This window comes from Populus trichocarpa, chromosome 6, assembly GCF_000002775.5.
Source record: "Populus trichocarpa isolate Nisqually-1 chromosome 6, P.trichocarpa_v4.1, whole genome shotgun sequence".
NCBI lineage: Eukaryota > Viridiplantae > Streptophyta > Magnoliopsida > Malpighiales > Salicaceae > Populus > Populus trichocarpa.
The window spans coordinates 17,214,338-17,273,415 of NC_037290.2; the positions used below are offsets into that span (position 1 = coordinate 17,214,338).

At 31.1% G+C, this 59,078-nt stretch overlaps 3 protein-coding genes across 5 annotated transcripts in view; all 3 read right to left on the bottom strand.

The window, feature by feature from the left end:
- Positions 1-250, bottom strand: part of LOC18100517 (F-box protein At3g07870) — a 1,858-nt gene extending 1,608 nt beyond the window's left edge. The window contains exon 1 of the mRNA XM_024603444.2: positions 86-250. The gene's annotated coding sequence lies outside the window, so the exon portion shown is untranslated. The remainder of the gene's footprint in view (positions 1-85) is intronic.
- Positions 251-12,793: 12,543 nt separating this feature from the next.
- Positions 12,794-25,122, bottom strand: LOC18100519 (bifunctional dethiobiotin synthetase/7,8-diamino-pelargonic acid aminotransferase, mitochondrial). Of its 2 annotated transcripts, none has more exons than XM_024604655.2 (14): positions 24,281-25,122; positions 23,025-23,198; positions 22,611-22,872; positions 21,292-21,372; positions 19,615-19,735; positions 19,198-19,346; positions 18,272-18,366; positions 16,757-16,872; positions 16,521-16,667; positions 15,644-15,777; positions 15,364-15,495; positions 14,596-14,730; positions 13,891-14,003; positions 12,794-13,142 (listed from the first exon to the last, which is right to left on the bottom strand). In XM_024604655.2, exons 1-14 carry the CDS (start codon positions 24,994-24,996, stop codon positions 12,953-12,955), a joined length of 2,565 nt encoding a protein of 854 aa, XP_024460423.1. In that variant the 5' UTR covers positions 24,997-25,122; the 3' UTR covers positions 12,794-12,952. The 2 variants fall into 2 exon arrangements, with proteins under 2 accessions (XP_024460423.1, XP_024460424.1); XM_024604656.2 differs by having other exon boundaries at positions 23,025-23,195; positions 24,281-25,121.
- Positions 25,123-37,198: 12,076 nt separating this feature from the next.
- LOC18100521 (uncharacterized) lies at positions 37,199-40,160 on the bottom strand. 2 transcript variants are annotated; one of them, XM_006381766.3, is made up of 6 exons: positions 39,986-40,160; positions 39,779-39,892; positions 39,039-39,379; positions 38,309-38,401; positions 37,690-37,749; positions 37,199-37,596 (listed from the first exon to the last, which is right to left on the bottom strand). In XM_006381766.3, the coding sequence occupies exons 2-6, from the start codon at positions 39,888-39,890 to the stop codon at positions 37,402-37,404; spliced, it is 801 nt and encodes a 266-aa protein (XP_006381828.1). In that variant the 5' UTR covers positions 39,891-39,892; positions 39,986-40,160; the 3' UTR covers positions 37,199-37,401. The 2 variants fall into 2 exon arrangements, with proteins under 2 accessions (XP_006381828.1, XP_024458828.1); XM_024603060.2 differs by having other exon boundaries at positions 39,779-39,907.
- Between the last annotated feature and the right edge of the window lie 18,918 nt (positions 40,161-59,078).

Below are 59,078 nucleotides of genomic sequence, written 5' to 3' on the forward strand. Positions count from 1 at the left end.
AGGAAATAATATTCATGGATTAACAAGGTAAAATAACAGTTAAGACAAGAAAGTTAAGAATTTTTAAGGATTCAAGAAATGAGACCTCCAGAGATGATTGAGAGAGGCTTCAACGATCTTTATTCTTCAATCAAGAAGATTAAGACTTGCGAGTATGAGAAAGACCTTCAACGTTTAAGATGCGAAGATTGGTAAAACAGAGCTCCCGTCCGTCTAAAATAGCCTAATAATAACTTATTGGTTTATACCAATAATAGTCAACGGTAATCCTTGGAGAGAAAGCAAGGACAACTGGTTCAAAATTTAGTAGTATTTTACAAGTCACACGACAACTAAGAGATTCCTGAATTGAGAAGAAAATATTACATATATGTTACTGTGAAAATTATACGACAATTAATTCTAATTGATTAATTTTTAAAGTCAGATGACAACTAATATTAATTGGATTATATTGAAAGTCACATGACAAACCTTCAGAGTCTGAGTAACCGCGTAAAAAGCATTATAGTTTAATCTTTATACGAGTTAAAAACTTCCTTGGCCCTAATTTTTTTGAGGAAAAATAAATCACCTTCTGATCCTATTAAGTTGGGGCATGATTGAGGTTTCCACTCTTTATCTCATTCATTTTATATGATAAAATTTTATCAAAAAACAACAAGTTAACAACGTCATTCACTTATAGAAAACAACAAGTTAACAAAAATAATCCTTTTAAGTTATGGTTTTAGCTGCTCTTTACCATATATCAGCATAGAATTATTGCTAAGAACTTCAATAGTCCTTGAAAGATTTAAAATTATTATGTATATCAACTGACTTTTGTTTAACAACACATTATTGTGTAGTTGTGTTAATTGTTATGTAGACACTAATGATGATAAAAAAAAAATCAGCAAGTTCATCAATTAAATTAACATGCATGTCACTAGACAAGTATTTCAAGCGTAAATCCCTTGAAGATGAAGAGTCATTCAAAGATTCAAGTCATGTAACTCAATCAAGTTCAAAGAAAAGTCGTATTGAAATCAGCTCCGACACTTTCCTTGCTGACCCTGGCCTAAGAAGACCAATTTATGAATACAATGTAAATGTTAGGGATGTAATCCAAAGAGCATATTTACAAATGGTCCTTGTCAACCTTCACACTATAATTTTCTTCAAAAACAATTTGAAAATATATCAACACTAAGATGCTTTAATCCGGCTTGGTTTGGTACAGACCCAACTTGGTTAAAGTACAGCATAGCCAAAGATGCTGCTTTTTGCATGTACTGTTACCTTTTCAAGTCAAAAAGGGGTGTTGATTTGTTTATGGGTGATGGATTTTCAAATTGAAAAAAAAAAAGGAATGATTTGATCTTCATATTAGAAAGTCTAACAGTAGTCACAATACAGCTTAGATAAAATATGAGAATTTAATGAATGAAAAACAAAGAATCATGACTTTGTTATCCCAGCAGACAACAAAGAGTCAAAGTGATTATCGAACTCGATTGAATGCTTTAATAAAGTGTGTCTGTTTTTTATTGCTCCAAGGACTTCCATTTCATGGCCTTGATATGTGAATGTTCAAGCCATCAAAGAAATTATCTAGAGCTCTTGCATTTCCTTTCTAGAAATTATGAAGATAGTAAATGAGTTATTTTCAATGAAACTCCTAGACACAACAAATTGACTTCTCCACATATTCAAAAGGACATTACTCAAGCTGTTGCAAAGGAGATTACAAATATGACTATCAAAGATCTAGGTGACTCATTATTTTCAATTTTAATTTATGAGTCACGTGATATATCAATCAAGGAACAAGTTGAAGTTGTTCTATGATATGTAGACAATAATGGATATATAATTGAATGTTTTCTTGTAATTCAACATGTGTCAAATATAACTGCTAGTTCACTTAAGGTAGTTATTAAAGCTTTGTTTTCTAAACATGTGTCAGTTACTTCTTTGTATGGCATGTTTAAACCCAAATGACTCTTTCTCTACTTTCAACAAAGAAAAGCTTATTCGCCTTACTTTTTTTATCCCAATGAATTCTCTATAGTGGACCTTACGGTACTTGGTGACCAACTTGATACATATATTATTGATCTTTGCGAAGATAATGAGTTCTCTGGTATTGAAGGTATTACTAGTACTAGTTTTGCGGAGAAAATGGTAAAAACAAAAAAAATTTTAATATTTTCATTGGTATATATACTTATAAAATTGTCATTACTTCTATCAGTTACAACTGCTATAATGAAGAGAGTTTTTTCTGCTATGCATATTGTCAAGAGTTGATTGCGAAATAGGATGAGAGATAAGTAGATGAATGACAATTTGGTTGTATACATTAAGAAAGATATCTTCGATAAGATTGATAATGAAGTCATTATAACGCAGTTTCAAAATATAAAAACTCAAAGAAAACAATTATAATGTAAATTTTCTCATTTTAAAAGTATTTTTAAATTAATATTGCTTGTTATGAGTTAATACATATGTTTCGAATTAATTTCTCTATATAACGCATGTCTACATAATATATAATATATATTAAATATTTGTTAGTAATTTGCCCCCTCATTTAAAAAATCATGGCTCCGCCATTGAGTTCTAGATTAAAATAAACACAATCTTAAAAACAAAAGAAACCCTTAATAAAAGAACTAAATGAGTATTGTTATATTAGTTTCCATAAAAAAATTAAATAGGTTAAGACATCACGTCACTAATTAGTTAAGTAAATATGATAATAATTCACTAGAGAAGGTTCAAAGCCTAAAGCTATATATCCTGATGTAGTGATCTAGTAATTCATTTTCTCTTTACAAATCCCCATATCTTTATATATTGGTTAGAAAATTTCCGTTTATATGAGAGATTGTTAGAAAATTAGGTTTTGACATGTTTAATTTACACAATTGAAGCCAAATTAAAAGTGAATTCCACTTATAGTTAAGACTTTGTTGAAAAATGTTCTTCAACATGAGTATTTCAACATCTCTAAAATCAATTATGAAATTAATCTCAACAAACTCTTAGTTGAGAAAATCTTCAAACCTAAAGGCCTCAATCCTATATTGAAACATTACAAGCATTTCTTATAGTTTATATAGCAATGCCTTAGAAAGTGAAAATTAGTCATGTAAAGCATCAAAAGCTTTTATAAAAAGGAAGACCTATACAATGTAGGCTTTGTGTTAAAACTACACATGCATTCTCGACTCGAGCTCGTGCTCAAGTTAATTATAAAATAAATTTTTAATGTAAAAAAATATTTTTCACCAACCTATAAAATTGCCTAGACTCATTGAATCTGCCAGGTTTAATACATGTCTAATTAGTTGTCATCTTGTTTAATAAATAAAAAAAGTTTTGATTTTATTTTAACTTCAAATATTAAACTTAAAAAATTCAAAACAATTTCGGTTTTATTTTAAAAGTTTGGGATAAGTGTTAAAATATTGTCAATAGTTATTAAAAAAGTATTAGAATTAATTTTGACAGCCTAGATCACCTATATAAATAGGAGATGAAGGGGATTGTTTAAAAGAATAAAACCTGAGTAAAGTTTTCTATTATTTACTATTGTTTTTTATTTCCTTCTTTTCTTCCTATCATCTTGTTCTTATTTGGTTATCATAGAAAAAAAAATAAAGTCAATTTTGTAGTTCACATATTTTGATAGGTAGAACAACCTTTCAAGATGGTATTGTTAGAATCTTAGAATGCTACTTAAGTTAAAATTATTTACATAAGTGATAAATAATTTAACCTTAAAAACAAAAGATATAATCTTTGACAACAATAAAATTTAAGTCATTCTCTAATCATCAAAACAAGTCTTACACAAGGGTTGCCTTCTATGAGTGTAGTTTCTGCAAGCAGAAAGGTCATTGGAAGGCTTAATGTTCCAAGTTAAGATAGCAGAATCAAGCTTGAAAGTCTGGCAGTCAATCACAATCTAATGCTCATAGACCACCTTAGGGATATAAACCACCACACCATAATATTGCAGCAGTAGTTTCATCAGGCTCTATCACCGATCCTAGTACTTTGACTGAGCAATTTTAGAAGTTTTTCTCCTTACAACCACAAACATTGTCCATTTTTTCTTTCGTAGGTCAATTGTATCATAGTTCCTCATGTATGTTATATTTTTAATAGGTCTTGGATTCTGGTGCTTTATATCATATGTCTCCAGATTCTTCATCTTTTACTTATCTATCCCCTTCACCCTCTATTCATATTATGGCTGCTGATGGCACTTTCGTACCCTTAATAGGTGTTGGTTCTATTGTCACACCTCACCTGTCTCTCCCTAATGTTTATCTTATTCTAAAACTCAAATTGAATATTGCTTTTGTTGGTCAGTTATGTGATTCTGGTGATTATTTAGTCACTTTTTCCTCTCTTTTTTGTTGTGTACAGGATGTGTAATCTTAGAAGCTGATTGGAATAAGCCGTAGGGAGAATGGACTATATATTTTGGATGAGTTAAAAGTGCTAGTTGTTATTGCTGCTACTACTAGTGTTGATTTGTCTTCTTTTCGTTTGAGTCTTTCCTCTTCTAGTTTTTATTTATGGCATTCATGTTTCATCTTCTCATTTGAGATTTTTTCATCCACTAGAGCTTTAGAAAATTTGCAAACTTGTGATATTTCTTATTGTAGTGGATGTAAACTGGTAAAATTTTCCTCTTTACCTTTTAATCGAAGTATTTCTGTTTCTTCTTCCCCATTTGACTTGATTCATTTTGATGTATGGGGACCTTCTTCTGTTGCCACAAAAAGAGGGTCTTGATATTATGTTTCTTTTATTCATGGTCATACTCGTTATTGTTGGGTTTATTTAATGAAACATTGTTCTGAATTCTTTGAGATATATACAGCCTTTCGAGCTCTTGTCAAAACTCAACATTCTGCTATTATCAAATGTTTTAGGTGTGATTTCGGTAGGAATACACCTCTAATAAATTTTATGAGTTGTTTGCCTTAGATGGAACCATTCATCAAAATTCATGTACAGATACTCTTGAGAAAAATGGAGTTACTAAAAGAAAACATAGGCACATTATCGAAACTGTTCATTCTCCCTTATTGTCTGTTTTTGTTCCTAGTGAGTTTTGGGGACAAGCTGTTCTTATTGCTTTAAGTTTGATTGATACAATTTTATCTTCTTACATTTTAGGTTTTTCTCCTTTCAAGAAGTTGTATGGGTATGCCCCTAATTATTCCTCCTTTAAAGTTTTTTGTTGTACTTATTTCGTTCTTTGTCCTCATGTAGAACACAGTAAGTTGTCCTCTTGATATATTATTTGTGTCTTTCTTAGTTATGGTGAAGGTAAAAACGGGTATCATTATTTTGATCCAATAACTCAAAAACTTTATATATGTTTCTCATCATGTTGTCTTTCTCGAGCATATACCTTTCTTTTCTATTCCATCCACTACTCATAGCTTAATTAAATCTGATCTTATTCGTATAGATCTTTTTTCTGAGGATTCTAACAGTTTATTATCTCAGGTTCCTAATACCTTAGATACCTCTTCCCATGTTCGACCAATTTATACTTATCATTTTACAGGTATTGACACTTTACTATCTAGCACACCTGAAGCTTCATTCTCATCTACAGTCTCTCAAGCTTCATTTGAGATTCTGGGTCCACCTCTATATCAATCCACATGTATCTGTAAGTCCACAAAGCTACCAGATTTTTTTTATTCTTATTATTCTTCATCATTTACTTTCTTTTTAGCTTCTATTCATTGTCTCTCTGAGCCCTCTTCCTATAAAGAGGCAATTCTTGATCCTCTTTGGCAGCAAGCTATGGACGGGGAACTTTCTGCTTTACATAAGACAGATACTTGGGATTTGGTTCTTCTACCTCCTGGTAAGATTGTTGTTGGTTGTCATTGGGTGTATAAGATCAAAACTAATGTTGATAGGTCTATTGAGCGATACAAAGTTAGGTTAGTTGCAAAAGGATACTCTCAATAATATGGTGTGGTTATGAGGAGACATTTGCCCCTGTTGTAAAAATAACTACTATTTGTACTCTTATTATCATAGCTTTAATTCATTAGTGGCATATCTCTTAACTTGATGTTAAAAATATCTTCTTGAATGGGGATCTTCAAGAAGAAGTTTATATGTCACCCTCTCCTGGTAAGATTGTTGTTGGTTGTCGTTGGGTGTATAAGATCAAGACTAATGCTGATAGGTCTATTGAGCGATACAAAGTTAGGTTGGTTGCAAAAGGATACTCTCAATAATATGGTGTGGTTATGAGGAGACATTTGCCCCTGTTGTAAAAATAACTACTATTTGTACTCTTATTATCATAGTTTTAATTCGTTAGTGGCATATCTATTAACTTGATGTTAAAAATGTCTTCTTGAATGGGGATCTTCAAGAAAAAGTTTATATGTCACCCTCTCCTGGTGTTTCACATGACTCTGTGTATGTTTATAAGCTCAAGAAAGCGTTATATGGTCTCAAATAAGCACCTCGTGCTTAGTTTGAGAAATTCTATATTGTGATCTCATCTCTTCGATGTGTTTCTAGTAGTCATGATTCTGCTCTTTTTATTAAGTGATTATTACTGTTGATGACATTGATGGTATTTTAGTATTGAAGACAGAGTTAGCTAGACAGTTTGAAATGAAGAATTTGGGTTATCTTCGATATTTCCTGAGTATTGAGGTCGCTTACTCACCTAGAGCTTACCTTCTTTCTCAATGGAAATATGTTTTAGATATTCTTGAGCAGGCTAGACTTACTAATAACAAGATTGTAGATACTCTCATTGAGATTAACGCAATGTATTCTTCTTCTGATGGTTTACCTTAGACAGATCCTACCTTATATCCTACTATTATTGGAAGCTTGGTATATCTCATTATTACTCATCTAAATATTACATATGTTGTTCATGTTGTTTGTCAGTTTATTGCTTCTCCTACTACCATTCATTGGGCAGTTGTTCTTCGTATTTTGTGATATCTTTAGGGTACAATCTTTCAGAGTTTTATACTTCTGTCCACCTCTTCTTTGGAGTTGCATGCATACTTTGATGTTGATCACGGTAGTGATCCCACATATTGCAAGTCCATTACTAGTTTATGTATCTTTTTAGGTGATTCTCTTATTTCTTGGAAGAGCAAGAAACAATCTATTGTTTCTCAATCTTCAACCGAAACAGAATATCGTGCTATGGCATCTATTACCAAATAGATTGTTTGGTTGCGTTGGTTACTTACGGATATGGGAGTTTCCCTTTCTCATCCAATTCCTATATATTGTGACAATCAGAGTTCTATTCAGATTGCTCACAACTCAGTTTTTCATGAACAAACTAAGCACATTGAGATCGATTGTTATCTTACTCATCATCATCTCAAGCATGACACCATTACTTTGCCTTTTATTTCTTCTTCTTTGCAGATTGCAAATTTCTTTACCAAGTTACATTCCATTTCTTGTTTTTGTTTTCTAGTTAGCAAACTCTCGATGCTTGTACTGTCGCATCATGAGTTTGAGGGAAAATGTTAAGAAATATATTTCTTTTATTTTATTTGTTAAGGGTAGAATAATATTTTTAGTTTAGCCTATATATAATCTATTTGTATTTAGGTTAAAATAATAACTTCATAATAAAATTATCAATGAAAACCCTAATCTTCTTCTCTCTTGCGTCTGTATTTTTTTGTGTTAATTTAGATTGCTTTAACAATTAGAACACTATATTGTTTGTTTAAAGTTCATTAATTTTACTCATTTAAATCCAATAAAGATTAAGATAATTAGTTGATACAAACATAATTTAGTAGGATACTATATTATTTGCTTATAGTTTATCAGTTTTTTTCTTCTAAATGAAATTAAAACTTAAGATAATTAATTTATACCATTAATTTTTTTATTTTATTTTTGATAACCCGGGATGTTCAGGTCAGCTTATGCGCACCACGACTAATCCTCAGACCTATTGAACACCCTACAAGCCTAATAAACAAGTAAAGCACCACTGGAATAACAAACATACATGTTGAGGCTTGAATCCAGGATACAGACACAGAAACCTTGTCAAGACCGCTGGGCACCATCCCAATTAATTATTACAGGTAGTGATTGCTCTTTTACCTTGACGTGCCAATTTTGTTTTGCTACCTTTTACTTGCTTTTCTCTGGCTTTGACTTTTATGCTTATAAAAAAATAATTGTTACAGGTAGTGAAGTGATGGCAGCACGTATTTGCGTGAGGGGAGAACCAATGGCCGATTGCACAGAACAAAAATGCAATGAGTTGTGTGAGAAAAAATATGGTGGAGATCCTAAAAAACAAGGAGGATCCAGGGGACACTGTGTTGTTTCTGGTACTTGCAGTTGTACTTTTGATCGCGATCCTAGACTTCATTAATATTATAATGATTGTACTTCAAATAATATTTCACCTCATGTAATAAAAGAAAAGCACGATGAGTCGCAAAGTTTTTAAATTGATTGAACTTTCATGACAAATAAACACAAAAAGTTTATTAGAATATCTTTATAATTACAAAGTTTTATGTGTAAATTTTATTAGGCCAAAAGAGGAAGATTGTACTTCGATTCAAGATACTTTACAAATCTGCGACAATTTAGAGAGAGGATGAATAGCCAAGAGAAAAAAAAATAGAAGAAATATAATTTAACTCCTGTACTATGACAAGTATTTCTAACAACTTACAAGACAATGAAATTGATTGATCCACTACATTTTGTTTGGAATCAAACTAGCAACTAACATAAAAGAAAAGAAAATCTAAAAATAATTGTATTCTAAGAAATTTACCAAAAAAAAAAAAAAAGAGGAGAAGAATCAGACCTTCAAGAGGTTTCTTCTCGTCTGGAAGTTGAGTGATACTGTAAATAATAGCAGCCAGCACAGACTTGGGGTTACTCCTTATATCAATCTCTTGAATTTTTGCAAGAGCTTCATGCACTGCTTTCATGGCATGGTTTTCCATGCCATGATAGGAACATAACCGTCTCACACTATGATTCATGGTCCCTACGGTCATATCCTCCAATTGTGCATGCCTCTTTCATTGTTAATCCTCCTCCTCCTCCTCCATTGCAAGATGCAGCACTACATGTTTCCTTCAATGTTCTTGGCAACTTATTCTCCTTACAAGAGATGAATAAACAAGCCGCTGGCATTGCTTCCCGGTTCCTTCTAGAGCAAGACTATTGTTCTTGTACGTTCATGTATATCTCTCTAGCCCGATTCATGAACGGCGCAAGACATAACCTTCTTGCCATTGTTTCAATGATTTCAAACCCCTGGATTAAATCCCCATCTGGGTTTGATTGACGATTAATCAACCAGTTCTTGGAAATTGCGACAGCAGTGGTACCACCCTTGGCAGGCTTGGAAATTGTGGTGGCTAGATTGGCATGGGTTAAAAGAGGGTCCGAGAGAGAACCTAAATGGTTGGGGTCGTATTCATTAATATTATCTTCAATGCCAAAAGTTCTCCATTCGGGTTCTTCATCGACATAGTAAGATATAAGAACCAAACCACAATCGATGCAAATTGTGTCCCCGGTTAAGTGATCAAGAACATTTGCACTGTATTTCTTGCGATTTTGCTTTTCTTGATGTGTCTTCTTCTTCTTCTTCCTTTTCGAATAATATACTTTTCCTGATGTGTCTTCTTCTTCTTCATTTTCGAATAATATAGGGTTTCCGTCAATCTATCGCTCTGTGCTGCAGGTTTCACGTTTTTTTAAATTTTTTTGACAAATAGTAACAAAATACAGCAAGAGGTTTTGTATTTCTAGAGGCACTGGCTTGGTCAAGTAACCGTAGTTGATAAGGATGAGTGTATGTCTCTTGGAAGGGCGGAGAAAGAAAACGTATTTTACTTAGCTCGCAGGACTGCTTAATTACACATTGCCTCCATGTTGGAGATGACAATGATACCCACCTGTTGTGTTTTTTTATATATTTATTTAAATATTTATATTCTATTTATTATATTTTGATTATATTTTGAATATTGGATATCTATTGTAAGAATATTATTTATTATTCAAAAAAGTAAAACAATAATATATATGCAAGTATTATATAAGTTTTTGAGATATTTATATATTATATTAAATTCAAAAAAATATAAACATACTACTTATATATCTATATAATATAATTATATATCTCGAATCAGATTGGATTTTGAATTGGGTTTTACAATATATATATTTTCAATTACCTACAAGGTGAGAACTAAAAAACTCATTCATTCAAGCTGATGCGATTGATATCCATTAAATTTAAATTAAATTATCATCCATATCTCCCTTTTCAATCATAATTATTAAACATATCTTATTTAATGAGTTAATTTTGTAATATTGACACAAAATCTAATCCAAGTCAGGTCAACCATTTTGAAAATTGACTCGGTTAAGCTAGATGATCTAATAGATCAATTAATAATCTAATCACCCTAACTAGATTCAACTAAGAATTAGTCATGTTAACTCGAAGGATTTTAAAAAACTTATCCTAAACAATATTATTTAATTTTTTGTGAAAATTTTTATCAAAAACATCATTTGAGTTATTTTAAATAAAACTAAAATAACATAATTTCAAGATTGACATGTTGACCCACAATTTAACTTGGTAAATTCATGATGCTCCACAAGTGAAATTTCAATCCCGATCTAATAGCTATACTTTCAAAGCCTAGACTAGCATAAATTTTAAGGGAGTCCAGGTTCTTTTCATTTCTTTGAAGAATGATCGTTGTGTTTGACAAAAAAATAAAAAAATAAAAAAGATAGATGAAGTTAAGTAACATTTGTTGGTTGGCAGCAAATCTCCAGGTCCTCATGTTGTGTAACAAAACCCCAAGAATGAGTTAAAATTAAGCATGGCTACGATGCGGATTTGAAGCGAGTTATATCTCTCCCATTGATCGGTTCTAGGTATATATATATTAGCCGCCTCCCAGCTGAGCTACTTCCTATTGAGCTTAGTCAAGCTTTGATTTGAAGCTAGTAGAGAGATTGAATTTCCTATATTCCTAGTTAGGCCTTCTCCTAATGCCCTATTCCTAGCAAGTGAATCAACAGAACTGCCACGAGTTTGATAAAAAAAAAAAATGATTTCTGCCACCAAAAACATATTTTTTAAATGATAAAATAATGGGAGATGAAATTGCAAAACTAAAATCAATTAGGAAAAAGACATATAAGAAAATAACAATTAAAAATAAATAAGGATAGATCTGATATAAAAATCAAACTAAATAAAATCTCAGGGGATGGAATCCAAAAGAAAATAATATACTAATTAAAAAAATAAAAATCACATTTGATATAAAAACCAAATCAATTTAAATTTCAAGAGTTGAAACTAAAAAAAAAATAAGCAACAAAAGGAATAAAAATCAAATTTAATATAAAAATCAAACAAAACTTAATCTAAATGAATGAAAAAAAAAAAAAAATTAATGAAAAAAAATATCTCGAACATTCAAAGATTAATCAAAAGAAACAAGAAGTATAACTAAAATGAAAATAAAATACGAGAATGCATTTACTTTTTTTTTGCTTGGCCAATACATCCCAAGGCCGTGAGAGATAGGGGGGGGGGGGGGGAAGAAAACTCGATTGCTGCCAAACCATTTAGAACCAGCATACAATGCCAGCTCAATAGAAGCACCGCTACTTGCCAGAGCTGGTGACATGATGGTATGGTGTTTTTGGCAACTATATCACGTGTCATGCGCCGCTTGAATGCGGTGTCTCCACCCCACGCACGAGCATGTTCTCTCAAGACATCTTACATTTTTTTTTTTTAATTATACCTTCAAAAAGGACCAAACTATAACACAAAAACCATGATAAAAAGTCCAAAAAGTCTTTAGATGGCAACTTATAAAATTTCAGACATAAAGAGCACATAAGTTATTATACTATATATTAAAAATGAATTTACAAGGAAAAAAACCCCTTCCATGATATCCGAAACAATTTTGATCATAAAGGTTTGGCAATGTAATGTTTCGATCATAAAGGTTTGGCAATAATTACATTGTGCAACTAAATACAAAATAGCCAAAAAAAATCCCGAGAACAAACTATTTTTTGCCTTTTTTTAAGGGTATTATAGTATTTCCACTATTTATTTTTTGTTTGAAAAGTATAATCTGACCAGCAAAAACCACCAATGACAACTAAGTCCCTATGAAAAGACAATCACACACACACACAACAAGATGATAATTAATATTTAATTAAAAGATGATTAATAGTAATTAAAATATAATCTAACAATAAATTTATTTTAAGAAAGCAATTGTTTTAGGAAATATTCAGGACGTAAAGAACGAAAACAATACACACACACACACACACACACACACACACACAACAAGCAGGTTCAGGTTATTCATTCCTCACCTCCATAGTCCATTCCCATTTTTTTTTTTTGGAGAAATACCCGATACTTGTCTCTATATCAAGTTTTTGAAAATACTGGTGGAGACGAATAATTTTGCTATCATTAGTTAAAATTGACTGGTTTTTTTTAAAAAAAAAAAAAAATTGTCGTTTTGAGACAACACGGGCTAAGACAAGATTAATCCTTTAAAAAACAAGGTTTGAATCCTGGTTGCTAGGGCTTGCAATTAAAGACCAAACCACAAGACCCCGGGAACATTGGTTTTCAGCTCTACACAGCCAAATGTGATAGGAAACTTCTGTTTGTTTCTTTTTTAAATCATAAAGCTGTAAATTTAAGATTTAATAATATTTCTCATTAATTCAACACCTAGCATAAGGTGCCATATCAATTGACAAGAGAAAATTATTAAATTAGTATCACAATCATTATTTATATCGATCCTCATTCATTATTTGTTAAGAGAAAAAAACATTAACTAGACTTTCATAATTAGCAGGAAGCCTGCTGTACCTGGGAGAACTCTTCAAGTCTCGTGTAAAGTTTAATGAGTAGGCTTGTGCAGATCTCAGGAGATGTGCATGGCCCACACATGAGATATATGACATTGCCCAAAGGCCTCATGTAAACACCATCTTCACGGAGCTTCTGAAGAAGAGAGCGGGCATAGAGGGATGCGTACCTAAAAAAATTCACTGGCTTTCAGAGAATCATCAAGTTTCAGCCTAGAAAGAAAAAAGTACCATGATTTTGATGATTCTGATGAGGTCACTACAAGGGGATATGGAAATAGATTCAGAGGAGAGAAAAAAAGCTGCATACCTTGGCACATAACCATACAAGATAATTAATAGTGTTCAGCATGGAAGATATCCAGTAGGACTGAAACTAATAAAAACAAAGGATAATCATGAACTAAATGCATGACACCTTGTGACTTCAAACACTACCGATGCAACTAAAGATGATATTCATGCTACCTGCTATACAAATGTGGCCGTGGCTGAACACAATTGTAAAGCCCAAGTGTCAGGCAACCCTAATTGGTTAAGGCCAAGTGTCAGAAACGCCAAGTATTCTCAGAAGTATAGCTAATTCATTTAAGCGTGAACCCAGACACAATGGTCTTCGACAAGAAGGAAGATCATAGCATCAAACATGGACTGCATGGAGTGGTTGAAATATCATGCAAAAATCACCATTTACTTGGAGCATTAAATGGTTGAATTTCCATGTAGGAATCATTTTTTGGAGGATAAAATTGCTATAACGAAGTTTCATGCTTCCACTAGTTGGAAACATTGAGACCCAATCTCAATACAAGCTGAACAAATATATACATTTTAATACCCTGAACCACAGCTGTTGGATAACTGTGAAAGTCATTCATGTCCAAAAAGTGGCATAGAAGTAATTGAATGTGACCATACCCGACATTATGCCCTTCTGCTCTTAGTTCTAGAGCAAAAAGAGTTCCTAATGCTATCACTCTTTCAACCGAAGGATGTGATGAGATCTGTTGCACCAGTTCCGCATTCCATAACTGCAAGCATTAAATGCAAAATATTGGATGAAATTCATTAATGACATGGAGATCACCATTATTTCATCATTGGGAAAAATTAGCTTTGAACAGATTGAAACATAACCTGTTTCTGGTGTATCAATAAGAAAACTGAAGGGGGAAAAATGCAGATTACTGTGCCCAACCAATCAAAGGACAAAGAAAGTCCAGCTAATATTTCAATGGTAATGTAAAGCATTTGAAAATGACTATGGTGCTGAGGAGGGAAGTCCTATAAGACTGTACTAGAAGTAGGTCAAATATTTTTTTTCCCAATACCACAATTGTTGAGATAGTATAACATTAAAATTCTACATGTCAGATCTTAAAGGTTTGAATAATTGCTGACATTTTGAACCACATCAGATTCTGAAATTTCAATTCACATGTTGAGTTTGAAATGAGAGCATGGAATGCTTCCTGCCTAAGGTTTTGGTTTAGGAATGGCAACTATGCCAGTATCACAACCAAGGCATGCTGTCATATATATTTCAGATTGTGGAAACTGTCAGACATCAACTTCTGGAAACTGATATGCAATGAGGAAACAAAAAAAATGAATTATACACACCTCCCTAAGCAATCTTCGCCCAGAAATAATATTATGGTTTGTTTGAGGATCCTTAAACCATTTAATTGATGTAGCAGCTGCCGAGCACCCCATAGCATGAGCAGAGTATGAGTGTCCGTGCAAAAGGGCTTTGAGCTACAGCCAGAAACAAATAAATGTAAGCAGTTTCTTTATACAGTCTAGACTCTAGATCACACAGTACAGAATTGTTTAGGAAAGACATCCATAAATAAATGAAGGATACAGATAGGAATGAATATTTGAATTTGAAAGTTGGTTGTTGAAGAAAATATCAAAAATTCTTGATCACAAATTTTACTTTCACAACCACATGAAAAACCTTGTAACTCAAAATGCAATAAACTCAGACTGCTTAAACTTCAGATTGAATTAACTAGCATGTTATTCCAAGAACAAATCTTCGGAACCTAAACTCATTATGCTAGTTGAAAAGTTTGAGCCACAGAAAGTAAAAAAATCAAATGGTAATATGGTTCTACTTTGGCAAAAATTGAAGTAAACATCAACTAAGATTTCATCTATGATATCAAGGAAATAATCGAGTAGGAATGAGAAAGTCGATTCAAAGAAGCCACTTCCCCATGTAGCCTCTGATCCTCTTGTCTGTATTGTGAGTTAATGCAATGAGGAATAACAATAGTGAGCGAAATGAAAAACCACTATAATAATCTCAAAAATTCACTTGGTCAACTTCAAAAGCAAGCATAGGTGTCCTTAGAATCAAACAAACCCACAGCTATACATCACCTTTGATTCTCCAAGAAAAGAATCAAAAACTGCATCTGAGGCCAATGTTGCAGCCAAGGGTATAACCCCGCCAGTCATCAGCTTTGCAAAGCAGGCTATATCAGGTAGACAACCAAGTAGTTCTGCTGCAGACTGTAAAAGGAGGGACAATAAGGACACTTTCAAGAAAGTAGATGAAATGTATGTAATTCAACACTTCTATTATATTGAATGAAAGTAACATGGAAAGCAGAAAGAACAAGAGAAGAACAAATGAGAATGAGATGCAAGGGATACCAACCTCTGTTCCAAGACGCCAGAAACCTGTGAAAACTTCATCAAATATAACTGGAATATTTCTACTTCGGCACTCACTTACAAGCACCCTTTGGAAAAGTGGATCAATCATAAGCATTCCACCAGCACCTTGGATAACTGCAAAATAGTATCAAGCCAATTAGGCAAAGACCATTTAAAACCATATTGAAATTCATAATTTCATCAAACCCAGAACTATTTCCATAAAAATTGCACTCGCGCACAGGCCACAGGAAAGACCAGGCATTCACAGTTCCTATTAAGTAGGAGTTTTGATTATATAGAGATTTGTTGCAAGGTAAATACAAGACTCAAACGACTAGCAAGAGTGTGAGTGCATGCATTTAAGTCTTGGATATTAAGTTCCAAACCAACTGAATGAAATGCTGGGGAGTCAACATAAAAGAAAATTTGGAAACACTGTTTGCCTAAAATCAAAGGCCCCTTAAAAAGTGACCAGGCCAAGGGAATAAAGTATTCTGAAGGATTTAAGTTTCCAAATGTTTTCATACACACCATAAAGTTTTTGAAGGACTTGCACAATACAAAAATCATTAGAAGACTCTTGGATGATTCGCATAATTCAGGTTAACAATGCTGATGAAGGGTTGTCTTATCCAGACAACATCCACTAGTACAGGAAATTACTAGAGCCGCTGAAACTCAAGGTAAATTCTTTTACGATGCCACACATCCTTTTCAACAATAAGAAATGAAATAAGATATCAAGAAATCATCAATTGACTTCTGAAGCAAGAGACCTCAAAGATGAAGTTAACAAAAAAACATCAACAAAACAAAATTGGCCACAACGGGACAGATTCTTTTAATCCAGGGTATTGTAATAATAATTCTCTTGCCTGGTTCGATAATCAACGCTCCAACATGGATAGATTCTTTTAATCCGGGGTATTGTAATAATTTCTGCGATATATATGAGGAATAAACTCCTGTGAGATCTGATTTGTCCCTGCTCTTGTCAAATATTTCATCACGAGTGCTGAAGTCTGTAAATGTCAGTGCATATCAGGAAGCAATAGAAAATAACAGCAGCCAACATAAAAATTTAAAAAGTACATTTCAAAAGTTTGCTTACTCATGTCTTTCTTAATCATATTTTCACAATGCATTCCCTCAGGTAAAGAAAGATTCCATTTATTATTGGACATAGACACTGTAGGAGGGTCTAGAAAAAGCCCTCTTCCTGTGTACCTGTGAACATGCGTGAGGTAAGTAAAAGATAAATTAATTCACTGATAATTGACCGTCTTTTTTTTTCTTGAGCACATAAAGTCAATGTAAAAAAATAAAAGAGCACATTGAGGTGAATTTGATGCCTGATTCCTATAGAACCAGGTACAATTTTGAGACCAAAATAATTATAGAAGGATCTACAAGGCATTGAGCCTAAAGCAAGGAATTTGGAACCGCTAGCCAAATTTTCAATAGGTACTTTGCTAATTTGCTCCAACTCCCTATTTCATGTTTCATTAACAGGTTTTCCTAGCATAAACATTACATTTCCAAAAACTGAATTTCTTCTTGTTCCACACAACATTCGCATCTAATATTCAAGTATAAAAAAATGCAAGTTCTAGATCCAACTAGAACTTAAAGAAACAACAAAATGCTAAGTTATATAGGCATACAATTACAGCCACTTCAATTACAAAAATTCCTTGAATCCACATCATCAGATCCCCCTCTCGACTTAAAAAGCCAAAAGAAAAAACAATAACCACTATATAGGCATCAATATTACAGCCACTTCAAAGTATCAATGCCATCACCCACCACCACATGATCTGCGCTATCTACTCTGAATTACTATCTTCCTACATTGATGATTTTCAGAGTTCAATGCAGGGCAACAACCAAACCAGGTTGCTGAAACCACTGTTGACCCAAAGCACCAAACTATCAGCACACAAACTCAACATTTACCTCCCAATTAGTTATGCTAACAATCCACTACACATTTCAGCTAATCTAATCAACAGGCCCTCACAGAGTGATCAGTCACTCTTTTCCGCATTGACAACAGCTGAAAAACCATCACTCATTGACATGAACCAACTCAAGCTTTGCCAGGGGCACTCATATTCTGCCCACTTGTGTCAAAGCAGTCTTGAATAATTTCCATTTCTGTGACTGAAGTTATCATTTATATTACAAGTTGCATAATATGCAAGCACTATCCTTACCAAGAGAATTCCAACCCAACTCAATTCCCTTGTTTTGTCTTACTCACTAATTTCTATGAGGCAATGGAGAAAACCAACTAGGATATACATCAGAGCAATCCAAAAGTCTCAGAATGATATAGTAATTTAAGAGCTATGTTTTTTAAAACAATGATATGGAACTCATGCATAGAAGCTATTTCATTGCGCGTGAATTCTCACAAATAAGCCTAGTCTTGAGATAATTACTTCCATTTTGCTCATCACCCTATAATTTTTCAATCCTAAATGATTGGTTTCAGCATCAATGAGATTTCCTTGTGCAAGAGCACTAATTAGTAAAGCATGGCCCCAAAAAATAAAACTTCTTAATTAAAATAGTTTTATTCATCATAAAATTGTGCTTCTAGCACCAAAATATTCCCTACCATGGCTGTTGGAGGAAGCCTGTATAAGATGATGGTGCTTGAGCTTCCATCGCACCCAAAGTGTCACCATGATAAGATCCTTTGAGAGCCAATACCTGAAATAAAACCACACCTTAGTTACCAGCAACTGTTTGGAAGAAACCTCATCCTGAATGAAAAAGGTACATAATGGTTCATGCTTTAGATTTGTAATAATTATCATGTAGAAAGACACATAGGCTATACAAAGACAATTCAGCCAATCTTATCAAAGGCAGTGTCAAGACAGACCAATGGTACTTGAGTTTTACTTTTGAAATAAATAATGTTTTACTTACCACATACAAACAGATATGGAAAAAAAAAAATTTAAAAAAAAACAGCATTCAATGCACAAACATGCATGTTTCAATTACTGAGCTTTAACCATATTCCAAAATTGTGCATGTGTTAATAAAAGTAGTTATATTAAGTAGACTACAGAACAATCTAACATGGTGTGATTGTCACCCTGGAATTATCTATATATAAAAAGTGCCCTAGTGTTAAGCTACATTTTAAAATAAAAAACTGTCTTATAACCAGTAAAGTTGGAGAACTAAGTTTAAACTTGTAAAGCACCCAGCATGGACAATGGTCAGATTTCAACGTCACTTGCTCAACTACTATTTACCTAGACTGTTTTCATTTTTGACAAAAATATACTTAAAGGACTCACTCTACAACTGCTGGATTCAAGGTAAATTGAGGTGCAAGTATGACCATTGTTTAAAACATCCCCACTAGCAACTAATAATCAGAAAGAAAAGAAATTTAACCTACTTGGGAAAGAAAATCAGTAACCTCAGAAATAACCATTTTTTTTCTGAAACCAGAATTTCTTGCATTTTTTAAGAAACAATGTCTGAAATGTTAAGCTGAAAAATGTAAGGATTATTTAAGTTCACCTTTAGTTGGACAGATTTGTCAGTTCTGTTATTGTTGGAAAAATCTAAAAGGAGTCCATTATCAAAGGAAAATTTGCGAAATGCCATTTTGAGAGCAATTTCAATTGCCGTTGATCCATTATCTGAATAGTATGTCCTTGAAGCCCACCCTGCAAAAGTACAAACGTACATGATAAGTTGGGAAGAAGATAGTTTTGAAGAAGTTCAAAATGGATAACTTTAATGCATTTTAAAAGTTATAACTTTACGCCATAGATGATTAAAAAAAAACCACTTATCACATCTGAAACACCAGGCACATAAGAAATGTTATGTTCTTGTTAATTAAGCAAGTGCTATTCGACATGAAAAAATTAATTACATTATGCCAGTTAAAATGCTTGAAAAAACATCAAACGGCAGGAGAAAAATACTAACCTTTACCCACACCCTCAAGCAAAAGCTCTGCACATTCCAACGCCGGCTCATAAACATTCTCTGGAAACATTACATGACCATATCTTGCAGCAGTATAACCCATCTCTCTAGCAAGCTCAGTCTGAAACCACCTAAACAAGTAACCACATTAAAGAACTTCAGAAAAGTGACCAAATGGTGCAGAAAAGTGAACATTAATGAGAGAAGATAGTTTGGGAGGCATATGGTAAAATCTCTAGCATTTGTGAAATTACTAGGTGAGCATGGTTCACCATAACCTACACTGACAGAGCAGCGGGTCCCATGGTACTTTGTTGCCATATGAAATTTATAAGAGTGGATTTTGCCTAAGAAGAGAAACCTGTCATAAGACATGCTTCTGGGCTATTAATACTTGTTTAGTTATAGTATAACTTTTTATGTTACAGTTATACAGTGCAACCCATCGTTTGATTGGAAAGAGGACCTTCTGAACAGGATAGCTTATTTAAAAGCAGGGGACTCAATAATTAAGAAAAAATGCAACCCTAACACAAGTCGGTAGATACCACACATTTTAATAATCCTGTTGTGTGTTCCTCGGGTTGTTCCTAATAAACTCATCATCCATTAATTGGCAAATGAGGGGAGGGTCAGATCCAGAAAAAAAAAGTTCCCAATAATCCAGAGAAACAGTTAAAAGAATCCTGTGTACAGAAAGACTTTCAGAAATCCTCAAGGAACTTCCACTACATTCATTAAAATAGATTTTTCTACACTTTGCAGAAAGCATTGACTTCCAGCAACAGAAAGGAAAAGAACAACAATAATTCAAATGGTAGAAATAATATGCATATAAATATGAACCTACAAAATCATTTCCAGAATAGCCAAATCTAAATGCACCAATAACTTCACTTCTTAAATATTTTAAAAGGCCGATATAGCTGCAAATGAAAACAAACTCTCCAGTTCCATTATCTATTACTCCAGCAACAATATCCCTTAAGCTAAGCAGATTCAAATTAACAGAATTTCTTCTTACTTGCTTGTACATAAAATTGTTTCATTTTTAATGTTAATTTTTGTTTAAAAAGTAATTAGCTTGTAATCTGTCTTGTTACTTACAGCTAAATTTGCTAATAGTTTTGAGTGCATATTAAATGGCACTCCACACCCACAGCAAACAAGCTTGCCATTAAGAATACAAAATTCTATCCCGATGTCACACAGGTGCATGAGCATCAATTGAACTAACTAAATCAATATGCCAAAAGAAAAAATGCATCTTTTGAACAAGCAATTAACATGCAAGTAGATGAAATTGGTATTTAGAATAGAAAAGAAACGTCAGAAACAAAGATTCAAAAGCAGTTTCTAAATGTGGATTCTGGCTGTCGAAGGACCCTATAAGAAAGGCTAGTTCCCCAAAAAAACACAAGAACAGATTGCAAGAGAATTGTATGCCAGTGGATCATAAGAATAATTTGGAACTCATTGATTGATCCTATAATCAAGTGGCTCATGATATTCTTGTAACTTATTCTTGTTTTTTCTTTTGAAATAGCATTTCTCACCCTTAAAATAATTGACATATTCTAATGAAGCATGCAATACTGAAAAGATCAGTAATTACAACATGATTAGATAGGAATGTGTAACAAGAATAGAAAAGCAGTTATTTGCCATAAAGTTGACCTGCAGAGTAGCATCAGGTCCTTGGGTCCACCAGCTAGCGCATCCATCAAATTGTTGAGTAATAAACTGATTGCCTTGGACCTGAAAATTCTATGAACTTTAGAAGCATAGAGAAATAGCTACTTTACATCAGAAAATAATTCTAACAAGAAAGGTGAGAACATTTGTATATAGCAAACAATTGCATTATTTGTTAGCAAATTGAAATTTATTCACTTACGCCTTGTTTGTTTGCTGGAAAGTGTTCTATATATATGTGTGTGTGTGTGTGTGTTTGTGTGTGCGCGTGTGTACATTTGTGTGAACAATAATATTTTAATAAAATACTTTAAAATATAATATTATTAAAAAAAATTACTAATATATTTATATCGGAAATAAGATATTAAGATATATTAATGTATAATTTGATGTATTAGTGCATATAATACTTTAATGTAAATAATATTGCTTGAAAATACATTCAAATATAAAACATGTTATATTATACAATAATCATACATTTTAAATCATATAAATTGTGTTATAAAATTAGAATACCATAGAAAAGAAATTTATTTTCAATGTTCTCTAAACACCAAAACAATATTTGATAAAAATAAAAATTCTACTATTTTAAAAATTTAATAACTCAAAATGTATTATTTTTCAACTTATTTTCTTTGATATGTCCAAACACTAGAAAATGATTTCTAGCTCATTTTTCATTATATAACTAAACATGTTAATAGATTTTACTTAAAAAATATTTAAAGAGGTTATATTTCTATAATATTATATTTAAAGTATTTCTATTATATGTATACATTTTATAAAATAAACTATATATAAATATATAATATAGTAAATTCTTTTTTTTCACCATTACACTTTTTATATATTATTCTTTTATTGTAAGTGGATTAAACTTTTATTGTAAGTGGATTAAATAGCTACATTTAATATTCTATATATGTTAAATAAACTTGAAAAAAAAAACATTAATAAGTGATTTTACAGCTCATTTTTCAAGGCATAACCAAGCACTGGAAAATGTTTTCCAACATATTTTACATGACACTTTCCAAACATTGAAAAATAATACACTTTCCAGGAATCTATTTTCCATGGAAACCATTTCTAAAAAAAAACTACTTTGTGACAAACAAACGAGGCCTTAGTTAAAATCAATTGCAACTATTTCTATGAGAGAAAAGAAGAAAACAGAAACCCTAAGCAAATATTTTTTTTTAGCGGCAGGGGATCAAGAAGAAAAAAGGGCATTCCATAATATAATTTCAAGTACATTAGTGAGTGACGCCTTTTTTGGCAACACTAACCTTGTAAATGGCAAAGTTCTCGCCACATCTTGAATCAATAACAGTAACAGCCTCTTCTGGTACCAGTTTGTGCTGAGTAAACGGCCACCACAAAGTGTGTACTGCCTTTTTTGCCATGTCATTCAGTCTCAGAATTCTTTCTGAAAAAGCTGATATCATTATTTCCTTTAGAGAATTAAATGCTTCATCAGAATCACCAAACCATTCCACCAAGTCATTTGACATATCTTGTGGCACAGGTGGAAGCACAATTACAGGAACCCTAGAAAAATACAAGAGAAAATGGGAACAAAAATCAATTTAAATATACCAAGTGATATTCCAATTATGTAGGCATCAAATGCATAACAAGATTGCAGTCAAATAATTGATTCAAAATTATCCAAGTCAGAAGAAGAAGAATGATTAAATTACCTATTTCGCAAATATGACAATAATGGCACCTCATTAACAAGGCCATGATCTTCCAAAACAACAGCAACAATATCATACCCTCGAAGTTTTAAACTCTCATAAGCTGAAATGGTTCCAGAAATACCACCTAGCCTGCCGTCTCCCATAAGAACACCAGGTAAGCGAAAAGGCCTGCTAACATACATCACAAAGAAGGAGAATATTAATATGATATTTTATCTATCCATGCAACACCGTCAACAATGTTAATGTCGTTGAGTGACTGTTGGACTTGGAATATATTTAAGGCTGTCCTTTTGTAAGATAACTGAGATATGCAATTCTGCATCCAGGCAAGCACAGTGATAACATAGGTGTAAACTGTTGCCAAAATCATTGCCACAAAACACGCAAATCTCACTAAAACCAGTTCATTTCTGCCATGTAAACGAAGCTCCAAAAAACAGATGAAAAGAAAATGAATACAAGCTTTCTTCCTTTACTTGTGTCCTATCTAATGCATATTCTCCGTGAGACACAAAATGAAAGCAATCAACTCAACTAAGTTTTAGTCCCAAATTAGTTTGGTTGACTTCAGAATTCATTCCCTGTGTTCTGTTCTGTCACATATCCTGTAAGATAAAAAATGCACAAATTCAACTCAACCAACTTTTTGTCCCAACTATCATTGGTTGATTACATAACTTCTTTTCATTCCTTCCATCATACCATTTATTCTCTATGAGACATCAAATGCACATACCAAATACCAAAAGATTAAATTGTCACTTTTTTGCAAAAGCACAGACCTCAAATGAATAAGTATCACGTATATTCAGGTTCCTAGGAAAAGAACAGACACAATCACCAAGCAAGATGTTCATATTCACTGCCAGCTTATTGCTGGGTACTTTTTTATTTATTTATTTTTTGTTCTTTGGGTGGTAAGAGTAGGACTTGAATTCAAGACCTTACTCCCTCTCCACTTCTCATTTAGTTACATTACTACCAAACCAACTTTCAAGGGTACCTTAGATCTTTACTGGACAAAAAGATTAAAAGCCCACAAATAGTCTTTTGTGTAAGTAAGATCAACATGTAAAAATAACATCAAGGAAGTCCAGTCTTCAATTATAAAGTCAAACAAAGAACCGAGAACATCAATTGTAAAACGATGAACAAAAACCTGATTCCCAATTTAATAATCAAATGTTAGTTAATCCTATAAGCAGCAATTGACAATTAACATTCATTAACAGGAGAGAATGACCACATACCGGTACAAGTCACATTGTAAGGTCCCAGACGGACCTGGACTCGCAACGCCACCAGCAGTCTCAACCACGCAAAAAACATCCATTTCCTCAACCTTTCTATCCTCTTCTTTTCTCAAACACTTCTCTAAAGTCTCCAACACTAAAGAATCCTCCACAACTCCATTCTCCTTCTCTGCTGCCAAGTGCGGCGAAACAGCCTCCTTCCATGCATACAAAGTTTCACAAACCAACTCCGAAACCACATTAACCCCATCTTTCACAAACCTGTTCTCCTCAGTGAAATTCAAATTATAAATCCCTAAGTTCCGACCCTTGGTCTTAGAATCGTCGCCAAAGAGGGAACTGGCAGCGGAAAGGGAGGAATTGAGGACGGAATTGGAGGCAGAGAGAGAGAGAGGAGAGGAACGGAGTGAAGCGAGGGAGGAGAGTTTAGAAAAGACGAAATGAGAATCGGAATCGGAAGGGAAACCGGTTTGGATTGGTTTGAGGTAGACGAATTTGGGGGTTTTGTTGGTGGTACGGGGGGAGAGGAGGAAGGAAGAGGCGAGGCCGGTGGAAATTAGGGTTTTGCCGAGGGAAGTGTTGGAGCCCCATATCATGTAGGTTGGGAAGGAGAGTGGGAGGTGCAAATGCTGTGAGGAAATTGTGGAGAGGAATTTGATGTGGATGCGGAGGTGAGAGTGGTGGCGGCTACTGCGGAGGTGGAGGAAGAGCATGGCTACTGGTGAGGTAGAGAAACCCTAGAGGGTGGAGTTAAGGAGGAGCCTAGAGAGTGATGTAACGGCTTCGGGGCGTATCAAAATTTTAAATGTGGAGGGTAAGTTGGGGGCGGGTTGTGGACAGTGAGTCAGTGACTGACTTTTCAAGGGAAGGTAAGTAAAAATGTTGGTTCCGTCACGTGCTAGACAATGATTAGGTTCGGTGGCTCCCTTACCAACTTCATTTTTTCCCCGACAAAACGGATAGAAGATATAATTAAAACACGAGTATTTTTAGCCTGTGTCAAAAAAAACAATTCTCTATAATATTATATTAATTAAACTCGGCTTAATGATTGGCTTAAAGAGGGGTAGATGTTAATTAACTGTTTAAGGGTATGTTTGGTATTGCGGTAGCTGTTGTTGTTATGGTTTGAAAAAAGTTGTTTTATAAAAAGTATTTTTAGTTGAAGTTGGTTTGAAAAAATAGGTGTTTGGTTAAAACTGTGGTTGAAATTAAGATTGAATAAAAAGTAGTTTAATGTGTTTGGTTAAGAATTCTTTTAAAATTGAGGTTATAAAATAATTTAAAAAAATATATATTAATATTGATGATTTTTAATTTAAATATTATGGATTTAACTATTGCTATTATATCATGAAATAAATCATACTTTATATAAAATATTTTTTATTATTCCATTAAACCATTTATAATTCCATTACGTACGAAATACATCCGACAAGAACTACAGTTTCCATAATTTTTTAGCGTGTAATAAAATTAGATAAAATATTATCTGTATAAAATTCACTCTAAACTAGTTTTTTTTTTTTTAAATGTTAAAAAAATTAACACACTAAAAAAAAAAAGTCCACGCAATGCAAGTGAACAGTGCAAGAGAATTGCACTGTTCACTATTTTTTAAGTGAACAGTGCATCACTATGCACTGTCCATGTTAATTGCACTGTTCATTGAACAGTGCAATTAACGTGAACAGTGCAAAAAAAGCAAGGAATTCTTACTTTTCAAATATTGTGTTTCCAACGCAGAAAAGAGGTGAGACTCAGTTTGCACCGCATTCCCAAACATACTTAAATTAAACTCGATTGAGTGGCAGATCAATTTATGATTTATTTGATTTGAAAGATTAATTCTAAGAAATTTTTAAATTTTTATCCATAATAATATCATTTTTATTTTTATTTTTTATCAAAAAGAATGTTATTTTGGGTTTGACTCAGGTTGACTGGTCAACCCTTGATCCGCATCTTGAGCCAAGCCTAATAAGATCATGTTTGTTTTAGCATTCAGAAAGTATATTTGCAAAAAATTAAAAAACAAATTGCTATAAATTATCTTTTTTATGTGTGTGTTTTTAAATTATTTTAATTTGCTAGTATCAAAATTGAATTTTTTAAAAAAAAATATTTCAATATATTTTCAAGCAAATAACATTTTCAAAAAATAACTGCTATTATAATATCAAACAGGCTTTAACTATACTAGATACTAACTCTATGACTCAAACTTAAAAAAAAGAGGAAACACATTTCTTTATCTATTAGAGGTCGAGTATGCAAACTACAATATACAAAAAACACAAACCATAAATACATGTTATACAAGCAAGAAAATAATGTTATCACGTGGATTCGTATGATTATTAACCAAATTAGTTTTTTTACTTTGATGGATGGCTTGTGCTATCACGTAAGCTGAGATAAATTTTTTAAGGTAAGATAAAAGAATATTCATGCAACAATAATATTTTTATAGGAGCAAGATTTGAATATATCCAATATATTTAATTAATTTAATAATATAATTTTTAAAATAAAAAAGATAACAACAATAAAAAAAACTAAAAATACAACAATGACTAATAAAAAAATGAACACTTTACAATATTATAAAATATATATCCCTAAATATTTTTAAAATATCTCAATGATCTTATTTGATAACAAAACAAAAATTAAATGTGAATGGGATAAACTTATAAAAATTGAAAAATATATAAAGTTCAATTACCAGCGAAACAAATATTGAAAAATGAATTGAACAATTTTAAAAAAGAACAAAAAACCTGACTCGGGTCAACATGTCAAATTTGCAACCTGATTATGAGGTCGAGATAACCCCGTACAAAAAAGACTGAATACAATAATGGAGGTCAACACTCAAGCAAACTAAATAATAAAATGTGAAACTGAAAAAAAAAATTGATTAAGAAAAACACTGCAAAAAAAACTCAAGTCAATCTAGATTAACTTAACTAACATGTGACCCGAAATATGAAATCAAGGTAATCTCATAGAAAAGAAAGTAACAAAAATCAAAAAATTAAAGGCTCAATAATCTAATGTTAAATGATGAAATTAAAAAAAAAATCAATTTGAAAAAAAAAGAACCTAAAAAAGGCCGGAGTCAAATAAGGCTAATTTTCAAAACTTATGACTTAGGTCATAAAACTGGGTTACCCCATAGAAGGCGAACCCGGAAAAATCACAAAGCAAAATTCTCAATCATCAAAAATAAAAAAAATAAATAAAATATCAATAAAAAAATGAAGGCCAAATCTGCTATAAAAGCTAAATGATATAAAACAATGAGGTACAAAATTGAAAAAAAAATCAAGAAAAAAAAATCAAGAGGACCAAATCTATTATAAATATTAAATGAAATAAAATAACGAGAGATGAAATTGAGAAATAAAATAAATCAAGAAAATGATAATAAAAACCAAAAATAGCAATCAAAAGAATGAAGACCAAATATTATAGATGCAAAAATCGATGGATGATGAAATTTAAAAACAAATATAATTTTTTAAATTATTTCAAATAAAAAATAGTAATCAAAAGAACATGGAACAAACTTAAAAGGAAAAACAAATTGAACGACTATTTTGAAAAACTGGAGGAGCATGCATAAAAATCAAGTGGGAGGGAAAAGAAAGAAAAAAGAAAAGGTTATTGGCGTCAAACCGAAAAATTATTCACCACATGTGTCTCCTAGAGATGGAGAGGCCTCGGAGATGATTTGAATGTCGCCTGAATGGTACGGGTGTCTTCCATATGATAACACATGCATGTGTCCACCACTTTTTTTAAATAATATTTTATATTTATTAAAATACTAAATTGCCCCCTTTTCAACTTGAATACAACAAAAAAAAAGTAAGAAATACAAAAATTCAATGCATGATAGCATAATGATATTTTATTATAAGGGTTATTCTGTCATTTCATTGTGCTTATAAAAGGAAAACAAGAAGAAGCTCGTGAATGCAAATTTAATATTTTTTGCTTTTTAGGGTGGTTAAATAATGTTATTGTGTTGAAAACAAATATGCAAATATTGGTTCGTACCAATCATTTTGATAATGACTAATGAGCCATATGAAAAAAAACCAAATTACCTCATCAACAAGGCCTTCGGGTTTTGTGTGTGTTTGGTATTATGGTGCAAGTTGCGTTTTAATTTGATTTTTTTTTTTATGAAAATGCATCGATATGATTTTTTTAGTTTTATTTATTTTTTACTTCAGCATATCAAAATTGTTGTTATCTATTTCGAGGCTCCATATAAATATACAAAAAATCAGAAAAGGGAAAAAACAAAAAAAATAAAATAAAAGGAAATAATTTTTAAAAAAAAGTTGAAAAAATTAAAAATATATATACATCAATAGAGAGAACATAAAGAACACCCAGAAGATTGCCAAAAATTGGTCAGGGAGGATCAAAATATACAAGTTTGGAAAAATTAACAATCCAATATGAACTGGTGAAAACCCTTGAATTAGAAAATTAAATTTGGGAAGGAAAATACAAAATTGAATTTTTAAGGACTCAATTTTATTTTTTCAAAGTTTAATTGAATTTATTGAGGGTTTAATTACAAGAAAATTGATTTTTGAATTCAATTTGAGCTTTAATTGAAAGAATTTGAAGTTTGAGGGTTGAATTGCAATTTTGAAAAGCTACTTTTGTCAAATCAAGGGCTTAATTGCATAAATATTGACGTTTGATGGGCAATTAGAGACTTGATTAAAGAAATTTAAAACAATGCGTGGCTTCAGGGACTGAAATCATAACAAAATCAGTAAAATTTGAGATTTTTCATGTGTTCACACCTTAAACCTTCTAAGTTGGTTCTTATCAAGGGATGAACATCTTTCCCTCAAGATCAGAAGGCTAGAAACAACTATTTGGTTTCCAAGTTAGCAAAACCACCAAAATCTTCAAAAATCAAGTTTGTTGCAAAACCATCAAGGTACAAAGTTTCTAGCTATTAAAACATACCTAAAACCCTCCCATTTGGATAAAAGGTACAATCATTGATCAATCGTGATCAAAACTTGATTAAAGTCCTAGCTTGAAACCTTATAAATGCCCCCTGAAAAATCAAAGCAAAGAGGAGAAAAAAGAGGAAGAATGGGTAGGAAAATCTTGATAAGAAAGATTAATGTGAAGGTTCAAGCATAAGGATTTCTTAAGCTTTGAGTATGGTAAAGAAAAACGTTTCAAAAGAAAAACATAAAGGGGCAACAACAATTAGTGAGCTTTGAAGGTATAAACTTTCTTTAACCTAGTAGGTGATGTCTATAAGATACACATCTAGCTTATTTTACATGTTTAAAAATGTTTATGAACTTTTTTTGGTGTTATAATGTCTTTAGTTTTAATTTCGATAAATGCACAAAATGTTATTTTTTTTCGTTTAATCTTGTTTGGGGTTGTTTATTAATATTGTTAGATGTTTTAGAAGATGTTTAGATATTTAGATTTGATGAAACATAGCAGTTTTTGAATTTGCCAAAAGTGGTAGTGTGTGTTTAATGTCTTTTTCAATGTTGTTAATGCATACTCTTGGTTCCTGAGTTTGCTTTGAGTCCCAAGTGTTTAAAGGGTCAGTTTTGGATTGAAATTTAATGCATTTGTTGGTTGTCAATAGGGCTGCAGTTTCGATTTTAGGAACTTCATGCACAATCTTGAGAAGGTGGTGTTTTGTTTTTTACTTGTTTTGATCCAATCATATGTAACAATGATAATGTGGTTTGTGTGAATAAAAGAAGCATGGTTTTAGGGCTTGGTATGCATGTTTTTGGGTTGGGACCTTGTTCTGTATTTTCAAGGTTTTATAGGTAGTGTTCTTGAGAAGAACATTGCCTTAGCTCTATGATTTGGACCAGTTTTGATCCAATTCTTTGCACTAACAACTTTATGAGGTTTGGTTAATCAATAATCAAGGGTTACTTTAAATAAATAATTGTTTTTTCTGAGTTTTAATCCTAGAGTTTTTTTTTTTGCATCGAAACCTATTTTAATTAAATCATGATTATTGATAGATAATTGTTGATGTTTGATGCTTAATTATGGTTCGAGGATTGATTTTCAACATGTCTATGTTTTTTATTTGTTCATATTTAGTCTAGGTTTTGATTGATGTTTATTGAGGATGTTCTTCGTGTTCTTGAGTGTTTTTTGGTTTTGATATGTCTTTGACAAAAAATTCCGTGCATTTGTGTTTTTTGCAAGTTTGATCTATTTTGGGTTTTGATTTTGGTTTGTTTTTCTGGTCAAACTAGTGGTTTTTTATTCGGTTTATGGTCGAACCAAAGAATTCAAATCAATCTAATTGGGTCAAATTTAGGTCAGATGTGTAAGGCCTTGTTTTTTTCAACCTTTTTTATAAAGGAATTTTCGGCTTGAGGGTGTGTTTGGCAAACACGTCGTTAGATCTATTTTGACAATTTTATTTCACAAAAAAAAGTTTTTGCCAAACAAAGCTTTAAAAAATAAAAATATTTTTTGAAAAATAAATAAATAAAAGGTTTCCTTGCATGTGGCCAAAAATCCAAAAACAATATTGGAGCATGTCTTAAAATTAAGAAAAACCTCAAAAAACGTTTTTGCATGTTTAAAAATACAAAGTATTGCATTGATTTTACAACCAGTTTATAGAATACTAAAGGATTTAGGTTTATATTTTAAAAATATTAAAAATTTATTTTTGGCAAAGAAATATATTATTAACTTTTAATATAAGGATAAAAACCTACAAAATTATTAATATCCAAAATATTATTAGGAATAATAATTTATTATTCACTTTTAATATAAGGATAGAAAACTTGTATGAAGATTGATATCTAAAATATGATTAGGAGTAATATAACTCATTCACTTCTAATATAAAGATAAAAACTGCGAGTTTTATCTGAAATATTATTTGAAATAACGCAATATCTAAAAATTTCAAGTTTGTCTTGAAAGAAGTCGATGATAATTAGAGATATTTTAACCTATGTCCCATGGTACAAGAATCATAAACATCTGAAAATACCAAAGAGAAAAGAGAAAAAATAAAAATCATTGAATCTCTTTGGATTTCTAGCTATGGTTCATTTGGAGTGAATAAACTGTGAATACACTTGTTTTCTCTAGAGATCTTTCAGACCAAGTTCTTGACTTGTAAAATCAAGATGTGTTCATCATAGCAACTCCATCATGGACACACTAATAGAAATAGAAACACCACCAGACCATAGCAACGACAAACAAAGAAAAACAATGCAGCTTATTTCAAATAAGGCATACTAAGAGTTCTAATATCTTCTCTTTATGCAACCATTCACTTGCCTAGAATCTTAGAGTTCCTAATAATTATAATACTAGATGACGACTCCTTGTCCAACAAACAACCTCTTAACCCTTCTGAGAAGGGTTGCCGTGACATCGCTCTCTTGTAAAGGGTACGATAAAATCATTAAAAAATATTAAAAAAAACATTAATGTGATATTTTTCAATAAAAACACACTTTTAAAAAGCGTCTGAAAATGAAAATTATTACACTTCCAAACATGTTCAAAATTGTTAAGAAGGGCAAAAGGTCAAAACATTATTTCAATCCTTGGTGTTTTGTGTGTTAATTAGTTCATAGTGTTTTACTAATCTCTTTTAGGCTTTTGTTAATAGCAATGGTGAAAAACTCATATTTATCTTCAAGATATTATTATTTATAAAAATAAAATGTAGCATATTACGTACCTTTTGTTTTATGTTTCATAATGTGGTGCACTAAAAAAATTATTTGTATATATATTTATAGAAAAAATTATGAAACTAACAATTATTTTATAAAAACTGATATTCATAGATGATATGAAAAGTTAATATCAATTGATGATTTTAAAATAAAGCATGAATTAAAAACATTGTAATCATACAAAATCAAAGAGTTATTGAAAGTTTTTAATAAAAAAAAATGAAATCAAATATTCTTTTATTTACATTAAAAAAATGAAATCAAAGTGTCTATATCAATTTCTCTGTTTCATTTTGATTTTAGCTAATATCAAAATAGTTGTGTTATCATATCTTCATATATTTAGTTAAGATTCGAGGAGGGGAGAAGAACTGTAAATACAAACCACACTAATTAATAAAGAGAATATGAGTATTTCAATTTTGAAATCGATTAAATTCTCCAAAAGAAATTAATAGTTTGCTTGTAATTTCAATAGGTCCTTATGTCACCAACATGACCCTTTATATATATATATATATATATATATATATATATATATATATTTTTAAGTAAAAAGTTAAAACCTTTCATATTTTAATTTCATTAATCGTAACACTAAGATAAACATTCATTTACAAATAAGCTCCATTATTAATTGCACTTTCATATCTAAATTAATTTTCCAAAAGAAAAAAAAAACCCACTTGAATTAATACTAAGTATTTATTTAGCATTGGGAGCTATAATTATAGTCGTGGTTAAAGAAAAAGACGTTTGATAAAATATATAGTTTACTAAAAAGTTGTTATTGAAGTGTTTGGTTAAAAATATAGTATTATTTTTAAATATTAATTTAAAGATTAAATATGTTTAAAATTCATATAATTAAATAAATAGTTTTCAAAGATTTGTTTAATTTAATAAATTGGTTTACAAGGAGTTCATTACCCCCGCCCCAAACTAAACTAGAGGCAATTTTATATATGATAGATGATTTCATATTTTAATTAGTTATTTATGTTTATATATATACAATGGCATATTCTACAAAATTATTCACCTTCTTTACCACACTTCTTTTAAATACATGTTCAATGATGTTTCTCAAGGATAAGAATGCATGATTCAAAACATCTTCTCAATTTCTTGTTGCCCTACCATGTTGAGGATTAGTATACCATATCATATAACTTTATATAAATATTAGCACATTAAAGTGAAAAACAAAATCATAAATAAACAATATTATCATAATATCCACCTAATTTAAAAAAATTTAGTTGTATGTCATTTATTATTGATAGAAATATATCTATATCATATGCAATATCCAAGTAGTTTTATATTGCTTAAACTGTAACTAGTAATACTCTATTGGTTATAGTTTGATCTCATTTATCACTCTGTCATGTCATTAAAAATTCATGTCAGCAATATAGAAAAATTACAATTCTACCACTCTTTTTATCCCTGATTACAATGAAATCCCTAAAAATCTCACCCTACCCTCTTTTCTTTTTCCTGATAAAATCATAGTCTCCCTCCTCCCTCTCTCCCAACAAAATCCAATCATAGCACCACCTTTCTCCCTCTCTCTCATGCAGCGCAACCACCCTCCTCCTTTTTTTCTATAGCTCAATTTGATTATTGAACTTTAATTTTGCACAATTGAGTCATTTTCAGCTCAAATTAGAACCAAATTACATATTTGTTTTTGGGAGGAAATGTTGAATTGAAAGACAGAGAACTGAAGTGAAAAAAAATAGGTAAAACAGGTGACATCTTTTAAATTGGTTAGCAAAGTTTATTTTAGTTCCCTATCTTTTTTAGCTATTTGGTAACCAGTCCCTTCAATTTTTAAAAATTCAATTTTGATACCAAACTTCATTTTTCTTTTTCTTTTTTCAGTTTTTTTTTTACGAATGAGAGAGAAGGGGTTGGCGAATTCCAATATTGAGAGAGAAAATTGTCGTTGGCGATGACTTAAGAAAAAAACCATTTATTTTTGTGTCAAATGGTGCCATGTGATGAGGGGAGTTAAGATTAGGTGTTGTTTTTCCTTGAAAACATCTACAAAAATATATTTGAGCTCGGGAAGATTTTTAGTTTCGAGTTGCTTTCAGGTTTTGGGGCTGTTTTATGAGTTTTTGAAGACCCGTGATTGATTTAACAAGGTTTCTATAGTGTTTTTTAGGTGTTTTGGATTAAAAAAAAATAGGTTGAAAATGAATTTTTTAGTAAAAAAATAGCAACCCTATTTTTCCAACTAACCAGTTGTTGGATTCTGGGGAGCTCTAGATGACACATCGTTTTTTTTTTCAAACAATTAGGGTGAATGAGATCCACCCCATTAACTTAAGAAAAAAATTAAAGGCCCCACGCGGGCGCTTTCTTGTTGGGCCAGGCACTTGGGCTGGCTTACCAAGTCCAATAGCGCCTGATCTCATTTCTTTTTTAAAAATTTTGATTTTTTTATTAATACCTTTTTATGTCTTTTTTGAAATGATTTTTAAATTTATGTTTTAATTAATAGTCATTCTTTGTGATTTTTTTGGGTTATTTAGCTTTTTTAAATAACGATTATTTTTTATTATATTGGATGTGTTTATTTTTTTAAGAGGTTAGTACAATTCATCTATATTTTATATATCTTATATAGATTAAATTTTTATTTTATTATAATGTTTTTAATATGTTCAGTCTTGCATAGTATTTTTTTTTCTTTTATTTTATTCAAAAAAATTATGTGTGTGACGATTTCTATTACAAATTGATTTTAATAAACAAATTCATTAAACACAATCAGGTAAATGATTCATGTTGTCATATTAAATATTTGGATCTACGTTTGTCTCTCAATTTTTCCAATTATATTTTTATTTATTACTGATAACTTTTTTTTCATTTATTTACACAATAGTTCGTGATTTATTTAATTCGATGCATACATAAGTTTTTTATTTACATCTTTTATTTTTTTATGTAAAAAAAAATGTTGAAAAAATCTACAGGTTCAATATTTTATTATGTATTGCTCTTTTCAATTCAATCCTTGTTCTTATGATTTCTTATATTTTTCCTTAAACTTTTTGTAAAACATATATTGTATTTAGTTTCATCATTCAATCCAAGTTGATAGTGTATTATTTTTTTTTTCATTTATGCCCGCATTCTTTTTTTTTTCTTTTGTTAATGTTTTATTCTTTTCAATTTAACTCTCAAAGTGAAAATTTGATGTTGCCTTTTAATTTATTTCTTATTTCTATTTTAACCCCCATTCTTTTAGTTGCTATTTTTTATTTTGGATTTTTTTGTTTAATTTTTTTTCAATTTCATCTTTCAACATTTTATTTTCTAGAGATTGGGCTTCATGATTTTTTCATATATAGTGCTTCCGATCTGATGACTCAAGTCACAAGTTTGAAAAGTTAACAGGGGTTGACATCTTTTTTTGTCTTATTTTCTTTTTCGATATCATCGTTCGACATTGTTTTTTTTTATATATATATAAAAAATAACTTTGTGATTTTCTTCAATTTCTTTCTCTATCGAATTATCCCGATCTCATGACCTAAGACATGAGTTTTTCAGTTTAATCCAGACTAGTTCGCCCTTTGATGATGTCCAGATTAAATATCATTTGTGTTGTTTTAGGTTGACTCACACCAGTTTTTGTTATTTTGTTTTTTACCTCGTTTCGTGATTCCATGTTTAATTAGCTAAAAATTAAATAGTATTATCTTTTTACTTTCGGATAAAGGATTTTTTTCCTTATATATATATATATATTTGAATCAATTTAGCGCCACACTAATTATCATTTTTTAAAACCTTTGAATTGCTCAAATGAAAACATAATCTTATTATTAAACTCTATTTGCTTATCCCTTATCTTTTTCCCTATGGCAGGAATACTAAAATCTATTTCAAAAGTAAGGATATCAATTAAATCCAAATCCTATAGATACACTCAAACGTTGGATTCAATTTGTGGAAAAGATTCGATACAAGAGGAAGCTTAGTGTATACTGAATTCAAATAAATATACTTTATTTTTTAATGTATGATAATTTAAAATAACATTAACTTAATTTTTTTAATCTATTTTAACTTAAGGTTTTGGAGTAAAGAGAGTTCAAAAACATTACAATAAATATGGTAAATATTTTCTTGATCTCAATTATTTGTTTCATATTCTTCTAAATTGTTTTGGATACAATCCTTCATCCTGAATTAGAAAGACTAATTGCTTTGTAGAATATGAAAGCTAATGGATAAATATTGTGGAGTTGTATTTTATTTGTAATGTCTTTAAGCAACACTTAGCTCTAAAAATATTGTCCTAGAATATCATATTGTTTTTGCTTGTTATTTTAAAACAAAAGGTAGATTTTAAGAACTTGGAATATGTTATATAATTCTTTTTACAAATTATTTTATTTATTTCATGTTCTTCTAATAATTGTTAAATAAAAGAAGAGGCAATTTTGTTCACGTACTTTTTTTATTAACGTGGGTGTTTGGGCCAGCTTGCGCGTACCTCGACAATCTCACGGGTCTTGAAATTAACAACCATATAAACTTTCAATGGCCATGAGGGGACTCGAACTCATAACTATTAGGGAGTAAACCCAAAACATAACCAGTTAAACTACCCCTCCGGGTTATCATACTTTGATTTTTAGGAATGAAGCATCTTTGAAGCATTGTACATAAAATATTATTTTTCTTGATCATGTTGTATTCAACTGGTTCGAGCAATGGAGGAAAAAAAATGGAGAAGGCCTTGATCAAGTCTGTTTGTCTGTCTTTGATAATGTTCTGACTCAGACAAGTTAGTGCAAATGCAAAAACTTCCGATATACACAAAATCTAAAACCAGATAAGGCTTAACAAATATTCAAGTGCTTAAACTATGAAAGTTCCTGTCCCCGAGTGAATTCAAAAATACATTTAATTTGAATTACAAAGCTAAAGAATGCAGAGTTCATTTTTAATTTATAACCTCCAGAAACATAGTATTAATCTAAATCGATATAATATTTTGCTATTATAATATTCTTTTATAAAAATATATTATTCAACATGTTACCATTTAAATATTTTAAAAATATTTTGACCGGTACGCATCAAGTTTTTTGCTTCCTCACATCACTTTTTTCTAGATTGACAAAAATGATTAGCCTGCAATGTGGCACAGGTTAAAAAACTAGTTATATATTATTTTCTATCCAGCACACTACAACATTCAAATTGTGGCATAACTTCTCCAAAAGTTCCTCCATAAATTTATCAAAACCCGATACTAGTAGTTATTATTGCACCTAACTAGGCCAAAAGAAAGGGAGTGAAGAACATGGGCTGAAGAGATGGCACAACCTTCTAAGCTTCGTCATGATCTTTTTCATCAACTGAGTGATCATAAGACCGATATTGAAAATCCTCATCTTGACTCTGCATAGTAGTGCCGAAAACAAATGATTTTGTCCCCATTGTTGTGAAAGGCATCAGACCAAAAGCTCGAGCTGTTTTGATCTCCCTCGCAACCTTTCTTTGGGCTTTGGCACTTATGCCAGTCTACAAAATAGAGATGATGAAGTAAGGCAGGATTCCACATTTTTGTCATAGATTCAATGAACAGCAATTACTTGAATTGACACTCAATGCTACCTGTCTCCTCTTAATAATAATTCCAGCATCTGTTATGAAGTTTGCAAGGAATCTAACATTCTGCTCAGAGAAAAAAAACGATGAATTTAGGTATGTGCCCAAAAATGTAGAGATTGCTAGGATAATAGTGACTTGAATTAATATTTAACAATCATGTTCCAACAAATGAAGTTTAAGTTATAATCAACAATAAAAATGTAGAGATTGCAAGGGATAGCCCTGACTTGAATTAATATTTAGCAATTATTTTCCAGCAAATGAAGTAGAATCAAGAACAAAACAATTACAATTTGATTTAGTTCAGGAGTGCAGCAGGAGAAAATTGCAACCATCAGTCACAACGGGAACAAACCAATGGGCAAAACCCACTAATTTTGCAAGCAACTAAGAATAATGCCAAACAGTACATCATTTCAAGGACCCAAGGGAATGAAGTTGCATGTTACCAGCAGCCACTTGGGCGGTGGTTATCACTAGTGCTAGTTAGAACTTCAAGTGACTTGACTGACTCATATTCCACAATGGCAATTGTAACACCTGTTAGTGGCATCTACAATTATACTATACTTAATATTATATCTTGGGAGCATAAATGACAGACATTGTGTGATAAGCTCACCCGAAAATCAGCTTTACTCAGAACTTCAGCAGTAGTTACACAAAATTCATCCCGTCTTTCTCTACGTACAAATGGCTTTGTAAGATCCAGATCCTGCACATGGCCCATAAGGTCTTAGACAAGGCAACCATGGAGACAAAGGCATAAAGAGTACAAAGTCATAGCACCAGCAATAGCGATAGTCAAGCTCTGAAAGAAGATGCCAATTGAAACAACCATCAAAGTCAAATGCAGATAGAATACTGAAACAGGGCACATTATTTCTTTCCCATTAACAACCCATGTCACAACTTCAAACTGATCATCATTGTGTTCCCCCTGGAAAGTTCTAAGTACAACTTGTCATTTAACATCAAACTGTAATTTTTTACCTGTATGAATAATTTAGCATCATAATACAATATCTTACGTCAACTATTTCCCATAAAGACAGAAAATTTGCACATCAGATAGTAATAGAAACTGGTTGCTAAAAATGATTCACAGAACTTACTAAAATTAGAAAAGGACATTGAGGGAACATCAAACAAAGATTTATTTATTTATTTATTTTTAAGTAGAACACAAAACCAACATATCAATGCCACTTAAGAAACCAGAGCAAGATGCACCCCAGGAATACCCTTCAAGGTAGCAAACTGTATGAACCAAACTAACAAGTACACAGCAACAATACCAGATCAAATTACAACATTCTAAGTATAGATTCAATGGCTGCACAACTGCATACCTTAATGTCATAAGTATCTCCATCTTCAAAGTGTGCATCTGGCCTATACTCATCTATATCATCAATATCAACATCTATATATCCAGCTGCTTCCTGTAACTTTTCATCCATTCCATCTTTTAATGTGTTAAAACTCGAATCTAAATCATTCACCATTTCAGAACTATTTCGTTCATTCAGCCTTGAACCAGGTCCATTGCGAGCCTTTGCCAGTCTATCAAGCTTTTGGAAAAAGGATTCAGAATGTGAATTACCCCCATCAATGCCACCAAATATTCGTTGCTCAAAGCCATCAGCAGACTCAAAAGAATTGGAGCTTTGATTGTCTCCAATCCAATTATCTAATCAAATGCCACAGATCAAAAACAATACAATGAAGTTCACAAATGGTTCCACCACATTTGGCCCAGATGAAACAAAAAATATATATATAAAATGACAATAATATGAAGACTGTACTCAGGAACTCTAAATAATAACATAACCAATTGTCAACCATCATACAATCAATAAATAAAATGCTACATATTTTTAACTTAAGCTATTTGAAAACCGTCTAAGGTTCTTTTTTTTTTAAAAAAAAATCCCCAATCATCCAAAACAGCATTTCACAAGAAAAAAAAATACAGAGAGAGAGAGAGAATTGGCATCCCTTTCGGTCTATTTACAAGAAGTAAAGTTATAGGAGGTTCGATTAAAAAAGTTACATCTAAAGGGTATCTGAAAGACGGATTCAGTACCTGAAGGAGCATTTGTAGAGAGGGATTTGATAAGATGATGAGCCTGAAATCGCCCGCTACTCAAGAATCCATCCCTAATGCAACGCAACGAAACCTGAGCTATCATTCTCATCTCTGCAAATAAACAATCTTATCTTTTATTATTCATTCATTGTAAAAATTCTATGAACCCATTTTCTTTTGATTCAATAACGGATGGAAAAGCACCTTAGAATTTTGAGAAGAAGCCGGGTCGGGCGGTGCTTGAGAGTGGTGGTTGGCGAGGTTTCGGTGGTTGGCAGCGGTGTGCGTGTCTGAGATTGGAGAGGGAAGCGTCCAGTGGAGAGTTGATGCAGTCTGTGGCCGTGGGTGTGGTGTTTTAGGGTTCGCATGGTTATTTGGAATTGTGCTAGAGTTGTTTTTAAAATATTTTTGTATTAAAATATATTAAAAATATATTTTTAAAAAAAAAAATTATTTTTAATATTAATATATTAACATAATTTAAACAAATAAAAAAATTAATTTGATTTTTTTTTTTTTAAGAAATGCATTCTCTAATAGCTTTTTGTATCTTATTTAGAGTTTGATTGTATTTTAAATAGCTTTTATGGTTGTAATTTAAAAAAATGTGGTTAGATGAATTTAGATACGTATTTGGTAAAAATTGTGGTTAGAGTTTATATATAGCAAAAAACATGTATAAATGTTTGGTGAAATTATGGTTGCGGTTTGCTTTTCAAAGTTTTTTTTACTTGAAAATATATTAAAATAATATATTTTTTTTATTTTTAAAAATTATTTTTGATATCAGCGCATCAAAATGATCTGAAAACATCAAAAATATATTAATTTGAAGCGCAGAACAAAATAAAAAAAATTCAATTTTTTTCAAAAGCGTTTTTGAAATGCAAAAACAAATAGGGTTTTACGAAATTCAGTTAAAAAAGCATGTAAGAACTGCTTCACAAAAACAGCGTTTCAAATTTAATTTTTTAGTGGGCCCTGCAGTACAAAATACAGTTTGGTTTGTTATCAAACACCTTGCCGTGTTTGTTTCGTAGCAAATACAAAAGCTGGTGAAAAACAAACGTAGCCTATAGTATTGCGGTCCAACCATATTCTTGAAATTTTTTATTTTTTTTACTTTTAATTTAATTTTTTAGTATTTTTATATTATTTTGATGTGCTAATATAAAAAATAAAATTTTTAAAAATATATTTTTAAATAAAAAACATTTTAAAAAATAATATTTAATATACTTCCAAACTAAGTTTAAAAGTGAACTTGACACCTTTATGCTTTTTAGTTTTCTAAGTGCTTGTTTTTTAGGTGTTTAAGGTTAAATTGTCATTTTTAAACTTTTTTTTATATGAAAAATGTTAAATTAATTTTTTGGATAACTTTTTATGTGTTAATATTAAAAATTAATGTATTTTTTATTTAAAAATATATTTTTAAAAATGATACATCGAATGAACTAACATACAATTAATTTGATACCTCTCTTATTGATCTTCATTTTTATTCCATCTCAAATTATTAAATGCATAACAATCTATGAAATAAAAAACTCTTTAAAAATATTTGATTGATTGTTGGATCCTTATACAATATCAACATTATTCTATAATATTAATGCTAGCAAAATTTTTTTAGCTTCATCTCTAATTAAGTAAAAGACTAATTAAAACTCTTTAAAAAATTATAATTCCTAACAGATCATGCCTTTTTTTTTAAATGATCTTGAAATATAGGTTAATATCTTTTTTTTATATAATTTCATATGAAATCCTAAATAACACAAATCAATTTACTTAAATTACTTCTATGCTCTATAATACTATTTTGTTACTTTATTTTGATTATCAAAACTCTTAATTGACTAAAAATAATGCAATATAAAACTTGAAGTATTATTAAACTACTTAAAATATTGTCATATTATTAAATTAAATTCTTAATTATTTTTTTAGCTGATTATTATCTACTATTTTGGACAAACACTAATAATATTAATATATATATATATATATATTAAAAAATAAAACTTTATTTGATGAAGTAATTAGAGTTTCAATAACTCTAGTTTATTTGGTTATTGCGTAATAAAAAAGCTGTCATATAATGCAATCTAAGAACACTTTCAAAAATAGTTTTTTTTTAAAATATTATTTTTTTATGGCATTAGAGTCAAACCTGGGTCGTTGATTTTCTTTCAGGGACTTCTGATGTGGCGACAACAAACTGGTACGTATTTTTCTTTGATTCATCCGAATCCCACATGTAAAAGAGTTCAGGTGCCCTGTATTTTGTAGGTATGCTTTTAACTAAGTGGCTAAAACAGTAATGAGATGGCAAAAATCTCTTTGAATTTTACAGAGAGCAGCATCTTTTATCTTTTCTTTTATTTTTTTAATTGTAAATATTCTATCAGCTTATATATATCTCAACTAATTTTTTAAAATTTTAAAATTAATAATTATTTAAATTTTCAGTGGACTTATAATTTATAATACTGAAATCGATAATTTTTAAAAAATAAATTCATCAAATCAGTTGAGCTCACCCATTAGAATCTTTGTTACCTATGAATTAAAGCAATAAATGAGTTTCAGGCAGCCACTAAGGTGCTTGTGAGGGGTGTGTGATATTTGGTTCGTAGCTGTCACTGCATGAGCGTTCCATGTGAGATTGTCTGGGCTCATTTAGCATCTTCCTGCTCAGTTTTCAGTCAACTTGTTTCCGGCCACTGAACTGCACGTCAAATCATAAGAGTTTCTGAAGAAGTTTCATTACAGCGTTCCTCTTTTCTTCTCCTGCTCAGATTTTGTTTCTTTTGATATTTCAAATTGTGCTTGTCATACAATTTTCAAAACATTATATTTTTTATAAAAAATAATTTAGTTATTTTAAATCTAAAAATTACTTACATAATTAATTATTATGTAAATTTTATTATAAGTACAAATAATCTCTCCACATAAAATTACTATACATGTCAATTTAGTGTATATATCATCTAATAAGTACTTACATATTAGTTCTATGTATCTTTTATACTTCAACTTGGAAGAATAATTGATTTTTTTTATCAAAGAAAGAACATAACATATAATAGTTTCAACAACTCTAATTAATATTCAGTCTTAATAAAGTATTGATAATGTTTTGATGCAATAATAATCTTATAATTATAACAACTTTATAATTTTCTTTACAAAGTATTTTTATCCTAATAATTTTATTTTTACTCTAGATTTATTAATCAAATATTTAATTAAAATTAAAAATAAATAAACTTGTATTAAAAATTAAATATATTTAGATGAATGAAATCAATATTTCACACAACCAATCGATTGATTACATCATCTGATATATACTCACAATCCTAACTTTAGTATAAAGTTTCGTGACATCAATGTTGAATGCTAGGTAAAAGAAATCAGTTATTTAACCTTTGTTCGTGCTGTGATACTCTTCTAGCTGTGATGACTTTCTTCATATACAAGGCGTTCATCGATCTTCTGAACAATGGCATGTACACATGCGTTGATGAAGTCAAATGAACTAATTACTTATTCATGTTTGGTGTAGGTTACCCTAATGTACTCCCATGAGAGTGAATCTGTACTCATGGGTGCTACTATTCTTGGTGCCGTTGCTTCAAAGAAATACCCTAGTCTTACTGAGGCCATGAACGCTCTGAATGTAGCTGGTCAGGTGTGCATATGCCAGTTTTTGTGTTTTGTGTCAGCGGCATAATTTATAACTTTTGATTCAATTTATGAGTATTTGTAGGTCATCCAATATCCATCAAAAGACTTAAAGGTGAAGAAGTATCATGATGCCAAATATCATATCTTCCGTGAGCTCTATGCTCAAGCGTTCTATCATGGCTCAAGATTTGGAGTAGAACGTGCCACTTTTGAAGACTTGTGAATGATTGATCTTCGCCAGATTTAGTAAAAAAACTGAAAAACTAATTAAATTAAGAAAACTGGAAAAAAAATAAGTGAAAAAACCGAACTGTGAAAAAAACCGATTAAACTGATTAAAATTTTAAAAAATCCGACCAGTTCGGTTCGGTTTCGGTTTTATAAGCCTGAAACCGAAAAAACCAAACCGAATCCAAACCGAAAAAAACCCGAAAAAAACCGAGCCAAACAAAAAAACCGAACAGAAACCGGTTGGTTTGAACCGGTTTCGGTTCGGTTTTGTTTTTTTTTTTTTAAATTTCGGTTTGGTTTTTTTTAAAAAAAAAAAACCGAACCGAACCGAAAATAATCACCCATATTCTTCACTAAAGATCTTGGCAGCCTGATAATCACAAGTGGGTGCATTTGAATTTTGAGAGACACTTCTTCGAAAATATAGTTGATTTTTTTTTTCAAATTTATTCTAGGAGTATAATTTAAAATTTGCATGGTCAGGTTTATTGTGTAGATAAATTAGTTTAAATGGTTTCACTTATGTTGAGTTCTTCTACTGTGGGTACTTCACTTATGCAAAATTGGCGAAAAATGTAAAATTTACCTCAAATGGAAGAACTAGAAATGGTAATGCATTCTCTGTGCGCTTGTACTTTTACGAAAGCAAACAAGATTTTTATTAGAAGTTTACGGTTAGGGTATGCTCAAACAACTAGATGTGGTGTCGATGCTCCGGGAAACAGCAGAAGCAGGGAGGGAAAGGAGCAGCAGCAGATAGGGTACGCAATAGTTTCAGACTAGGGTACTTTCCTAGTGGTGGAGGATTTGGTGAGCAGCATTTGAACATATTTATCCTTTTTTTTCAGTGGGTGGTGGTGGTGGATACCGGAGACTAGGAGTGGTGTTTTTGGGAGGATGATGGGGGATAAGACGCAGCTGGATTTGGTGATGAGTTTTGGGAGGAGGGAGCTGAGTTTGTTTGTGATTCTCCTTAATTGATGCTTTGTTTGCTTTTTCAGAGACGAGTGTGTACTAAATTTGTGGAATTGATGGAAGTCTTTTTATAATTGGATACGAATATATGATAACACAGAAAGTTTAATTTTATCCCCTTTCGAGAATCTCAAGGTGGAACTGATGACAAAAAAGGTAAAAGAGAGGAAATGAAAAATTCAATGCTACTTCACGGCTTTGAGTGTATTTAATAAGTTTGATTAATTCAAATAATATTTAAAAAAATATAATGATAATAAGTAAATTAACAAAAAATAATTAATAATATAAAATAGGTAAAAAAAATCACACACAAGCCTATCCAGGTTATCATGTTAAATTTATGATTCGGTTATGATATCAAAGTAACCTTGTTGAAAATAAACTAAATAAAGTTATTTCGTTAACCCCACAACCATGGATGATGAATTTGAATAAAAAAAAAAGCTAATTTTACAAAAGGACAAAACATAAGACCAAAGTTAACATGTATTAACTTTTAAAATCCATGACTCTATAAAAGGCAAACTCTACAAAATAACGAAGCAAAATCCTGAATCATTAAAATACTGAGGGATGAAATTGAAAAAATAAATGCAATAAAAAAACATTTAAAATATCAATGACTAAATTTGACATGAAAATAATTTGAAATCAAATGTTAAATAATGAAATTAAAAAAAAATTCAATTAAGAAAATAATTAAAAATAAACAACCATTAATCAAAAAAATAAGGGTCAAACTGAAAATAAAAATCAAATTAAATAAGACCTTTATATTTTGACAAGGAAAAAAGAGAAAAAAAAATAAGGACAAGAAGTCCACCATAGCTCAACCACCTTGCCATTATGCGCACGCATGTTAGGACAAACTCTATAAAAGGCAAACCCTACAAAATAACGAAGCAAAATCCTGAATCATTAAAATACTGAGGGATGAAATTGAAAAAACAAATGCAATAAAAAAAACATTTAAAATATCAATGACTAAATTTGACATGAAAATAATTTGAAATCAAATGTTAAATAATGAAATTAAAAAAAAATTCAATTAAGAAAATAATTAAAAATAAACAACCATTAATCAAAAAAATAAGGGTCAAACTGAAAATAAAAATCAAATTAAATAAGACCTTTATATTTTGACAAGGAAAAAAGAGAAAAAAAAATAAGGACAAGAAGTCCACCATAGCTCAACCACCTTGCCATTATGCGCACGCATGACACCAATGGAAAAAGGGAGGTGTTTGAGAGGGGGTGACACCTCATGTGCCGTCCAAAAGGCGCGAGTGTCACTCTCTTACTGGCACATGATATACTTGCACCAATAAAAGTTTTTTTAATAATATTTATATTAATAAAAAGACTAAATCATCCCTATCAACTTGTTTGTTACAAAAAAAAAAACAATTTGCGAAGAAAAAAAAAGCCCCTTGATTTAAGTTTAACAGTTTTTGCTTGTAAAGGTAATATAGTCTTTACAATATTTTGCAATAAAACATAAAAATACTAAATTGCCACTATAACCCTTTAAAATATTTTGCTTTTTAGGATAATATAGTCATTACACTATGTATATGCAAGGTTAAAAGACCAAATTGTCTCCAACTAAAAAATAGATCCTTGTGAAAAGACCATTTTACCCCAACATAAAGGACTTTAAATTTTTTTTAAAGGGCAAAATGGTAAGTGCACTGTTGTGGTGACCAACAATATGTGTCCAGGTGCACTTGGAGTTCTCAATAGGTTTTAAGTTTTTTTTTTTTTGTAATTTCTGTTTGTTCCTTTCTATGTGTTCAAGTGCTACAAACATGTTTTAAAGGAGGAAAAATCCGTGAGTCGGGTTATATACATGACTAGGTCAAATAAGTTGATTTATTTTAATTAGATGATAAAAAAGGTAACGACAATAGATAAACCAAATTAAAAATAAGTAATCATGATAACCTACGGAAAATATATTTTTCTAAAAGGGGACAAACGATGTAGCTCAATTTCTAAACCATTAAATATGAAAGGACATAATACATAAAAAAAAAAGACCTAAAAAACCAACTAGAGTCAACCCGAGTTTGTATGACAAACCTGTAACTCGGGTCATCAAGGCCAAGCTAACCCGGATTATCTTGCCAAACCAGCAGCCCAGGTCATGATATAGAGATAACCTTACATAAAAAAATAAGTCGAAGAAAAGGATGTCAACTCAGGTTAACTTTTCAAACTCGTAATCCGAGTCATTAGACTGGAAGCACTCTAAATCCAATTCCTAACTAATCAAATCTTGAAGGATGAAATTGAAAAAATAAATTTTAATTATACAAAAGGATAAAAAACATTAAAAAAAAGCAATTAAAAGAATGAAAATTAAAATAGAAATAAAAAAACAAATTTGATTTTTGATGGAAGAGTGAATATGAAAAGAACAATCAATTAAAAGAAATGACCCAAAAGAATAATAAAAAAACAATTAAAAGAATAAGGATCAAAATTAAAAAAAAAATCAAAATAAATTTTTGATTGAAGGGTGAGATTGAAAAGTAAAACCAATTTAACAAAATGGAAAAAAAATCAAAAGAAGAAGAATTAAATTGGAAAAAAAATAATATCTCACAAATTGAGATTGAAGGATGAAATTGAAATCAAATCAAAATTTTACAAAGGGTTAAGAAAAAAAATTTAGAAATCAAAATAATAAGGATCGAAATTGAAATCCTGATAAATAAGAGAACAACTTTGAAATTTTCCATGGCCAACGTAAATTTCAAGGGAGGAGAGAAAAAAGAGAAAAAAAAAAAGAAAGCATGGCCAGAGACACATCGTGCCACCACCGACCATACACGTCGCCCCAAAAAGAGGAGGATGTCGCAATGTTTACAATGACACTGTAAAAAGGCATTTTTGTTCGCAGAGAGGCACTATACGGGCCACCCAAAGAGCTCGAACACCTCCCACACGCCAATCGTTTTTTGATTTTTAATTATATTTTATATTTATTTAAATACCAAATTCCCTTTTAGCTAACTTGATTATAACAAAAAATAAACATTATGAAAATACGAAAAAGCCCTTGTATGCACGTTTTAAGTTTTTTTACTCTCAAAAGTATTTTAGTTGTTTCATTGTGCTTTTAAAATACAAAAAGACTTATTTGTCCTTAATCAACTTGGTAATGACTAATGGCCTAATAAAAAGACATTACTACCCCAATAGTCATTTTAATTATTTTTTGTGAGAAGGATAAATCTATCATTACACTATTCCAATGAATAATTATTATGAGTCTGTATAGTCACACTCGACATCACGACGACCAACCCTCTTTCATAAAAATACAAGGAAAAGAGTATTTTTAATGTCCCGAAAGGGAGGAAAGGTCCAATCTTTTCAAATGAATTGTCATCTAGTATTACTGTCACTAGGAACTCTAACGGGCTTTCAGAGATCTATGGTAAGAGACTGGTTATGCTAGAGAGAAGATACTATCAATTTAAAATATCCTACTTGAGATAATTTGCACTGCTGATCCTATCTTAAATTTCTAATAATTTGTTGTGTATATAATCTACTAGTGATCTATGTATTGGGTTCTTGACTCTAGAGTTAGTGGGTATCAGATTGAAAATAATACTTACAATTTTGGCATTGGTGAGTATTGCCTAAAAAAGACCTAATATTTCTAACTCCAACATCAATGGATATAAAAAATTAATACTTCTAATTCTAACATTGGCAAGTATTGCACCGAAAAGATCTAATATTACTAATTCTAGTTTGTGAATATTAGACTAAAAATAATACTTTCAATTTTGCTATTGGTGAGTATTGACCAAAAAGATATAATATTACTGACTATGGAGTCAATGAATATTGGACTAAAAATAACACTTTCAATTCTAGCATTGATGAGTATTACTTAAAATATTATTTTTCTCTTTTGGAAAAATGCTAAAAAAACACAATCATGTTTTTTTTTTTTTGTACAATGCTAAAACAAGCATAATGAGTTTTTTTTTTAATATTCTTGAGGGAATTGGCCATATTAAAATTAAAAGAACATATTAAAATAATTTTGGTATTTTTTAGACACTTCAATCCATCATGCCACCAAACAAGGCATAAAGGCATAAGGAAATGGACTATAACCAACACAGCTCATGGAACAAACAAACACAGTTCATGCAACAAACATGTGCTACCTATATAACAAACAAGCACAACCCAAGTTCCATAACCCCACGAGGACCCAACCCACGAGCTCTTCAAAAAAGAAAAGTACATGACCTGATAGATTAAAAGGACACTCGACCCAGTCTATCCTTTCAACTTAACACCATAACCCAAAGGATGGTTTGAAAACCTAGCCTAATACTAAAAAGGAAAGATCATACTATCTTGCATAAAGCTTTAAACGCTAGCCTAATGAAAAGAAAAGAAAAGGCAAACAAAAGAAGGAAGAGTGTGTTTGTTTTTGCATTAAAAAAACATTTTAAAATTTTTTATTTTTTTTCAAATTAATATTTTTTTATAATTTTGGATCATAAAAAATGAATTTTAAAAAATAAAAAATATATTATTTTGATGTATTTACAAACAAAATGAACTTTGAAAAACAACTGCTACCACAATTTCAAACACTAACGAAGCATGCTCTCCCTTCCTCAGTTCTAAGAAATTAACATGAACCTTTGTTGCCATTAGGAAGAAAAAAATGGATACTAGATCTGACATCCTTATTAATGAACCAAGATTTTATCAGAATATCTTTATATATCTCTAACAATAAATGTAGGATCAAGATAAACATACGGATATAAAATTTCCTAAATTCTTAGGTGTGTTGGGCTGGCACACGCCAACACCAAAATATTACAAAGATAAAGTTACACTCCAGCCTCTTTTCTTCACAAAAGAACAAAACTCATGGGCTATAAACACACCATGATACCTTCAGAAAAAAAAAGGTTCATCATCTTCATTCTCTATTGCATATATATATATATATATATATAGGGAGAATCTTTCTCTATAATATTATTGTATTATATCTCTCTAAAAATATACTTATTTAAGAATCACCTCCACCAAAGAGGATCTATTGCAAGTACTAGTCACAAGCCACCTTGGCCTACCAAATATCAAATATAAGCCATCAACCACCTTGGCTAGAGAGAATGGATGAGATTGCTAAAACCAATTGATTAATTAATTATCCAGCTCGATAGCCTCGTTCCTAGGCTACTTGGATTTTTAGGACTTCATCAATGGCGCCGTTCATGAGAAACTGATAAAAAAGTCATCGATTTCTTTTCTAAAGCTTGTTTTTGACATTTACAAGTCATTTCATGGCACACAACCAATGCCCACCTGGGTTAGGACGCGAGACAAGTCTCTCGTTGTCATGGACACTCCTACCCAACAAAGGCTTTAACAACTCACTAGTTAGGTGCAACTCCTCACCCAGGTCGTGTTGATAACCTGAGGGAAAAATCAGACCTTGCCACCCTAACAAGTTTTAACACCCTCAACAACATACAATGTTTTAACACCACGACTATCAGTTGTACCAGGAGTTCGTAGATGATCACACTACCTAGAGATGACTAGGAAGAATAAAATTCACAGGAGTTTCTCAAAGGATCATTGTTGCGATGTCGCGGTCGCACAAATTAATTATCCTAGCTTAAAACACACAAGATAGTATAGAGCAAGCAATGGATCGATCCCATGAGGAAGGTTTAGTTCATATTTTTATGCTATACGTTATGCAATTGGGGGTTTTTGATTTGTGATGATCTAAACTATGAGAGAAATTAAACTAGCAAACAAAATCAATTGAAACTAAAATATATCAAGAAAACAAACCTTGGTTGCAAGTACACATCCACCAACAGATATCAAAACCGATCCTTGAAACGAAACTCCAGTTTATATTCTGAATTTTTATCTTTTCTTAATGTTGGTTAATTAACGGATCCGCCGTATAACTAACCCTGACCAATAAACAATCACAGTGTCCGCACTAATGATTTAATCCAATGACAGCCTTAAGATCTAGATAAATTCATTAATCTTAACAAACAAGTTGTCTGCTTGTGTTGCTTTGATCGAATGTTCTCCCTAAGTTTAATAACGTAGTTCCGCTATAATTATCAAGTTTAGTTGCTTCACAAGTTTATATACCACAACTTCGGTTTTGATATCAAACTTAGCAATAGATTGTTCACAATAATAACTTAGAGTCCGCTCTAGCAATTAAAATAAACAATCATAGGAAATATGCATAGGAAAACAAATATACTCATTCATAATACAAACTGAAAATAAATGGAAGAATAAATCTCACAGTTCTTGAAATCTGAAGGTTTTTGCCTCCTTGCAACCAAGAAAACGAGCTTAGCATTGCATATCTATTGAACAACTACTCCTAAAGATGGAAGAATACATGATTTTTGATTTGTAGAGGGGAGAGTTTGTGTTTCTTCTCTTATGGCTGCCACCCCTTTTTCTTTTGTTCTACTGCACTCTCTCTCCCTCTCTTTTGGCTCTATAATAGCATAAACTTAGCTGCCTATTTATACACAAATTATAAGTAAGAAAAATCAGAGTTCAAGTGTGAACATCAATAGATAGTGGTAGTGTGAAGGTGGCTGGCGGCTGGCGGTTGGCAGCTGGTTTATGGTTGGTGGTTGCCTTCCTTGACCTTCTAAATTGATTTATTAGAGGAGCTAAATTGCTGAAATAAAAACTTGGATGTCGGTTTGGATGCTTCGGGATGTAATTTGGATTCGTTTCTTTACGAAACCTGTTTGATGGCAGAATTTAGTTGTCATCTTTAAAAAATCATATCCCCCTCATATGACATTGTTTTTGGCTGAAATTTGGAGCGTTTATAGGACTTTGAGTCATGAATCCAAAAAAAATTGAGTTTGCATCAATTGGACTTCTGAAGATCCAGATATTGAATTTTGAATGACCAAAGGTCAACACTGGCAGAATACGAGATTTGACTGCGAAGGATGTGATTTCCATGCTCTTTGTCTTTTTATTTTTCTTGACTTAGATTTCCAGAAAGGTATGGATGTTAGCTTTCTAATGCCACTAGAATCACTTCGTTTCGACTTTTAGAGCTCACGCTCTGCACAAAACATCGACTGAGGGTCAAATCTACTAATTACCTTCAATTTACTCATTTTTGCATTTTTCATCCAAAAGTACCTTCAAAACATAAAACAAAGAATATCAAGGCACTTTATACATAAAACATAGGCAAAAAACTAGTTAAATATGGGTGAAACTATCAAATAATATGGTTGCATCAATCACTCACACTATTACGACACCCATGCAAAAAGAAAATACTTTGAATAAACTTCCGTTAGTTATCATGGGACGGACACCAGTCACTGTAATCGTCATTCTACACCCAACTGTTCAGGCTCTCAAGAGCCCAACAAAAAAGAACTAAGAGACAATCTATGCATAAGTATATTAAGGAGAATGTCTATATCTATAATTGGTGAAGAGGTTCTTCTTTGTCCAAATGCATATTGAATACTCAACTCCCTAAGGACTATATTCCTATCGAAATTAGTTTGGACAACTATGATTGATTGACCAACCCAATGGAGAATGTACAAAATATGCGCAGTAGCTTAGAGTTGGTCATCCAATATCATGACTCGATATGCAAGTTACTCCTTACAACCTTTAGAGGGTCTGTGCTTGCCTGATATAACTTGGAACCAAATTCTATTGAAGGGTTTAGTAATCTCTACGCCAAGTTAATGACACACTTTAGCACTAACATACATGCTAAGAAAAACTCCACATAACTTTTTAGTGTTGCCCAATAAAATGGTGAGTCTACACGAGCATATTTGAGGAGATGTAATGATAAGATGCTTAAGGAGGAAGAATTGATTGAGCTAATGACCTAAAAAGCCTTAATAAGAGGAGTAAGGAAACATGTCATATGGAGAAAACTTTATGTCTTACTAGATAAAAGCTTGTGCAAAGTGAAACAATTCATAAAAAATCACATACAAGTTGAAGATGTCAAAATGCTATGAAATTGAACTCCTTGATTTTACAAGGACAACCAGTTTGACTTGGAGCATAAAGTTGCTTTAAATAGGTTTTTAGTTTTTTATTTTCTTGCAAAACTAATTATATCAATATCCAATCATTGTTGTTTGGAAATGTTATTTTGGAATTGTGTGGCATATAGTTGCTAAACCTATATTAAAATTGTGTCATCATATTTAAGAACATCTTAGTCCTATTTCTATGTACATGACAATTATTTAACAAGATATGATAGTGTAAAAAAAAAACAACATTAGATATTTTAAATTCTTTTTTTTTTCTTTGTATTTCATAGCAATTTGCTTTGATATTTGAGACTAAATTCCTCTTCTAAGCATTTCAAAGATACACTTATAACATTGGTCCAATATATTTTAAAATTTTCTTTTAAATGCTACCCAAAAATATTTTCAATTCCTAAAATAATAAAACATCATCACCTAGAAAGGTCTTTATTGAAAAAATCCTTCATTTAAACCCACCACCTACAAAGTAGAGGAGAGTTAAAAGAAAAAAAAAAAGAAGGAAAGGAATTAAAAAAGGAGGAGGAGATTATCATACTCATTACTAAATAGTAAGTTTAAGAGATAATATTATTGTATTATCTCTTTCTAAAAAGATACTTATTTAATAATCGGATAGTTTTCACCTCTAACAAAGGGGATATATTGCAAGTACTAGCCACAAGCCACTTTGGCCCACCAAACACTAAATATAAGCTATCAACCACCTTGACTAGAGAGAATGGATGAGATTGTTAAGACCAATTGATTAACTAATTATCTAACTTGACAGCCCCGTTCCTAGGTTACTTGGATTTTTAGGATTTCATCAATGGCGCTGTTTGTGAGAAATTGATAAAAAAAAAAGTCATCGATTTCTTTCTAACGCTTGTTTTTGACATTTCCAAGCCATTCCATGGCACACAACCAATACCCACCTGGGCTAGGACGCGAGAAAAGTCTCTTGTTGTCGTGGACACTCCTACCTAGCAAAAGCTTTAACAACTCATTAATCAAGTGCAACTCCTCACTCAGGTCGTGTTAGTAACCTGAGGGAAAAATCAAACTTTGCCACCCCAACAAGTTTAACACCCTTAACAACACACAATATTTTAACACCACGGTCATCAGCTGCACTAGAAGCCCGTAGAAAATCACACTACCCAGAGGAGACTAGGAAGAATAACATTTATAGGAGTTTCTCAAAAGATCACTTGCACTATTGCGATACCTATGCACAAAGAAAATACTCCGAAAAAACTTCTGCTAGTTACCATAGGACGGACACCAAAAACCGTAATCGTCGTTCTACGCCCAACTCTTCAAGCTCCCAAGAGCCCAACAAAAAAGAACTAAGAGACAATCTATGTATGAGCATATCTAGGAGAATGTCTATATCGACCATTGGTGGAGAGGTTCTCCTTTGTCCAAATACATATTGAACACTCGACTCTCCAAGGACTATATTTCCATGAAAATGAGTTTGGACAATCTATGCATGCCTAGTATAACTTGGAACCCAATTCTATTAAAGGGTTTAGTGATCTCTACACGAAGCTAATGACACGTTTTAGCACTAGCATACCTGCCAAGAAAAACTCCACATAACTTTTTAGTGTTGCCTGATAAAATGGTGAGTCTACATGAGCATATTTGAGGAGATTCAATGAGAAGATGCTCCAGAAGGAAGAATTGATTAAGTCAGTGGCCTTAGAAGCCTTAATAAGAGAAGTAAGGAAACATGTCATCTAGAGAAAACTTTATGTCTTACTAGATAAAAATATGTATAAAGTGAAGCAATTTATGAAAAATCATATATGAGTTTAAAATGCCAGTTTGTTATGACATAGACCTCCTTAATTTTACAAGGACAACCAGCGTGACTTGGAGCATAAAGTTGCTTTAAAGGTTTTTTAGTATTTTTATTTTCTTGCAAAACTAATTATATCAATTTCCAATTATTGTTGTTCTAAAATGTTATTTTGGAACTGTGTGGTGGTATTTGGAGCATATAGTTGCTAAACCTATATTAAAATTGTGTCATCATATTTAAGAACATCTTAGTCCTATTTCTATGTACATGACAATTATTTAACAAGATATGATAGTGTAAAAAAAAAAGACAACATAAGATATTTTAAATTCTTTTTTTTTTCTTTGTATTTCATAGCAATTTGCTTTGATATTTGAGACTAAATTCCTCTTCTAAGCATTTCAAAGATACACTTTTAACATTGGTCCAATATATTTTAAAAATTTCTTTTAAATGCTACCCCAAAAATATTTTCAATTCCTAAAATAATAAAACATCATCACCTAGAAAGGTCTTTAATGGAAAAATCCTTCATTTGAACCCATCACCTATAGAGTAGAGGAGAGTTAAAAGAAAAAAAAAAAAAGGACAGGAATTAAAAAAGGAGGAGGAGATAATCATACTCATTACTAAATAGTAAGTTTAAGAGATAAATTATCAATTAAAAAAAATCCCTCAAATTACTAAGTCTTGTTTGAAGCATTAAGTTAAATTTCATTGTATCAGTTTTTTTTTATTATTATTTATATCATACAAAGAAAATAAAAATTGACCCTCTTGTTCTCATCAATTTTAGTTTTGATATTTTTCTTAAATTTCAATTCTTTGATTAGGTTTGGCATTCATCACTAACAAAAGCAAAATAAATAAAACTAAATTTCAAGAGATTTGCTAGATAATTAAAGAGGTTTGCTTCATCCTATAGCATAAATACCAGAAAAGGGCAAAAATAAAATCTCCTTTGAAGATGGTATAGATCACAATGCTCGAAAAAGAGGTTTGGATATTTATGTACATCAGGACACTTGACATCACAGAATGAAAATGAAGAATTCAAGTGAACTGACAAGAAATTGGAAAGCGAGTGCACAACAGTTTGAGTGCTCTGGCTGTATCCAATGACACCGCCACTACCATTGCATCCACAAGTTGGTGACTCACGAATCAAACATAAACATTGTGCCACCTGGCACCTCATTACTGGCTTCTCATTCCGTGGCCCACGTGATTCTTCACGAGAAAGCGAGAGTGAGTTGACTGACAATGCCTGCGCGTGGAGCAGCAGAATTGACCTTATAAGGAATCGAACGTAACAGGTCGTTTATACGAAGCATATTCCACGATATCATTGGATCACTCAATGGATGGCTGACACGTTGCCAAGAGTCAATACCAGATTGGTGTCCGCTTATGCAACGTGAGCATGAAAGAAAAAAAATGAGAGGTGAGGATCATTCACTTGATAAGGTCTAATATAACTTAGTTAATTTAATAATATTATTAAGAAAACTATATTGATAATAAATAAAATAAAATATTTAGTAATAATTAACTGTAAAAAATAATATGATAATATTATATTCAGGAAGAGAAGAAAAAAAAATGTTAGAGACTCATTATCATTCTATTGTGGACATCGTTCCACTACCAGAAAAAATTCACCGAGATAGTTCTAATGCCTTTGCAAAAGACTGCATGATAAAAACAAAAGAGGCTACACGTGACGTTAAAGAAACGACTTGGAAAGCAAACCAAACAAATTATTATGAAGTGAGCATCTCTTATATTTAATCAATTAATTTAATTTAGTTCAAAAACAAAATTCCTTGACAAAAAACTAAATTTAACAAAGAATAACAATTAAAAAATCCTAGATAACCAGGTCATTTTTTAAATTAGCAAAAAATCTGATAGAAAGCAAATAAAAAAATAACAGAGCTCAATCTCCAATTTAATAAATATCCAACGATGAAACTGAAAAAAAATGAGCTTAAAAAAAAAAGCAAAACAGAACAAATGTTCCAAACCTGAACTAATCTCCCAAACTTGCAACTCATGAAATTCTGGATCCGGACTCAATCAAGAAGCTCAATTCTCATTCAATTTAATGTTGACGGATGAAATTGAAACAAAAGTCTATTTTAAAAATTATCTCAAATAAAAAAAATAAAAATCAAAAGAATGACGACTAAATCTGAAGTTTGACACATAAAAAAATTAAAAAATGATGAAATTAAAAATAAATTTTAATTTTATAAATAATTTCAAATAAAACAAATAGTAATAAAAAAATAAAGATCAAATCTGAAGGAAAAATAAATTGAAGGGTTGTTATGAAGATTTAGGAGGGCTAGGTGTACAAAATGAGGAAGAGAGAGAAAAGAAGGAAAAAAAAAAGTCCATCGGCGCCATACTAGAGGTTTATTGGCCACATACGTCGCTCAGGGATGGAGAGCCACCAAGATGATTCAAATAGTAAGAACTTAGGTGAGCATATTGAGCATTTATACTTTTTTGTTTAATATATTACAAAAGAAATCATCATGTGTTAATCTATTAAACTGGAAAAATTATTCACAATTTAAAATAGCTTATAGTTTAACTTTACTAGATTTAGTTTATTTACTTGTTGATGAAAAGGTTAGACTTGATGACAATATAAAATCAAGGTGATGAAAGCATTGTTTAAGAAGATACGATAATATGTTGAGAAAAAGAATGACAAGTATGCATTTCAAGCAAACAAAAGATGAAAAAGGGTTGTCTTTGAATTAGGAGATTGAGTTTGGGTGTATATGCGTCCTAGATATTGAAAATCAAATTTAATGCTTAAAGAATACAATTTATTCAGATTCCTTAAAGGAAGGAATGCCTACAAAGTGAATCTATAAGGTAAGTATAATGTTAGTGTTATATTCAAAGTTTTTTTTTATCTTTCTTTGTTTGATGTAAGTCATTCAAAGTCGAATCATTTTGAGGAGATAAGGGATGATGCGATCCTGGATACAACATCAAAGGACCTTAGGAGTGTTTATTGAGTCTATTCTAAGGCCTAAAACGAAGTGGATCCAAAATGAGTTCAATGGGTTAAGTAAAGGGGTTTGGGTTAAAAAGGCTCAAATATATCAGTCTGGACCTCTGTCTACCTTTTGGATCATATATGAAGCTACATTTGGAGTTCCAATTGGGTTGAAAACTAGACATTTGTACATTTCTAATGATATATGGTAGGTTCACTAATTTATCCGGACGAGAGAGAACAACATGTTTGAAGTTGGGCCTAGAATCTGCCAGTAAAATGTAAAAACAAAAAAAGACATTGTTTCCTTAAGAGTTGTGGATTCCATTTACTATAAGGAGTTCTTAATGTTATTGAAAAATTATGTAGCAGCCTTTGACTTACTTATCTTACAAGGATTTAATATCAAACAAGAACAATTAATTAGTTAGAAATTAATTCTTATTTACAAAGCATCAAGCTTTTGTTCAGCAAAGATTCTTCAATAATTATTTATCTTGGGTATTTTTTCACTATCATTTATGCCAAAGCATAAAAAATAATCTTATACTATTGTTTTTTTTTTTTACAAAAAAAACCTTATTTTAATTAGTTTGGACTTTATTTAAATTTGTTGCATGTCTAACCCATTAGTTTTAAGGTTTACATATAAATATTCTTATGTAAGGATTTTTATTAAGTTGATGAATTTTATCTACAAGTTCCTGCATATTGTGTGCTTATTTTTCTTGTGTGGTTGAATGATTTTCATACTAAGTTCTTGATTGAACTTGCATACTCTTTGAAGGATTGATCAACTTTATTGTGATTTATACTTCCCGTTCATGTTTAGATATAGGTGTAGAGTGAGGGTGATCAATTGCATATAACTCTGGGTTCTTCAAGGCAAAATTCTTGTTGGGTCAAGTTGCAAACTTTCTTCAATACCTCAAATTTATCAATCTAAGAGATAATTCCATATCAATTACTCTATTTAATTTTGTTTATGTTTTGTTAATCAATAATTTTTCATTTAAGTTTTGCTCATAAAGAAATACAATTTCTTTCATAAAATTTAAATTTATAATTTCTTTATTACAAAGAGATTTTCATTAAGTTGAAGAACTTTATCTACAAGTTGTCGTATACTGTATGCTTATTTCTCTTGTGTGGTTGAGTGATTCTCATATTCAGTTCTTGATTGAACTTGCAAACTCTTCGAAGGATTGATGAACTTCGTTGTGATTTTTTCTTCTTATTCGTGTCTCAATGTAGGTGTAGAGTGAGGGTAATCAATTACATATAATTTTGGTTCTTCAAGGTAAGGTTCTTGTTAATTCAAGTTGCAAACTTTCTTTAAAATCTCAAATTTATCAATCTAAGGGACAATTCTGCATCAACTACTCTATTTGATTTCATTTTTTTGGTTAATCAATAATTTTTCGTTTAAGTTTTGCTTATAAAGAAATACAATTTCTTTCATAAAATTTAAAT

Coding starts and splice junctions, on each gene's coding strand:
- LOC18100521 (XM_006381766.3), bottom strand. CDS start 39,890: ATGAGAATGATAGCTCAGGTTTCGTTGCGTTGCATTAGGGATGGATTC. Junction 38,402..39,038: donor GAGATACTTATGACATTAAG/GTATGCAGTTGT, acceptor GGCCATGTGCAG/GATCTGGATCTTACAAAGCC. Junction 37,750..38,308: donor TGAGTAAAGCTGATTTTCGG/GTGAGCTTATCA, acceptor TTCTCTGAGCAG/AATGTTAGATTCCTTGCAAA.
- LOC18100519 (XM_024604655.2), bottom strand. CDS start 24,996: ATGCTCTTCCTCCACCTCCGCAGTAGCCGCCACCACTCTCACCTCCGC. Junction 22,873..23,024: donor TTGTCATATTTGCGAAATAG/GTAATTTAATCA, acceptor GTATTTTTCTAG/GGTTCCTGTAATTGTGCTTC. Junction 16,873..18,271: donor GGCTTCCTCCAACAGCCATG/GTAGGGAATATT, acceptor GCATGTTCACAG/GTACACAGGAAGAGGGCTTT.